This window comes from Lycium ferocissimum, chromosome 7, assembly GCF_029784015.1.
Source record: "Lycium ferocissimum isolate CSIRO_LF1 chromosome 7, AGI_CSIRO_Lferr_CH_V1, whole genome shotgun sequence".
Taxonomy (NCBI): Eukaryota; Viridiplantae; Streptophyta; class Magnoliopsida; order Solanales; family Solanaceae; genus Lycium; species Lycium ferocissimum.
In genome coordinates, this window is record NC_081348.1 from 50,238,311 (window position 1) to 50,304,102 (window position 65,792).

Consider the following 65,792-nt stretch of genomic DNA (forward strand, 5'->3'; position numbering starts at 1 on the left):
TGTAATTTTCATTCTTTTGAATACAAAACTTATACTCTAAAAATAGTAAAAAAAAAAAATTATTTTCGCAAAATAAGCCTACTAAATAAAGATAGAATAAAATCACCACATCAAAATTAAAATTAAAAGAAATATTTAGACACAATAAGATGAAACACTCGGCGAGGGTCAAAAATTACGTGTCTACAGTGAGGGATAGCCATATCTCAATCATGATACAACGACTAAGCATGTCACGACCCAACCCGCCATGACTGGCACGCACACTAACTCCTAGTGGGCGAACCAACACACAACTCATCTATTCATTCAAGTTTGTTTTTATGTTATCCAATTCAATCTGTTATTACTCATTCATGCACAAGATAATAAAATAAAACATGCCTTAAAACAATGAAGTAAATGCGGAAGTCCTAACTGTACAAATCCCCAAAATCAAAAAGTCACCGTATGCGGACTCTAATCTAAAACATGTCTAAGGAATGAAATGCGTACGGCAAAGAACGAAAATGTACGGAGTAGAAATAGACATCATAAAAAGGAGATCTTCGGTAGGCTGCAATGGATAAGAGCCACCCTAAATTTGTCGTGACGCGCCTCAACACTAGATGTGAAGACGGGTAGTGATGCTACATATCACAATCTCGCACTCAAAAGAATGCGACGGTAGTATCGGTCAAACACTATGTACCGGTAGATATCATAGGCCGACTAAGATTAGTATCATGCATATCTCATAAAATCAATAGAATAAACAAGCTAGCCGACAGACATGAAATCAATAAACCACAACAAGCAAACCAAGGATAATCACAGATCAAGTCACCCAAGATATTAAATCAAATTCACGAAAACAACAACGGGAACTAGTCTACCACAATAACCATACTCACTGTACACACATGCTAACTGATGTCACAGTAGTCATGACCTGCAGGGGACCCATGGTGTCCATGTACCACTCATTCCGGATACTCATCGGACCCGAGCATAAACCTCCGCTTCGGAAAGAACCTTAGACGCGGTCCACATCAATGTATCTCTCATTTACGGAATGAACCTCGGACCACGAGCGCATAATCTAGGTCACATTTGTGCCTTTTCATATATCTATACATAACAGTATTTCTTGCCCTCTTATTATTAAAGCTCAAATCATCATTTCGTACCACAATTTCACTGAGAAGATCATATTAATTTCTCATCACAACAACATCAACTGTAGATTCAACACACATGAATAGTGGGCACGAAGCCTACTACAACCACTCAATCAATTTCACATAGGAATTCAACCACACAATATCATGTACGAAGACTAGAGCATGCTTTCTCCTGTAGAATTCACAACACATACAATTAACTAATCAAAGTCGAACTCAAGTAGACCGTAACCTACCTCAAACGTGGAGCTGGAACAATGCGAATCACTCCGCTACAACTTTTCCCTTCCGTAAAGCCTCAAAACGCTCAAAGTCTAGAAATTAGAATGCTTAATGAGTCACACATACTCTAGTCACAAAATCAAAGCAAGAAACCCTTCCCTTTTGCCCCATTCCAATGGGTGAAGTAATTTCTAGGTGTAAAATAACCTAAAAATGGCTTTAGTAACCACTAACCATCAATTTATAACAATTTATGATCAACACATCACTTACAATGAGTTTCCATGGTCAAGCTACCATTTTTATGAAACCCTAGGTCTCAATTCACTTAGTTCATGGCTCTAAATGTTCAATTTATGATTAAGAGGAGTTAACCCAAGCCATTAGATGATAAATAAGCGATAACAATCATAACCCATCAAGTATCAAGGTTTATTAAGTTCTAGGGTTACTATTACTAATTTCACCATTGAAGACCCATAAAAGGGATGATAATCATGAAGATGATACGGAATGATTGAAAGGGGTGGATGAGACTTACCTCTCAAGAGTATTCTTGCCGTAGCTTGGAATTTCATATTTTCGCGTTTTAACTTATATTTAAGCTTTGGGTTCATTCCTTAGCACCCCTATTCATGAAAAATCATACGAAGGCAAGAAAGAACATATCTTAAGCCTCAAGAACCCTCCAAGGTAAGTTCTATGATGATTCTAGGTTGATTTCAAGTCTTTAATCCCTTTCTAACTTGAGTAAATCCTTCTAATCGATAGAGTTGTGATTGGAACATCATTGTTGAGCGAAGAAACCCTAGAATTCGAATTCAAGAGGATTAAACTTCAAAAAGGTAATGCTTTTACTCCCTAATCATTTATAGTTGTGAATTGATGAGTTTTTGGGAGAATAATAAATGGGTTTGATAAAGAGAATCATATGAACTATGCTAGGGTTTTGGATTGTTGACTTAAGATTGTTGTAATCATTTGGGTGATGAAAAATGGTGTTAGTTACATCTCTTTGGGATTGTAAAATAACCTAGAAGTAGTAGAATGGGATTGGGCGAAGAAAACACCACTAATAAGGGCTATGAAAGCCTATAAGGTGTTGATAAAATGCCTAAGTGACTAAAACATGAGCATTAGTGCTAATATTGGTTCCTCTTGATATATATTTCCATAGATTATCGCTGAAAGAGGTGACAAACATTGTGATACGATTAAAAGGCCAGAGCCAAGGTATGTGAGGCTAACTCTCTACGTTTGGGAATGTTTATGATTCTCCCTACGACTCATTCTTTATAACTATTACGAATTGCCTCAGAAAGTAATTATGCCTCAGTTCAATGAATAGTTGTAGAAATTTTATTCTCTAGATGACATAGTTTAATAATTCATTCAATATCCCATGAGCCTTAGTTATGACAAATCAGTTTATTATGAATGCATGTCTCGACCTAGTTCTATTCAGCATTCCAGTATCATGTAACTCAGTATGATTTAGTATTTCAGCATCATGTATTGCATTATGATTCTTAGTTCCTGATTTTAAATCCCTGAATGTTGAAGACCTGTATTTGGGCCTGAGGCCGTAGTTTATGCTTTTTGCATCTTTGGTTCTGAGGTAGCATTTATGTATCTGTATACTTGGGCCCGAGGCTGTAGCTTGTACATATATATATTGGGCCTGAGGTCATAACTTATTATTGGGCCTGAGGTCATAACTTATTTACTCAGATAAATAGGTGGTTTCTCATTCAGAATAGGGAGTACTTATGTTTAGTACATAGGTGGTTTATCACTCAGATATAAAAGGACATCAGTACATTTGAATTGCATTAGTATGTAAAACTAACTGAGATAATATATATATTGCATTGCTAGTACATCTCATATCAGCTATTGGTGAGCTTCAGTCTTTTGGAGCATTGTCCCTCTTTTTCAATCTTTATAGTATTTCAGTTAGTAAGGTATGCCAGGGACCTTGTCCCGGTAAATAGTTAGCATTTCAGTAATCCTTAGAGGCTTCGTAGACTATAGTCCAGTCAGTCACATATTAGCAAGTTTTTATGTGTTAGCCTTGTTGGCTACTCGTTTATACTTGCAGACTTTTCAGTACTTTCCACATTTATGATATTTCAGTCAGACTCTTTAGTAGATTAGCATGTTGTGTGTTTATATTCAGCTTACAGTTATATCATATGTTGATCCAGCCAGCCAGTTGGTTCGTTCGATCAAATGCGTGCAGGCACCAAGTGTCGTGTCACTCCCAGGCCATGGTTCGGGGCGTGACATTTTTCTTCTTTGGCATCTCCAGTAAGCATGGATTCGGTTGGAGGGTGTTCAATTCTTGATTCCTCATTTTCATAATTGCCCTCCAACATAGGCATTATTTTCTCATATTAAGCATTTGAGAGTTCATCTTTATATGTTCAAATTCCCATGGAGGATTTTTTGTGTTCATTCATCAAGCCATTTTGGAGACTAGTTTCCAAGTACTCCTCTAAGGCTTCTTTGCTTTTCATTTCCTCCTTGAAGTAGGCCTTCCATCATGAGCTTAAACTCTCTATTTTGACTAATCTCGACTTCTTCCACTTCCATATCCCTATCAATGTCACAACATAAACTAGAATTGTCATAGTGGGGCTTTCGGGGAAGGGAAGGATACATAAGCACAATTAGACAAATGACCATTTTGACCACCACATCTATCACATATGCTTCACTCAAGGGTTCAAAATTGTGCGCACAATCCTGCTCCGGGAGACTTTAAACAAGTTTGCCAAGTGTGAGGTCCTTCACAATAAGGACGTAGGTCATCAAAGTATGAATAACTATCCTTCACAATAAGGACGTAGGTCATCAAAGTATGAATAACTAGCATCCGACCTATTTTCATGGAATGATGCCTTAAACACACAAAAGTAAAATAAAATAAAAAGAAAATAATTACACAAATATTCACAAGTTTGGACCAAAGAAAGTTAGCTTATTTCCCAAACTGGACTAAATACGCCAAATTGTTCCCCGACAATGACGCTAAAATTGATAACATCCAAATGACAACAAAAACCAAGGCAAAATAGCTAGAATAAGTGGTAAAATCACCACTTATCAGATGCTAAAAAAAATCTCCTGGAGTTTCAGGCTATGACTTGGGAGGATCTCCATAACAAGTATAAATCGAAGATCTGAGTGAAAGATGGCCTGCTGGGGGCTCTTGCAAGAAACCCTTCCGGAAAATCAAATAGAGGATTCGGCCTAGATCGAAGTTCTTCGAAGAATCGTTCTCAACTTTATCCACTGCTAGAAATGTCCGATGGTGAGTCGGGAAATTGATTTTTAGAAAAGCCAAATTCCAGCAAGAAAGAAATTCATGAAAAGAATGATCGTGTGTTGCAACATAAGAACAATCCTTCTACGGCTTTTTCAAAGGAAACGGAGTATCCGAAGCTTACGGATTGCAACTTTACCACCAATGAATCATAAATGGTGGTCGTGCTAAGGACCCATCCGGCGTCCCGTCCTCCAAAGTCTCTATGGTTCGATCCTAGTACCAGGGATCAAACGGTGTGTTGTGACTTCCACGGGACCCATGGGCACAATACCAAAGATTGTAGATATCTTCGGGAGGAGGTGGCCAACATGCTCGCTAGAGGACATCTCCGGGAATATCTAAGTGAAAAGGCGAGAAAAAATTATGGAAGATCCAGGCCTGCAGAGGAGAAAAATGCTCTCGACACCCATCCACATGTTATCAATATGATTTTTGGCGGATCTATGATCGTCGGTACCAGTTTTACCGCATCCAAGAAGATCAAAATCTCAATAACACGAGAAAAAATGATTTGTGAGCTCCCGAATGAAGGCATGATCACTCTCACTAATGAGGATGCGGAAGGCATCACATTACCGCACAATGATGCCTTAGTTATCATCGTGTTGATCGATCGCTGCCATGTAAAGCGCGTAATGGTCAATCCGGGGAGTTCAACCAATAATATCCGATGGAAAGTGTTGGAAGAGATGGGATTACTAGAGAAAATCATTCCGACTGCAAGAACTCTTTCTGGTTTCAACACGTCCAGTGAAACTACCAAGGGAGATATCGACTTGCCCGTGAAAGCTGGAGGAGTCATCAAAATTACAAAGTTCTACATGATCGACGGTGATATGAGATATATCGCAATCTATAGGAGACTTTGGATCCATGACATGAAGGTTGTTCCATTGATTCTTCATTTATCGCTGAAGTTTCCCACTCCAGAAGGGATCAAGAAGATCAGGGAGGAGCAACCGACATCAAAGGAAATGTTAGCGATTGAGGAACCCAAAGAAAAAAAAATCAGCCGCAACCGACAAATAGCAATCACATGATTCGGAACCCACACCAAACACAGTTCATCAAATTCCCTCAGGAGATAAGAACGAGGTGGGTCCTCAGGAAGTTGAGGATGAATACGGGGTTTCGAGATACTTCCAGCCACCTAACGACTCTGATGCCACCAAGTCCATGGCCAAAGAGCTTGAGCAGATTGCTTTGTATCCGAATTAACCAGAAAGAAAGGTATACCTGGGAACGGGGTTGACCCCGGAGCTCAGTAAATTATTTCTTAATTATTTAAGAGATAATTGTGATTGTTTTGCTTAGTCCCATAAAGACATGACAGGGATACCTTCGTACGTGGTAACCCACAAGCTTGGCTTGGACCTCAGTTTCCTACCCGTGCTCCAGAAGAAGTGGCCTATTAATGAGGTTCGTAACAGGTTTGTCAAAGAAGAGGTATGTCTTTTGTTAAATATAGGGTCTATCCGGAAGGTTAAATACCTGGATTGGTTAGTCAACGTAGACGTGGTACCAAAGAAAGGAAATAAATTTAGAATGTGCATCGATTTTAAATACCTTAATAAAGCGTGTCAGAAGGATTCATTTCCGCTTTCGAGTATCATCAAGATGATCGATGCTATGGCCGATCATGAAGTAAAGAGTTTCTTGATGCTTACTCCGGATATACCCAAATCAGGATGCACCCAAAGGATTAAGGAAAACATCCTTCATCACAAATTTCGGGACCTATTGCTATAATGTAATGCCCTTTAGGCTAAAAAATGCTGGAGCCACTTATTAGAGACTCGTAAATATAATGTTTGAACGGAAAATAGGTAAAATGAAGGTTTACATCGATGACATGCTATTTAAGAGTCTTCGTATAGATGACCATCTTAGTCACTTGCAGGAAACATTTTAGATCCCACGGCAGTTCAACACTCAACCCAGAGAAATGTGCATTCGCGGTTGGATCCGAAAAATTCCTAGGGTTTCTTGTCTCTCAAAGAAGGGATAGAAACAAATCCAGAGAAGATCAAAGAAAATGAAGACATTCTTGATACTCAGGAGGACATGAAGGCGGTACAACAGTTGACCGGCCATATCGCTGCGCTAAGCAGATTTATATCCCGATCTTCAGAGAAATGCCATAAGTTCTTCTCTTTGCTCAAGAAGAAGAACAATTTCGAATGGACACTAGAATGCCAGCAGGTGCTTCATGATCCCAAAGCATACATGTCTTCTCCTTCGCTTATGTCAAGGCCAAAGGACGGTGAGCTTTTGTTGGTTCATTTGGCCGTTTCAGAGGTTACGGTAAGTGCTGTTTTAGAGCGGAAAGAACAAGGTACGTAATTTCCTACCTATTATGTCAGTAGAGCTATGTACGGGGCTGAAGCACGGTACCCGCATCTGGAAAGATTGGCCTTCGCACTAGTGATGGCGTCACAAAATCTTCAGCTATAATTCTAGTGCCACCCAATTACCGTTGTGACCATGTTCACGTTACAAAATGTGCTCCACATGCCCGAACTTTGGGGACGGTACACAAAGTGGGCGATTGAATTAAGCGAATTTGATATTAAATATAAGCCACGAACTGCAATCAAGTCTCAGGTCCTTGCAGACTTCGTTGCCGATTTCAGTATGGGTGTAACCTTCCAAGCTGAAAAGAAGGCTTCCAATGTACCGGGTGCTACACCTGGGGTGTGGATGCTTTACACCGACGGGGCATCTAACGTAAAAGGTACTGATTTGGGGATAGTCTTACGTACCCCCACCGGAGAAATCCTGAGGCAAGTAATAAATGGTGTGCCTTTGACTAACAATGAAGTAGAGTATGAAGCTTTGACTGCAGGTCTTGAGTTAGATCGGGGACTAGGTGTTGAAGTCATCGAGGCAAAATGTGATTCCATGCTGGTGATCAATCAAGTTCGTAGAGTGTTTGAAGCAAAAGAAGAGCGCATGCTTCGGTACCTCGAAAAGGTTATGAAATTACTTTCTAGGTTCCAAGAATACATGGTGGTAAATGTGTCCGAGGAAGAGAATGTAGAAGCAGATGCACTTGCCAATTTGGGCTCTTCAACAGAGTTAGCAGGCCCGAATTTTGAATATGTAGTCCAGTGTAATGACCCGTTTTGTTGTTACCGTGATTCTTCTGTTTTTATCCTCGTTGACTCGTTCCCGATTCTCATTAGAACTATTTGACCCGAGAAGATAGTAGTCATGGTTTCCTAGGCGTCGTTTGGATTTTTGGAGCATCTTTTAGAAAATGTGGCTTTAAGCGATAACCCTTTGACAGGTGGCTGACTTTTGGGTAAATAGACCTTTTTCAAAAATCTGTCAATTTTGAGAAGTTTGGAGGATCATTTGTGACTTATTGGTGAGCTTGGTTTGGTTCCCAATGCACCCGGTTGCATTTTGGGACTTAGGTTGGAAAGTTGATAATTAGGCCATCGGTGTTGACTTAGTCAACGAAGCCTCCAATGGAAATTTCGGAGCCACGAGTGCGTCCGTACCGCTTTTTTATGTAAATCTGCATATTTGGTTTGTATGTTTCGGGCCTCGGTGAATGTCAGATTTCGGGATGAAATTGTGAAAGTTGGGAAAAATTCTGGTTCTGGTGTGACCGCTATTGCGTTTCTTTTACCGCTTTTGCGGTATGTTGATCGCTATTGCGGTAGTTGCCTCTATTGCGGTAGTTGACTGCTATTGCGGATACCGCTATTGCGGTGTCTTGACCGCTATTGCAGTCATCACTGGGTATTAGAAGGAATAGAGAATGCATGTGTAGGAACTGGAGATTTGGGATGGAATCCTAGGATGGTATTGATGTGCTATTGTGTGTTTGGGCTTGTGGCTTGTAGATTATTTATGATGTATGATGTGGCTTTCTTGAAAATCGGTGGATTTTATGTGACTTGGGAGTAACAGGTGATACCTATTTTCTGTATCTAATAATGAGAATTCCCGTAATATGTGATTAATTGTGTTATGTCACTAATAGTGAATCTAGTTGATAAATGGAAAGATAAAATGCACCAACGATTGTGACCGAGTTCTAAATTGAGTTGTGACGAATGATTGTGAGTGTAGGGTGAGATTACGTGTTCTAAGCTAATAGGCTAATTTAGGGAAGTGGTAATAATGTATATCGATTGATTAACCTGTTGTGTGTTTGGGACTAGCCACCCCATTGTATTGTGATTTGATTGTTCCATTGTGCCGGCTTGTTGCCATGAGTTGTTGATAAATATTGGATCCTATTATCGTCTTGATTACGATATTGTTGGCATACCCACTGTTGGTATTTGTGATTCGGATATATTATGGGCATACCCACTGTTGATATTTGTGATTTGGATATATTATTGGCATACCCACTGTTTGGTATTGGTGATTCGGATATATTGTTAGCGTAACCGACGGTTGGTACTTGTGATATTGATTGGACTGTTGATGTTGACCCATGCATTGCACGTATTCTCATCCATTCATGATACATTGCTGATATCCTGATTATAATGATAAAACTCTTTTTACTTGCGTGACGTGAGATGGCCGATGTCCGATGTTCATCTCGGAATCGTTGATTGAGTGAAGTTGATATTTGATAAAACTCTTTTACTTGAGTGACGTGAGATGGCCGATATCTGATGATTAATTCTGGAATCGTTGATTACATGGCCGATATCTGATGTTACTTCTGGAATCATTGATAATGCATAAACTTTGCGGGTCCCCCAGGGTGGTGCCGGTGAGAACCCCTCATGGGCAAAGATTCGGGGTCCCGTCTGTCTGTTGGGCAAAGATCCGGGACGGTGGCACTTAGACTTCACAAGTCACATTGGGTTGTGATACCAAGATGTCGATATTTTTGTCCGGAGTACATGTGTACACCGCATTTGCATGGCATTGCATTGCATTCATACACTATTGCATTGCATTGCATTATGATTTGATTTTGGGATCTTTGGTGTTGTACTTGTGATGTTGGATTCAGACCTGATATATTCAGACTTGGCATATTTGGGATTAGATGCTTACTTAGGCAATGATGTGTACTTGGATCCGGATTTATTGATTGAACTTGTTAAAGTATCCCATAAATTGTCCGGAAGATTAGTTATAAGTTTGGTCTCTATGTGAGGTAGTATAACGGGTGTCTTAATGATGAGTTGACTACTAAACTAAAACGAACGATTTAATGGTATATGAGTTGCGAGATTGTTGTGGGATTGACTGGTGATTATCGAGGTGAAGTTAATGATTAAAAGGTATTGATGTACAGTTTGTGGTAGATAGACTTATGACTTGATTGGGTTGTTATCATGTTTATCTGTGAATTCTTTTACTGATGTGTGTTTCTAACCATTGTCGGCCTATGATACTTATTCAGTACGCGCGGATTGTACTGATATTGGACTTGCTACTAGGGTGTAGGTTGTTTCAGGTGATTGATTGTGACGTGTACGGAAATGCGCGGTGCCTATCTGGAAGGCCTCCTCCCACTTCATTTCGGGACGAAGGTTGAGTCTTAGAATATAGAAGAAATCGAAATTCATTTAGTCGCTCTTGTACTAGTCTAGACCAGGTCATGGGAAGATGGATTGAGTCTGTAATTATGTATTGTTGTAATCATATGAACCCTTGAGTATATTAATTATACATTATGATGTTCCGCTGTTACTGTCAAATATTTTTTAGTGAGAATGATTGTCCTTGTTCAATGGTATGTTATTCGATAGAGGGTTCACCTACCGAGGTAGGAAAGGTAGGTGCCTGCACGGTCCTAAAGTGGGTCGTGACATCTAGTCACTCTATTCGAAACTTTATCGGGCAGGTTATGACGAAATTAATTCCACCAGCATGGTCTGCGATGGTGCAATGATTTTTAGATTACCTGAATCATGGAAAGTGCTGGAGGACCAGAAAGCATCGAGGGATTTGTGAGCTAAAGCTCGCCGGTATTGCATCGTGGACGGTATGTTATACCAGAGGTGATTTTATGGTTCAATGAAGCGATGTGTGTTTAGGCAAGTTCTACAAAATGTTGGTTAGACCAACTTTGTTGTATGGGGCTGAGTGTTGGCTAGTCAAGAACTCTCACGTTCAGAAGATGAAAGTCGCGGAAATGAGAATGTTGCGGTGGATGTGTGAGCATAATAGGAGAGTTAGAATTAGGAATGAAAATATACGAGACAAGGTGGGAGTGGCATCGGTGGAGGACGAGATGCGGGAAGCGAGGCTGAGATAGTTTGGTCATGTAAAGAGGAGAGACACATATGCCCCAGTGCGGAGGTGTGAGAGGTTGGCTATGGATGGTTTCAAGAAAAGTAGAGGTAGGCCAAAGAAGTATTGGCGAGAGATGATTAGACAGGACATGGTACAGTTTCAACTTACCGAGGACATGATCTTAGATAGGAGGTTGTGGAGGATTTAGATTAGGGTAGAAGGCTAGTAGGTAGTTTCGTACTAGTAGTCATAGTTTTGCTCATTCGTTTATTGCTCTTTCATTTCTGCTTATATTTGTTGGGCCCTGTACTTCGATTATCTTATTTATCTATGGTAGCTACTGCTCCTTTCTTTTTAGACCGTTTTACCATGACTTTCTCGCTTTTGTTATTTCTCATTTTCATATTGCTTTGATATGCTTGTCCTTATCTGACCTTTTTGTCTTGTTCTCTCTTGAGCCGAGGGTCTTTCGGAAATAACCTCCCTGCCTTTCAAGGTGGGGGTAAGTTCTGCGTACATTCTACCCTCCCTAGATCCCACATTGTGGGATTACTCTAGGTATGTTGTTGTTGTTATTGATGAAGCGATGTGTGGGGCCCGAAGAAGCTGACTGTGTGATGAGAGGGGTCCATGAAGGGATTTACGGTAATCATTCTAGTGTGGAGGCACTGACTAGGAAGCTACTCAGGGCCGGATATTATTGGCCCAAAATAAAGGAGGATACGAAGGCTTACGTCCGGAGATGTGACAAATGCTAGCGACATGCACAAATGTTGCACCAGCCAGGCGAAAAGCTACATCCGATTGTGTCCCCTTGGCAATTCACGAAGTGGGGGATTGATATAGTTGGAACATTACCGGCCAGACCGGGATAAGTACGGTTCATGTTATTAATGATCGACTATTTCTCTAAATAGGTCGAGGCAGCAGCTTACCAGAAGATCTGAGAGAAAGAGGTGATCGACTTCATTTGGCAGCACATAATCTATCACTTTGGCATCCTGAAGGAAATAACCTGTGATAACGGCCCACAGTTCATTAGGTCCAAGGTCACCAAATTTCTCGGGGACTTAAATATCAAGTGCATCACCTCATCTCCCGGTCACCTCAGTGTTAATGGTCAGGCGAAATCTACTAACAAAACTATAATTCAGAATTTGAAGAAAAATTAGAAGACGCCAAAGGAGCCTGGCCGTCAAAACTGCCTGAGGTGCTTTAGGCCTATAGAACCACGGCGAAGTCTAGTACCGGAGAAACTCCTTTTTCCCTAGTATATAGGGCAGAGGCGTTGATTCTGATAGAAGTTGCTACTTCGAGTTCAAGGTACATTCTGGCCGAAAAACAGTCCAATTTGGACGCAATGTTGGTACATCTGGATTTACTTGACGAACATAGAGATCTTGCATACGTCAGAATGGTCATTAAGAAGCACCGGATAGAGAGTTACTACAATCGTCATACCAACCTCCGACACTTTAAAATCGGGGACTGGAAGGTAACACACAACACCAGAGACACCAGTACCGGAAAACTTGGATCAAATTGGGAAGGCCCTTATAAAGTTATCGGTGTAGCCGGTAAAAGGTCATACCAACTCGAAGATGAAGACGGAAATAAAAATTCGAGCAATTGGAACATTAGCTTCCTCAAACAACATTACACCTGACCGAGAAACACATGGCCAGCGGGACTGTACCCTTTTTTCCTTTGTCCAGTTTTTGTCCCAATCAGGTTTTTCCGATAAGGGTTTTAACGAGGTAGTACCGTATGGTTTCTAAGACATTTTCCCCAGAGGTATTATCCAGTGCTTGGAGCTTCATTTTTTACTCCCAACACTGGGGGGCTATATACACTCACAGAGAGTTAAGCTCTAAGACTAAGCTATAAGCCAAAAGTCGAGTCAAAAAGCGCATCGGTATCGAGACTGCGCGAAGCAAGGAACTTGAACACATGTAACCGAACTGACCATGCTAGATGGCAGCTGGACTATTCTTTACTTTTGCATTGCATTTGTAAGCCAAGGGAGTCAATAGTACTTTCTTTATTTTGAAAAATTCTTGTCGAGAAAAGCAAATACATTAAACAGATGCAATTTATGACAAACCAAAAACATGTGCCAAAACGAATGGGAGATGTCCTTTTCTAAAGCACTAAAAAATAAGGGTCCTCTTTTACATAAATAAAAATAAAACCTCATTAAAAGGAAGGTCAAGTTCGGATATTATAGAAGTCGAAAAAAAAAATTATCGGCATAGTAACCAGATATGTTAAGTAGAAACCTTGCAGGTTCCTTTAAGGAGAGTTCAAGTTTGGAAAGAAAAAAACAAAACCAAACAACTGACTTTTCTAGTGTCTCTGGTGTTGTGTTGTGTCTCCGGACCAAAGCCTCAAGGCTTTAGAACCAAAGGTTCTTTCTCCTTATCTTTTGAAGCAAAAGACTATTAGTCTTGACAAAAGAAGTAAAATAAAAAGAAGCAACTTAAAGAGAAAATCATTGAAAGCATAAAGGTAGATCATCTTATAAAATACTGCGGACCAAAAAGGGCCCGTAGGCAGAAATTCCATAAGCCCGCGAAAGGAACTGACATGTTCGGTCCCATGGTCCACCCAGGAATGAAAAAAAAAAGTCTACAGAATAAATTGTTTAAGATACTTTTCCGAAAAAACAAACTTAGGCTTGCAAGCTCAAAGGTGTAATCTGGGGTAGAGGAGCTGAGGCCCCGGCAGCGGAAGGGCCTTCCAGGTCCTCACTATCAGAATCACTCTTCTCAGAGACTGAAGGTTAGCCATTGCAGATTCTGTGGAAACAAATTCAACATCGACATCTAGCAGATCATTTGAAAGGTCCAATTTGTTATCCAAAGCATCCTGGAAAGCACCTCGACGCGATTTTAGAATCCCGAGGTCATGAGCTAAGTTTTCCTTATGCTCATCAGCAATACAGAGGTGTTGCAGTTTATCACACCAGTTTTGAAGCCTGGCCCTAGAAGCTTCTGAACTTCTCATCTGTCCCAAACGGTCTCCATTTCACTCTCCAGGCGGCAAACCTAGGCTTGGAGATTTTGCTGGTCCAAGACCATGGTCTGAAGAGCTTCCTTCTTCTCCTAAAGATTTTTCCTAGCCTCATCATAGCTCAGCCGCAGGGAATGCTTTAAGAAATCATACTCCCTGGACCTCACTTGGAGCATTTCCACCTCTCGTCGAAGATAGCAGTTCTCTGAGTTCAGCGAATCGTCTAACACTTTCCCAGCCATTTCTATGGCCTTAGTCATAGTTGCATGGCTCTGGAGAATTTGGTTGGCAAGTTGAGACAACAGCATTTTCAAATTATGATTTGGGGCGCGGGGAGAGTGCCACAGGAGTGGCAGCGTAGAGAGGAACACTTACAATCATAGGAGAGCATGTTAGAAACATGAGGAAAGAAAGTGGAAGATCAAACTTACTGGTGTTGTTCTAGGCCTCAGGGAAAGGTTCCGGAGAAGAATAATGTAGAAAGTCAGTCCGGATCATGTCAAGCCGGTCGCACCAACCCCGATCAAAATCATCTTCAGTGCTAGTTATCAGCCCACGGGTACCCCGGGCAAACAAGTGAACCATTTCACCCCGAAATAGGTGAGGAGAGTAAAGATGCATCATGTGGTCAATGGTAAATGATAGTCCAGCACGATTGGCTTGGTGCTAAATGCACTAGATCATCCTCCATAATTGGAGAGCAAGTTGGCCAAGGCAGACCTGGTACCGGCAGCAAAAGTTCTCAACTATCTTAGGAACCCGAAGAATGAACCCTATGGTAAAAGGGTATGTGTGAATCATGGTAAATCCCTCAACGTGCTGCGACATCATGCCCTCTGCCCCTACGGGGAAGCCCATGACTTCAGGGATCTAGTTGTAGTCCTCATATACCTCAGGGACGTTTTCATTAGTGATCAACAAACTTATTTCCCCCTACGGATTCGTGACGATTGTCAATACGAAAGTACCCTATGTTAGCGCAATCAAGAGGGAGGATTTCCACAGCAAGGGAACCCAAGTCTAACTCTTGGGTGGTCGAAGTTCCAGGGGCTTTTCCTCGCCTCTAAGACCCAGCGTCGCCTGAGAGATTTGAAGGGGAAGAGGACATGCGAGATGGGCTAGGAGAGGCCATGGTTGAATTAAGGTTGAAAGAATTTCGCAGGTACGAAGAGGCTTTGCAGTAAAAATAAGTGCATGCAAGGAAAGAAATAAAAAGCGTAGGGGTTTTGAGTTTATATAGGGAAAAGAAATCTTTTGGTTTCCGTAAAATAAGGAGTCACAAGTAATATCAGCGCCGCCTTCAATGGGTAGCGACAACTCTGATATCCGTCGCGATGGTTAATGTGATGGGGTGTTTGCGTTTCCCCTGCAAAAGGGGTAAGTACAAACCTCTTCCACTTCCCGCTCACACCTGTTCGAGTCACTGAATAACGCCGGGGGGGGGGGGGGGAGGAAGGCTGCTCAATGTATTGGGCTAAATTCGCATAATACGGTTGGACCAGTACCATGATAACACGTAGAAAAAGACATGATTCAATTATGAGTCATCATGTAGCACTCCTGGAAAAGGCTTGGTGATTCCGGAGACACAACCAGGCCCGGAAGACCGTTGGAATAGCTTCAAAAAGAGAGACCAACGGTCTGCCGTTACATATCAGGCTCTACGCCTTCCACGGGGCATTAATAAGCTTTATTGTCCTCTTTATTATCTACCATTATTATGGCATTAATTCACATTATTAGCAGGGGCACAATTCATGGAATGTGTACCTCATATCCTCTGTTTAATTAGGGGTCATTCCATTATAAAGGACACAAAATCCAAGAGGAATACATAACATACATTATACAATTGCTCCATTTTAAACACTTTTTTACTTTATTTTGAGATTATCAAGGTTCTAATCACAAGCTTGGCCGAAGTCATAAGCATTAGGCTTCACCAAGGCTCAGGCTATTCTTAACTTTACTTTGCTTATATTTCGTTTATATCAATCTAATTGCATATTACATTGCTTTACTAGTAATTTTGATCCACGTGTCCTTGACCACGAATACAAATTCAATTGAACCGTTTTTCGGGTAAATGGGGGGGGGGGGGGGGGGTTGCTAAAACCTAATTAAAAGAGAGGCACATACACGTGCAACGCACATGCCTAGAAACTAGTTTATACTATACGAAAAAGTCTACAATAATTGAAAATGCCAAAACTCATTATATTCAAGAATTTTAAATTTTTTCCTTTTATATTACCCTTTCAGAAAGAGGACAAAAATTCTTAAATGCTAATATCATCAAAATTATCTAGTTGCTCTTTTTAACTTTCCAACAGCAAATTTGGGCAAATTTCATTTATGTCGAGTTGCTATTCTCAATCCAATAGCAAATTTTGGCAAATTTCATTTATGAAACTTCTCATGAGGCTCCTATGTAAGCATACATCAACCTATTTTTCAAGTGTTATGTTCCCAAGAGGATAGGTATAAGTACTAACTCTCTCATTCAAGAATTACATATTTTGTTAATAGAATTATGTTCCTAGCAATAGCATTGTTTTATGTTTTATTCTTCAAATAAATATAAAAGTATATCCATTTGAACCCCTTTATGTATTGTACATGTTAGAATTGATCAGGTTGTTGACATCAGCTTATTTTGAGCATGTGCAGCTCAATATAATGCGGGGGCGGGGTGGTGAAACAATTTTTTTTTTAAAAAAAAACAGGTCCATAGAAGCTAATTTATATTTTAGGAAAAACGCCAAAACTCAATATATTCAAAAAATTAAAATATTTTATTTTTACAACACTTTTTTAGAAATAGGAAAAAGAATTTTTAAATGCTAATAACATCAAGTTTATCCAGTTGTTCTTTTCAACTTTCCAACAACAAATTTTGGCATACTTCATTTATGTCGAATTGCTATTATCAATTTTCCAATACCAAATTTTGGCAAATTTCATTTATGAAACTTCACGCTAGGCTCCTATTTAAATGTGCACCAAATTGTTTTTCATGTATAACATACATTCAAGTATTTATTCTCAAGAAGAAAGAGGTATATGTACTAAAACTCTTCTTCAAGAATTACATATTGGTTTAGTGAATAATTTGAATTATGTTCCTAGAAGTAGCATTGTTTATATGTTTTTGCGTCTGCACATAAAAATGAATTTTATCCATTTGGTCCCTTTTTATGTAATATATGTGTGTGTAGGGCTGCTTATCGGGCGGATCGGGCGGTTAATTATGTTTAACGGTTCGGCTTATTGGTTATCGGCTTTTAAAGAAGAAAGACGTATATCTACTAAAACTCTTCTTCAAGAATTACATATTTGTTTAGTGAATAATTTGAATTATGTTCCTAGAAGTAGCATTATTTATATGTTTTTGCGTCTACACATAAAAATGAATTTTATCCATTTGGTCCCTTTATATATATATGTGTGTGTGTGTTTGAATTGGTATCATATATTGGTTTCAACCTTAAGGGTAAATATTAACTAGAGCCCTGTTCTGTAGAATCACTACCTTGATATTCTTACTCAATATGCTTTCTATATAGGGGTATAAACAATGTGTTAAATATTCTTACAACTTATAGCTACATATATATACAAAGGATATATCTTTTTAATTCTATAAAGACTTAACGGTAGAAGCAACTTTCAATTTTCAACTTTAGCGTCCCTCATCACGTCCCTTCTCACTCTTCTCATATTTGAATTGATGCCATCTCCAACAAAAAATACCATTGATCCAACAAGAAATTTGTTGTTGTTAACGCGTATCAAAAAGCATCTACTAAGAGCTACTCCTAGATATCTTTTAGAGTTATGGAGAAAGATTTACAAGAGAAATCTATTTTCAAAGCATATGAGACTTTTTAAGCTAGAATATTTGTTGAATGAATCTAGTGAATATGTTGTTGTTAACGCTGGCTTTTGAGTTTTCCATAAAGTTGGTAAGATTTTGCTTTGTCGGATTTCGGTGACTTTTCCTATCGATTCCGATGCCGAATCTGGAAAATCATTTTTTTTTAGGAATTAAAAAATAATACAAGTTTGTCAATGTAATTTTTTTTCTTGTTTGTTTTTTGTATTCGTTAATTTTATTTCTTGTATACAATGTCAAATGAGCGATACATTCATTTTTTGAGAACCTCGATACAATCGATTAAATATAATAAAATGAATACACTATAAAAGTAACTATAATGAATACAAATACATTTAAATTGAATATAAAATTTAGCAAATTTTAATGACGTATTCATGAATACAATCACTCAATACAACATGAAACAAGCGCTAGCTATATGTTTCCTACTAGACTTTTTTCATTTTGAAATTTTCCCTTCTATATACGGTATAAACAATGTGTTAAATATTCTTACTGGATATGCTTTCTATAAAGACTTAACACACTAGGTCTAGTTAAAGAATAGAGTTATGGAGAGTCTTATTTTCAAAGTGAGACTTTCCAGAATGAATCTAAATATGTCGCTCCCATAAAGTTGGTACCGGATTTCAGGGTGGAAAAAAAATAATACAAGTTTGTCAATGTAATTTTTTTGTTTTTGTTTTTTCCGTCTTTTTGGACCTCGAAATCAAGATAATAAAACTCATCAAATCAGGAGTGTTTCCTACTAGACTTTTTTTCATTTTCAAAGCATAAGGAATCCATTCCAACCCGGCATTAATCCAAAATCGGCATAAGGAGATTAAAGTGTTTTCTATCATAATTATTTTACTTTTAGAGCTCGAATTGAAGACATCTGATTTGAGATGAGAGGTGTTATTAATCTCATTACAATCGTCAATCTTCAACGATATTATAATTAATTCTAATCGCCTATAAAAGCACAATACATACCTTGTTTTGGGAGAAGTAATACATTTTGCTACTCAGCCAAAAATATTTTGGACGAACAACTAATGTGCATTCAGGTGTTTGTTCTCAAGAGGAGAGAGGCATATGTACTAACTCTCTCATTCAAAAAAATTACATATTTTGTTTAGTGAATAACTAGAATTATGTTCCTGTCAATAGCATCATTTATATGTTTTTATTTTTCTGCAAATAAATATAAATTATATCCATTTGATGCTTGTTTTAATGTATATTGCATGTTATACATTAAAAATTAAAGAGAGGTCTTGAAATTTTTTGACATGACTTTGCATATACTGCACTTGCCGAGCAAATAGCTTATGTTAGCAATATGCATTCGAAAACAATCTGAACGGAGTTTGGAAAGAATGGAAAGTACATTAAAGCCCACTGAATTCATAGTGTGTCCTTAAAAAAACTATTCCCCTCAGTGTACCCGAGGTTATGGAAAATATCCTCACCGTATTTGGTGTCCGCTTGGGGAACCGACTAATTCAAAATCGCACCACATAAGGCCAATCAAAGGGAGAAGAGTTTTACATCGTAATTTTTTATTTTAGGGATCGAAGTCAAGACATTTGATTATAGGTGGAGAGAGATCTTATTAATCTCATTACAACCCGCAACCCTCAACGGTAATATAATAAATTCTAATCGCCCATAAAAGCACAATATATATACCTTGTTTTAGGAGAAGTTACACATTTTGTTACTCAACCCAAAATATTTTGGACAAACAACTATATAAATTAATTTCTCTCTCTCTCTTTTTTTTTTTTTTTTTGCAGGAAAATTTCTTCGAGCACTACTGCTGCTGCTTCTTCTTCTTCTTCTCCTATACATTAAAAACTAAAGAAGAGGCCTTCAAAATTTTCCGACCTTACTTGGCATACACGTGCAACACACGTGTCGAGAAACTAGTTCATACTCTAAAAAAGTCGACAATAATTGAAATTGCCAAAACTCAATATATTTAAGAATTTTAAATATTTTCTTGTTACAATACCCTTTTAGAAAGAGGAAAAAGAATTCTTAATGTTGATAACATCAATATTATCTGATTGCTATTTTCAACTTTTCGACAATAAATTTGGGCAAATTTCAGTGGCTATTATCAATTTGATAGCAAATTTTGACAATTTTCATTTATGAAACTTCTCATGAGGCTCCTATTTAAGTGCACATCAAATTATTATTCAAATATATTGTGCATTCTAATGTTTGTTCTCAAGAGGAGAGAGGCATATATACTAACTCTTTCATTCAAAAATTACATATTTTTTTAGTGAATAACAAGAATTATGTTCCTATCAATAGCATCATTTATATGTTTTAATTTTTCTGCAAATAAATATAAATTATATCCATTTGATCCTTGTTTTAATGTATAATGCATGCTATACATTAAAAATTAAAAAGAGGTCTTGAAATTTTTTGACATGACTCGGCATACACGTGCAACACACGTGCCGAGAAAATAGTTTGTGTTAGCAATTTGTTTTTGAAAATAATCTGAAACAGAATCTAGAGAGAATGAAATATACATTCGAGCCCACTGAATTTACAGTGTGTCCTTAAGAAAGTTATTCGCCTCAATGTACCAGAGATTATGGAATATATTCTCCCCGGCTAGAACAAATTAAACTCACCAAAGGTAGCGGTACAACAAACCCCAATGAACAGCAAACTCAACAAGTGTCAGAAATCACTCACAGAAAATATTTGAATTGCAGAAAGATGGAAGAAGATAATCAGCATTTTCGTAAGAAAAATCTGATGTATTGGCTAGGTTTTTATAGCCATCGGGTTGGTTTAGCGAAAATGCTCTTTACTAACGACGACCCCATTCTGCCGGCTCGAACTCAAATCCGAGTACAATAAGACGTACTTTTAACATGTTGAGTAGTAGTTTTAAAATTTCAATAAGGTATGACATCACTTCAAGAAAAGAGAGAACTCTTTGTGATGATTTTTTCGTTTAAATTACCAAAATAAAGAATAAAGTGATCTTGTATCAATAATATTGAACAAATAAATCACCTTATTCTAAGACTAAACTTTTTTTTATATGTATAACATAATATAGCTCTTTAGTTATGTACCTGACCTATACAAGTTCTATTCATAAAATGGCGAGTATCAAAGATGTAGTAGACATATGATTATACTGTTATTCCTATTATTATGAACTAGAATGCTTCTTCTTCTTGCCTTCTTTCTTTCTTTTTTGTTTTTTTTTGTTTTTTTTGTTTTTTGTTTTAAATCCAGTATAAGGCACGGGTAATTCAGATTCAAGTCGAAAAAATTTCACTTTGAGGGATAAAACACTCCCTATCAAATCCGAAACTAGAGAGCTAGAATACTTACTTTTAACATGTTGAGTAGTAATTTTCCAAAGATTAAACAATTTAGCTTAAACTTTCTGTTTTACACTTAATGAGAAATAAATCCAATAATTTATAAGAATTAAATCACCTTATTATATGACTAAGAGTATATATATAGCTCTTTAGTCATGTACTTGACCTAGTCACAAGTACGACGTTCAAATTTGGTGAGTATCAAAGATTAAGTAGACCTGATTATGACTCTTCAAAAATGTTCTCGGGTGCCTGTCAAATCCTCCAAAAATAGTGCATTTAGAAAAACTGACATGGGTACTACAACATTTGGGAGAGTCCAAGCAACATAGTTCAGCATCATTTGAAATGTGTTGATGCACCTTTAGTTAGATTTCTGAGCCAGCAAAGTTTCTAAGAACTTCTCCACATAATCCAGGCCACACTGTGTCTTCACAACAGGTAATATGGCAGGGACGTCCAGATAGAATTCTGAAACAGACGCGTCGAGCTTGTCCCAAAGTTTGAGCTGTTCACGTGCTGCTTTAATGGCTGCTCTTGTTGCACAATGGACCGAAGCTGCCAGAAGCAGCGGCGGTTCGCCAGATGCTGCAAAAAAGTAATTATATCAAGATTCAACAGTTTGTATGAACAGAAACGAAATTAGAATTTGTAGTTTATTTGTTACTGTATACAATAATAACTAAGTTCACTCAACTATTTATAGATATTTAATCGATTTCTTAGTATATTACAAGGTCTAAACAAAAGTTACTGCATTCCCGCAAACTCATAGATTGTAATCTAGATCTGCTACAGTGTATGAATGAATATACATATACAGTGTGGATAAAGTGAGATTAAATGATTTCTATCATTATTGTTTTAATAATCATTTGAAACAGGTTTGCAATATATTCCACTAAACTGAGTGAAGAATGTGTTAAAAAACTTTTCATGGCGCTCACGGTTATAAATAAACAAGCAAAGGACTTGGAGAACTTGTTTGACAGAAGGAAAGCGGAAGTAAATGAAGAAAAGAATAATACTTTTGGACGAGAGAACACGTTTTTTGTGATGTCCACTGTTTACCACGTGAACATTGAAATTCTGCGGTATGGTGTCAATAGTCGGGATCTTGTACGTCCAAGTGCTATTTGAGACCATTAACCCGTCTTTGTTTGTAAGATATTCTTCGTTCATGAAAAATCCGATTCCTTGTACAAAAGCCCCTTCAATCTGCAAGGGAAAAAAACAATAGCCACTATTTAGAACAATCTTGTGATCAAGAATTGATAGTTCTGAAGTCTGAATAACAGCTCAAATGCTTGATGCACCTCTCAATTATATAAGGGAATTGTAATTACAAAATATAAAATCTACGACAAAGGGAAGAACCTGTCCCATATCAACGGCTGGATTCAAGCTCTGCCCGCAGTCATAAATAATATCCGACTGCAAAATGGTAGTCTCTCCGGTCAGAATATCAATCTCCACCTGCAAAAAGAGCTTTATTGTTACTTAGCCATATGAAGGTGCTGCAGAAGATATATTGGCTGCAAAATGGTCCACAATCAGAATTCCCGGCCAAGTGTTGTGCACTCATATATATTGAAAATTGATAATCATTGAATACGATTCACTTTCAAGATGTCTTGGTGGTGAAATAGTAGACACGTGAGATTCAAATCTCGTGCTTAAGAGCATGGAGATTCGAGTCCTCTTCAAGGCATAATATATGAGCATTCTCAACAAGAGAGCTCAATCGAGTCAGTATTGATATTCCGATATACTAATTCGATCCGAGCTCTTGGAATAGGAATAAATTGCAGATCACAAAATCTTGCTGATCTTCTCAATCTAATGAATGGGGATCTGCTTTAAAATTGTAAGTATATGACATTTGATGCTAACAAGACATGGATGACAAAAGAAAGCAGATTAACAAGTTATATAAATAGACCACCAGTCCATTCCCCAACCAATGTGGGACTCTAACCCACTCTAACAAAAATAGAGGACTCAAGCAGGATTGTTTGTTACAAAGACATGGATGAAGGAACCAGAAAAGCCAACAGAAACAACAAGTTTACCTCACTGACAGCAGCACCGAAGTTCAAATAACTCCCGGAACCGAATTCTGGTACATAGTAAGAATTTGCTGCTAAGCTTACTGATTGCTTTTGTGCCTGCAAAAGAAGGGGCGTGGGTGGGAGAGAACTGCAAAATAAAATATTTAATAGACGAGAAAGATTGGCTAATGGATTTAAATGAACAAATGGTTCCGAGCTACACGCATATGAGTAGTCACTTACCGTCCCAAGCTGCATACATACAATTAGTTACTTTTAAGTGAATCACTTTGTTATGGTCTTCAAATTGAATTCAAGACTAAAAATTTCATAGTGCCTGACCTGTGATTTGCAGAGTTGAAATGTCGGAAAAAATAGGTGGTCATATAATGGGAAAACAAACCTGGCGAATCAGTGTTGGCCAATCAACAGAACCATTTTTTTCCTGCAACTGTTTCTTAAGAGGGGTCAGTCTTTCAACCAAGACATTACAGCAAAGTCTAATTGCTTCACAGCTTGATTCCGATGTAGTGCTTCCAGCTGTAAACCCGCCTTGCACTACGCTTAAGGTGTCTGCTTGTATGACTCGTACTTTCTCCACAAGGTCTTCGGCCCAACTACTTTCAATTAAACCAAGAGCATAAGCAGTCATCTGTCTAACCTTTGTCCATAGCCCTTGGCCAAGTTCAATCCCACCGACCTCTACAACAATTGATCCATCTTGCAGAATACTGACTTTCCCAGGGCTCGCTCGTTGCATAGCTTCAAACACAATTGGAACTCGAGAAATACCCCTTTTCTTCCATGTGTTTTTCTGGTTAAACTGTTCTATCATCTTGCTTCGTTGGAAAAAGCTCGAGGACACAGCCAACTTATCCATGATACTAGGCAATGTATATTCTCCTGCTTCTACAATGTTATCATAGAATAAGTTAAGGCTTTCAAATGTATGAACATTTTTATTTCTGACAGAGTCCACCTCCATCGACAGTAAACTCGACACATGCTCTATTATAGCTTCAGCAATATAAGATCCTTGCACGTCCCCAGGGCCCCGCATAGTCGATTTGCTGGTGAGATTTGTCTTGCATAGTTTTACATCAAAAGATAAGGCACCCCAATCATATTTTTTTAGTGAGTTAATCACATTTAATGGTAAGATGGGGCTTATATCTTCCGTGATCCCAGCATTTATCAATATATCAAGATGTAATGCTGTGATCTTTCCGCTCGACTTGAATCCTACACTGTATGTTACTTTCATCGGGTGTCGTCCTCCTGTCATTATCATGTCACTGTTCCGGTTGACATATATCCTGACAGGTCGTCTTAACTTGTACGCTGCAAGTGCACAGGCTGTGGAGACCTAAAATCATACATGAGCTTTAGCATCAGAGTCAGAGAATGGTTATTATTATTATTTCTTTTTCAAATACTCACAGGCATTGCTCTGACTGACTTGCCCCCAAAGCCACCTCCAACCCTTCTTGTAATTACACGGATATTGTGTTCGGGAACACCAAGACAACTGGCAATCACATGATGCGCGTTCTCAGGGCTCTGGCTTGAAGTATAAACAACCATGCAGTTGTCTTCATCTGGAATTGCAAGGGCAGTCTGTGTCTCCATATAAAAATAGTACTCGGAACCGAGTCTTATCTGGAAATTATTATTAAAAAGAGCCAATCAGTAATATATTTGAACCTTTAGCACACATCTACAGTTACACATGCTAGATCATCATCCAGGAATCAAATTTAAGGAAACCATTGAAACGAACGGAACAGTAGAGGAATCGAAGTACCTCAGCAGAGAGAATCTTGTGATCAGCTTCAGCCATTCCTTTTGAGAAATCACCAACCTCTTTTGGATGTAGAAATGGTGGAATTTGGATAAAGCTAGATTTCTCTACAGCTTCCTCAACGGTTAACATGGGAGAATCCATATTTGCAGTGTCATAGTCAATGAGGGCCGTTCTTGCAGCCACATCAGCAGACCTCTGACTGTCAGCAACCTATAGTGTTTCAACAACGTAAGGAAAAAAGTACTTCAAAACTCCTTTGGATTAAAGTGTATAAGAAATTAACATTATCATAAAACACAATTCCAGCAGAAGGAAGCTTTAAGTGCTCACTACAACTGCGATTCTGTCGCCAGCGCATTGGGCGAGATCATCAGCAAATAACGGCTCAGGGTCAAACAATCTAATAGCTCCTATATTTGCCCCTCCACTTGGGATATCTTTAAAAGTAATAATATCGGTGACTCCATCCGTTAACTGATTAGACTTGAGCTGGATTCCCTTTACAGCTGCTAATGGTTTTGTACTGTAGATAAACGCTCCATGCAGGCAGTTTGGTGGTGACGGAATGTCATCTACATAAACAGCTTCACCTGCAAAATGTTATGTAAACCAGCACATTTGAAGTCCGGGATGTTGCAGACATAAAGTTATCATTTAAAAGATATGCAGATAAACTATTTTGTTGGAGTTATTCCATTATTTGGCATTGTTCTTTTGTTTTAATAATGCAAAGCCTAAAGAATTCTTGTGAGTCCAATACTTTCTTGACTTATATGAAAGACAAAGAGTCCCTCAATTATTAGGAAGAGCTCTTTTCTTCTCCTTATATTGAATTAACCTTTATTGGGCTTGTAAAAAGCTAGCAAAAGGGAGTGGCCTTGCGCACATGAGAAATGGGCTTGCAAGGCAAAATAGGTCAACTGGCTCACGGAGCGAGATATATGTGAGGCTTAATCCAACTATGGTTTTGCAAATACTATTTCTGATATTTTGAGCTTACCTGAAATATGTTCAAATACATGCTTGCCAGACTAATGTCTAGGTTCATTCACCAGAATTTAAAAAAGGCAAGGCTCATTACATGGAATTAAAAGGCAGTCATTATTTTTCCTAAAAATTAATCAATACATTAACGTTTCTGCCGTTTCTTATCTTGACCATTACTACCCAACGTTGCCTCCTTACCTATACATAGAGGCTCTGATTTCTCCTGTCAACACATAGAAAGTTTTCTTCGTGTTCTTCTCGCTACAATAATTCTTCGCAGTTCTGTTTTCTGGGCAATGCTATTTATGCGAGCTCTAAACTTCCAACTTACAAGTGCACGTGTTTGGAAGTGATTGTTATAACCTCCAACTCCAAAAATGTTTAAACAAATATGGGACGAAATTGCTTTCAAGGTAGTGGTGACACAGTATTGTTTGTGATAAGTTTTTCCTATTTTATTTCTGTTCAGTATCGACACATTGTACTATTTTCTGACATATTTTGTGTTTAAAAAAAAAAAAAACATGGCAAGAGGAATACATGACAACGAAGGCAGCAAAAAAGGAGAAGAAATGATCGATTGGTCTAGAAAAACACTGAACCATTTTCAGAGGAAAAAAACTTCAAAATGGAAGCTCAAGCCTCCTCTCCAATGGAAAACAAATGACTAGGGAGGCCGGAGGAGGAAAAAACTGATGAGGAAATTTATAAAATAGCTCAAATATGCAATCGAACTATCCGAAATGGCTCATTCATGCCACTCATTAATAGTTGGGTTCATTTATGCCATCGCCGTGATATAATTGGTCGCTAACGGAGCCCTACTACTACCAAATTTTGCCACATGGCATTATCTAAACCATTTCCTCGATCTGATATCTCCCAGATAGATTTTCCTTCCTGTACTTGTTGTTTCTTTAGTTGTGTATTTTCACTTTAAATATCAGTTATTCATACAACTATGTTGTTCGGACACTCGAAAAATGTGCCGCACGCATGTCGGATTCCCAAAAAAATGCATAGCTTTTGAAGGATCAGACACGCATCCGACGATACTTTTGAACAGTCCGAGCAACATAGGAATATAAAGCTCAGTCACAAAAATGGAATGTCCGGACCATCCTGATTCCTGAAGAAACAAAAAGACTTGCGAAGGAACAAGTTTCATGAGAAAAACATTTTTACCCTTCACAAGCATCTAATTGAGGCTTCTCCTAAGTTAGAGAATCTAAAGAAATTTTCCTTTGGTTTAAAAAAAAAAAAAAAAAAAAAAGTTTATCAAACATTGTTCGTAATTTTGGTCATTTAGTCGGGTTATTATGAAAAAATCTTTTCCCTCTCAAAGTAAAATTTCTATTGAATTGCATTTACAGAAAATACAGAAATCATAAGCAGATGTTAGAGAATGAAAATATAGAGAACGTAAAAGGCGAGAACAAACCAGCAGCTTGCATGGCGGCTCCAACCTTCTTCATCGGTTCACCTACTGGATAGTACTCGGTACTTGATTCCACAACCTGCTTAGCAGAAGATAGTAGTGTTTGTTTTCTCCCCTGACTAATGCAACCATCATTACTACTTTTGGAAACTTCCTCAACCGAGATATCATTAATTCCAGCGAGTAAACCACCAGAAATAGCAGAATGAACATCAGTGAAGGGATAAAGAAACTCGAAAACATAACTGACGGCCAAGCTTGATCTGTACTCAGGGTGTAAAGTGCCATCTTCCGGTATCACTGCTAGTTTGACTAATTTAAGTGCTTCATACAAAACATGTACGTTTAATATTTTCCCAGTTAGATATTCCTCTACCTTTTTTGCCCTTGTTGCATGTTTTGTGCCATAAGCACCAAACGCCAACTGGATATTGTTTATCAGGACACCGTTCTGATAGAGAGAAACATCAGCCTGGAAAGCAGCATTTACATATGCCAATGCATTCCCATGAGGTCGTGGAGCAGCTCGATAGGTTTCAAACAAAAATTTAGAATTTCGATCTTTCTTAAATGGGATCGAAACACTTAGAAGCACAGTCCTTGAGTCTAGTGGTGGTCTCGATAATAATTCCTCCCATGTGAGCTTTTCAAGTCCATGACTGGTCATCAAGCTAACAGTAGCAGAAAGCCCAAGAAATAATGTAGCAATATCTGAAGGAAAACCATTCTTCTGCGCCATAACCAAATTTCCTCCCACACTAGCAGAGTTTCTAACAAATGGCGAAGCAATCTTCTCCATGTGGTAAGCCAGTTTTTCGGACACCAACTTCCCATATGAACCGTAATTGACTTTACTTTCCTCTTTCAAGAATGAAATGAGTTTAGAGATAGTCACAGTTGCTCCAACTTCAATGCCTGTCTGATCTCTTTTGACGATTGAGAGTTCAGGAATGTACCTGAGATCAACGTAATGATCATATCGCTGAGTTTCCTTATAATAACCTGTGCCGGTATTACCAACGACTAGTTTAAAGCTTGCACCATTTTCCGTCAAGTTGGAGTTCAACAAGCTCTGTAGCTCCTCAATGGAAACAGGACTGTACCAAGGGTACCTTGAGGAGTCCAAATTCATGGCAGATTCACTTTTCAAGAACTCGGGATATGTACTAAAATTCTTTGTTGGATCATAGGGAGGTAGTTTACTTACTTTCGTTTCCTTGGAATCTCCCTTTTTCCAAAAAGAATTGAACCCCAAATCCTCTATATCGACATCAGCAGCAAAAGTCTTGCAGGCATCAGCAATGGGTCGGTATCCAGTGCACCGACAAAGGTTCCCTGCTATGGCCTTTTCAGCTTCGGATGAAGTAAGCTTAGAGAATCCCGGTGGAGGATTGGGCTTGTTTCCTTTTTCAGCATTGACAAGAGCTGAGAAAAACGACATACACATGCCAGGAGTGCAAAAGCCGCATTGAGAAGCGTGGAAACCAGCAAATCTTTCATGAATAGAGTGGAAACCATCTCTGGTGTTCCCAAGGCCTTCACTTGTAGTAATCGAACAACCATTTAAACTGCAAAGAAGTGTGAGGCACGAACTCACGCTAAAATCTTCGACCTTTTTAAGCTTCGGATCATACTTTGAGACTAGAACAACACAAGCCCCACAACCACCTGTAACCATACACATAAGTTATGTTCTTTCTGAACCCAAAATTGAGCATTTGATACAAATACTTAATCATATGAAAAGTACATATGAGTGTGATTTGAGCCTCTCTCGACTACTATTAATACCCCAAATTTCACTCATATTATCTTTTATACCCATCTAGACCTCATTAGTGTACTCTATTTTAAATCTATCTCTTTTATTTCTTAAATAAATTTTATTGTGTTTTTTTAAATCTTTTTAAAGAGCCATAAAGTACGTAAAAATTGTGAATAAGATTATATTCATAATCCAGTTAAATAAGAGACCATAGTTTTTCCATGGAAAATAATAATGTCATTAGTACGAGGGACAAACTTGTCCTTATAAGCTTGTTACAAAAAATTAGAAAAGATGGAGATTTATATAGAAATTAGGAAAAGGCTTAAATATGCCACTGAACCACGAAATGGCTCATATGTGTCACTTGTAAAATGAAAGGTTTAGATAATGCCACGTGTCAAAATCTTATAGTAGTAGAGTTATGTTAGTGAAAGAATGACATATATGACCCAAAATGATAACAGCGGTGGCATTTTTTAGCCAAACTATAAACTAGTGGCATGAATAAACCTTTTCTGATAGTTCCTTCTCCCTATTTCATATTGTCTAAAGTCAACAAACAAGAAATCATTTAACATTTATTTTACATTGAAAAACTACAACAGCTAGACATTTTACTTCATTATATATGGTGAAACCTTAAACTCCATCTTTGCTATATTGATCAGTAACATTAACTCTTAAGATTCAGACTTATTGAAAAGAAAGAACATATTGTTTAGAGAATCACTTGTTTTTACTCCCAATTAACCAGACAAAAAAGGAATTAAACATCATTACAGAATAAAGTATTTAGATATAATATTGTATATAGTTCAAATATGTAATGATTTTGTAGTTTTTCATGTATTCTGCACTGATTCTCTGAATAATATACAGATAATTTCCTCCAGTACCTTATTGTTTTATTACATGATATCAGAGCATTTCCTTATGTGGGTCTGCTACCTCACCGGGATTTGTTCTTTGAGGGTGTGTTTGGCATGACAAAAAATATTTTCCCATTTTCTTTTGTTCGGTTGCACTAAATAACTTGAAAAAAGTTTCTTATGGAAAATGTTTTCCTTAAAATAGGAGAAATATTTTTCTTAAAAATTTGAGAAACAATAACATTTTCCGGATGAATAAAAACACGTCAATGCATCCCCAACCCACCCCGCACTATCCACTCACCCTCTACCTGCCTACCCCGCACTACGCACGCCACCCTACCCCCACCTGCCCCCTGCCTGTCCTACCACCAGAAGTTGCACTCTATATTTAAAAACCTCATAGTGTTTTTTTTCATGCAAATGCTCTTAAAATGATATTATTCAAGTTGTGTGCAAACACAAAAAAATGAATAGAAAAATCACTTATATTTTCCGAGAAAATGGAAAACATTTTTCACCATACCAAACAGACCCTGACTTGGTGTCACCGGAGTTTGGTGACAGTTTAGTGTCGCTGGAGTTGTGTTAGTCACCATCATTAGGTGCATATGTGTTGAAAAAAGTATCAACCCAAACCAGGTTCTGTTATCTTTCTTTTCCAGTTCGAATCTGTTTCCGCTACAGTTCATTTTCTTGATTCTATTGCCCTTTGATTTAACATTATTGTCCTTAGAAATTTGACTTTTACTTGGGAAAAAAGATTTCTTTCCTGTTCACTTTTACTTGTTAACTATATTAAAAATATATTTTCACCTATCCCTTTTGTTATATTAGAGAAAAACATATTTTTTGAGTGTTTTTCTTAGCATTAATTACTTATTTTCCAATTAATTTCTCAAGACTTAAAACTAAATATCAATTAATATGAATATTGTGGTAAAATGCCCATAACATTTATTATTTCTTAAGGAATGTTCAAAATCCAAATTGGACAAGTAAAAGTGAATGGATGGAGCATCTTCTCTTATACTCCCTCCGTCCCAAAAAGATTGTCTTCTTTTAACTTGGCACAAAGTTTAAGAAATAAAGAAAGACTTTTGAAATGTGTGGTCCAAAATAAGCTTTAGATATTTGTGTGGCCGTAAATCATCTCATAAAGTTAAATTGTTTCTAAATATAGAAAGGGGACAATCTTTTTGGGACAGACTAAAAAGAAAAGGAGGATAATCTTTTTGGGACAGAAGGAGTACTATTAATGGTCGTTTGGTAGCTGGTTAGAGTTATCTATCTATATCTATATTATTTTAAAAGATGAATATAAATGTTGGTTGATCAAAATATTTTTCAAATATTGAATTACTTTTATGTCCTCTAAATTTAAAAAATAAATAATATTATGTAGGATATAATTGTAATTAAGAACTTAATTCGAATTCAATTTATCTAGAAAGGTAAGTTGAAGTAGAATTAAGTTTGATGTTTTTACAATAATTTATTATCTCTCCGAGCTTAGTTGAGTACTACATGGAGACAGGGAAAGTCGTAGAACATGTACAGGAAAAAAAGGGTCTTTGACATATATATACATCTTAATAAAATATTTACGAAACGTGGCGATAGTTTTATATTTACAAAACATAACATTACAAATCCTATACAAAAGATGCTTTATATTTAAAAAAAAAAAAATTATTTTTAAATTATTTTTTATTTTTAAAAATCATTTTTTTAAAAAAATATTTTTTTATTTTTTTAAAAAAAATATTTTTTTAATTTTTTTTTATTTTTTTTTAAATTAATATTTTTTTTTTTGCTCAAAAACTTATGTATGAAAGTTGTATGAAATGTGTATATCTCGTTGACCAAAGTTTGCTCAAAATTTAGTGTATGAAAAATGTAATATCTCGTTCAAGGCTTAAAAAATCCGCTCAAAATTGTGTGTATGAAAACAATATGAAATTTGTATCTTGCTCATGTCTTAAAATTTCGCTCACATTTTCATGTATAAAGTTCATGTTAGATTTACGTAAAATTAATACAACTACAACAACATTGTATATAACTTTGATACAACATTCAAGACTTAAAATAATCGCTCAAATTTTTGTGTATGAAATGTGTATATCTTGATCAAGGCTTAAACATTATGCTTAAAATTTTATGCATGAGAATGGTATAAATGTGTATATCTTTCTCAAGACTTAGAATTTCATTCACATTGTTTGTATATAAATTTCATATTAGGTTTTACGAAAATTAATACAACTACAACAACATTGTAACAATTTTCATACAATATTCAAGGCTTAAAGTTTTCGCTCAAAATTTTGTATATGAAAATTATATTAAAAATTTTGCTCACACATACACATTTCATACAACTTTCATACACAGAATATGAGGTAATTTTTAAGCCATTGAGCAAAAAAAAAATTAATATTTAAAAAATATATATAAAAAAAAAAAAAATTTAAAAATAAAAATATTTTTTTTATAAAAATATATATATTTTTTGAAAAAAAAATAAAAAACGAAAAATATATGAAAATCCGTCATGTTTTGTAATATATCGTTATGTTTTGTAAATAAGGAAAAACTATCGTTACGTTTCGTAAATATTTCTCCTTAACATGTATATATACGTAGTTTTCCCGGAAAAAAATATGTTGGAAGTTGTTGCATAAGAGAGGTTTAAGAATATAAAGTTTCTTACTTGAATGAAAATAAATAAACAAATTATATGCCATGACCTTGTCTGACACGGCAAACCAAGAGATATTTATAAGTAGTATATACAATCACGTGTTGATGTATTAGCCAAGTATAGAATGGTTAGGAAATGCTAACAAGTATATGCTAGAATTCAATGAGGATAGTAACTCCACATTTATGCAACTTAATAGACTCATACACAGTAAGAACTCTAAAGAAATTATCAACGTCCTTTGCTCTAGAAAATTTCATACCACGAGAGTTATTAATTGTTTCGACCTTCAAACTCTAAAGATTTTCATATAGAAATACAGGGATGATAGCGTCCTCGCAGGTGGTCAAGGATGCGGTTCCCACTTTTTCCCCTTCCTTTTGACTATGTGTGGTACTTTGATCTACTTATTGCCGTCTCAATTTATATGAGGGTTGACTGATTTGGAGAGTTAAATAACTCTTTCTTTGACTAAAATTTCAAGCATAAATTCTTCATTAAAATAAAATTTACATATTTGAAAATACATAAAAAGTATTATAAGTCTGCATAATTAATAATTCACAATATATGAAAAGAGTTGGAGAAAATCGTAGTCAAGGAAAGAACTTTTTGATTCCCCAAATAGATCAACCCTCATTAAAATTGATGGGGGACTATTTGGTTTTTTGCCGTTAACCATTTCAGTAATGCGAAAAGTATGCATGGACGCTCTACAACCACGTCAAGCAGCAAACACCCTTGGGATATCGGAAAACAAAATTTAGAAAGTATTTTTATTCCTTTTGGAGAAATTAAGATACGTTAAAGGAACTAATTATTTAAGTTTCTATTTTTAATAGGTTAAAAGAGACGGAAGGGAGTTCTTAAATATTTGGAAATCAACGAGAAAAAAATTGCAGTTGAAGGTTTATATTTTAGGTACACATGTCGCATCATTTAAAGCATAGATATATTCGTGCAAAGCACGAACATAGAGGCTAATATTATTTTAAAAGCATGAATATAAATGTTGGTTGACCAAAATATCCTTCAAATATTGAACGACTTTTATACCCCTTAAAAACAAATTATACTTTAATAAATATTTTCAATATTGGATAGAAGTGTAATATTTAGGACTTTTCTCAAAATTCTGACTTCGAAATCAACTAAAGTTGACAAAGAAATACAGACGGTGTACAATTAGGACTTTATCAATTATGGTGAGTGGTGATGTAAAATTGCAAACAATGTTGTTCTCGCATATATATATATAGTTATGACTGATGATGGTTTCCGCTTAGGAATTGTTTTGTTCAACCAATCTTCCACTATTCTTTCATTAATAAAAGATATCGTAATCAGATAAAAATTTCCTAATTGAATTAATGTTTACAAGAATAAGTGACTAGAATTTACAACTATTTATCATTTCAAAATTTGATCTTTATTAAATAGTTTATTCTTGAATAGTTCATAAAATGTTTATTAATTACTATGAGAAATGCTATATAATATTCTTTTGATTTTCTATGGCAGGATTTTTTAAAATCTATTTGACGGTCATCAGGATTATGAAAGAGCTATTTTGGATCTGAAAGGATTGATCAAAGTTATGAGTCAAATTAGATAAAGGTCCATGTATTTTATTTCTCATTATCTCTATTTGAGTAGAATAAAATGTGTCATTAGCTTTTTATAAACTTTTCCAGCAAGCATGAATCAAGAAAAAACGGCGTAATTGTCGAGATAGTTTTTATTAAACTTAGAATTTTAAAACTAACTTCATTAGTTTTAAATATAATCTACTATATATTTCATCCGTTTTAATTTGTTTGTCTTACTTCCCGTTTTAGTCCGCTTGAAAAAGAATGTATCTTTCCTTTTTTCTAAAACTAACTTCATTAGTTTTAAATATAATATTTTATATATTCCCTCCATTTCAATTTGTTTGTCTTACTTTCCTATCTGGTCCATTTAAAAAAGAATGTGTCTTCACTTTTTTGGCAACTCTTTAATTCTAACTTTCCACATGGCTTATTTAAGACCACCATATAAAAGGACATTTTGGTACATTTTCCATATCCTTAATTTAAGACCGCGAGATTCAAAAGTCTTCTTTACTTTCTTAAATTATGTGTCAAGTCAAAACCAAATAAACAAATTGAAACTGAGGGATTATTAATATTGATGTGATTATTTCTATGAATAACTTGCTCCGCCACTGAAGATATTCGTGCATCGCACGTACATAGAGACTAGTCTACATTATTATAAAAGCATGAATATAAATGGTGGTTGACCAAAATAGCCTTCAAGTATTGAACGACTTTTATGCGCTTCGTAAGCTAAATTATCTCTTTAATGAACCAATTCTATATTGAATAAAATTGTTATTATTTAAGATTTTATCTAATGTTTAGGATGTTGAAATTACTAAAAATCGGACCTTTTGGATTCGTAATGTGATAGACTTCAAATTTCAATTGATAGTCCAACTTAGAGTCTAACACAAAAACAAAAGACACCTGCGTGCACATGTATATTTGTATTTGAGATAAATTTTTAAATATGAAGCAACTTGAGATAGTAGTAATCTTAAATTCCTAAGAGGGTCAAGACTTTCATCATAATCTTAAAAGTTGTCCGAAGAGTTGGTTTCATCCACGTCTGATTTGATCTGGGTAATTCTTACTTGTGCTAATAATTCTCCATAATAGGGGTTAACTTCGATTATGCTTGGTATGAAGAGATTCTTACGAATAATTTTTCAAGTTCTAGCTGCTCTTCGCCGCTTTGTTTCACTTTTTAAACTGTAATTTTCGCATATATACTTCTTCATATTTTGAACTCTTTAGTGAAAATCGTGCCTCCGTCATTAATTCTAAGCTTGTGGCCTAAATCTTTTTTCTTACATGCCTTGAGACGACCTCCAGTGTGTGTGTCATAGCTTAGTTTTATGCAGTCAACTTATAGCATGTTTGGTCAAGCTTCTAAAATTAGCTTATTTCGAAAAGTACTTTTGGTGAAAAGCAATTTGTGTTTGGACAATTAATTTAAAGAGCACTTTTTGAGCGGCAAATAGTATTTGACCAAACTTTTTAAAAGTACTTCTAAGTGTATTTTTCTCAAAAGTGCTTTTCAAAAAAGTTATTTTGGGCAAAAACTATTTTTTTTTAGCTTCTGAAAAACTGCTTCTGCTACTCCTTAGAAGCACTTATTTTCTCCCAAAAGCTTGGCCAAACACCATTCTTTTTTAAAATAAGCACTTATTGAAAAAAATAAGTACTTTTGGGAAAAATTATGCTTGTCCACGCAGGCTATTATTATGGTGTCGTATTGGTTTCAGATGACCATGCTCTATTTTAAAGCTGAGAAAGCCAAAAGGAAGGTGGGAGTATTAATTACTAGGAAACCTCTCCATTACAAAGGATGCTTATTTATTTTTCTTAGCCAAATACTCCATTGTTTTAATTTTAATTTTCAGAACTAGGACGAATAGTTGTAGTAGATGAAGGACTTAAAGGAAATTTGATGTTGAACAATCTTCCTCCAATAATTATCTATAAAATTTACTTCAATGTTGATTCGATGATATTGAACAATTTTTATGCCCTTCAAAATTATACTATTTTTATAAGAAAATTATTCTGTATTGGATAGAATTGGAATATCTGACAATTATTAAGACTATATATGCAGTTGAAAATATGTTATTTGAAGTACACATTTCATAATATTTAACGCTTAGATGATTCGTGCAAAGCACGAACATAGAAACTAGTCTATATATTATTTTAAAAGCATGAATATAAATATTGGTTGACCAAAATATCCTTCAAGTATTGAACGACTTTTTTACCCCTATAAAAGTTAAATTATTATTCTATAGTTGGATACTAATGTCAGGTATCCTAATTTTACGAATTTGAAGTAAAAAACAATTGCTCAATTTAAAATAATTGGAGGAGTTTTCCTAATATGAACTGCAACGAGATTAAAACTTCTTCAAAAGTTTGAACCCTTCTAGAATTAAAACTACAACATTTAATTAATTTAAATCTCTTAAGAAGCTGATGGCAAAGATAGTGTTTTCCTCCCAGCTCATATGTGCTAACTTGTATCTTGTTCTCGATCAAAGCATGCTTCTTTAATATGCTTTTGTCTTTTATGTATTTTATTTTTAGGAATAATAAGATACTTAATACATATATTTCTATTAGTCTTGTCGTCACTTGTAATCTTTATGTTCTGAGTTGTGTATGAGAACTTTCAATTTTATAGGAATATTAACTTTTTCAGAACTTGTCATTCGTATAATTATCTCATGAGACTAATGCTGAAATCTGGCATGGATCATTAGGTTTTGGGGGTTCTTGGAGATAACATTACAGTAAATTTTCTATTCTTGGCTATTAAATTGAGTTTTTTCAATATATTGTAAATTTGGTTCTTCATATGTATGTATGTGTTTTGGATAAAATTTTGACTTTTTTTTTTTCATTTTTTTCAAAAGATATAACTGTCAATAGGAACGGGAAATTGTCCCTTTAACGAAAGTTCAACAAAGGATAACTAGAAAAATGGCCTTTTAAGTAGGTAATAGCTTCAAATAATATACTGCATAGAGAAAGCATTGTACTTTAGAGTTGTTAAGAAGCTTAACATGACATTGCTGTGTTGTATCATTTTTCCATTGGAATTATAATGTTTTCCAACTAAGTTAAGGTATCGGGAGAAAACAACAACAAGCAATGCATAGTCTTTCCATTAACTGGCTCTTTTCGTTGTTCATAGAAATAATTCTATCATTGCCATCAAAATTATATGTTTCAAGGTCAGTCAGTTGGATTTCTTAGTCGAGATGATCGTTTCGTTCTTAGTTAGATGATTTTATTTTTAATTAAGTGCTATTCACCCCTGAGTGTACTTGGCATCCTAAAAACAATTAAGCTAGCTTAGTGATTTTGTAGAATGCGTAATATTTTATTGTTCGGCATTATCAAGTTTCCAGTTATACGCACTAACTCAAGGAAAATATGGTGACAAGATTATTTGTTCTTTAAGTTGTGGCTTGTACATTGATGCCTGATATGTTTCTCAAGGTCTAATTCTCTTCTGAAGGGAGAGGTTTGTGTGGATCTCTTTGATGTTGAATGTCTAGAGATGATGATTGGGTGTATTTAGATGTTTAGAGTCTATATATTTAAGAATTTTGAAATTGCTGGGACACGACAAAATCATACTATTTCATCACTTAAAGGAGTAATTTACGTAGGTGCAACAAATAAATTTTTTTGTCAATTCTTTATTTAATTTTGACATTTATGTCGTGTTTTTGTCGTGGTTTTGCATACACAAAATTGTGACCAAATTATTTTATGAAATTTTTATCAAGCTTTCGCTATTTTTTGACATATTTATGGTTGATTTTAAATAATATATGCAAATTACAAAGCTTAAGAGAATCACAAGTAATATTACCTAATTTTTTTTTTTATTTTTTTTTTTTGCGTAATTTAGATTGATAGGAAATAACCTGCAGAATACGTTTATAGAGATTTGTTATTTTAAAAGCATGAATATAAATGTTGATTGATTAAAATATCCTTCAAATACTGAACGACTTTTATACCCTTACTATTACTACCAACATTACTATTTACTAATCCTATTCCAATTGAACTAGCTCCTTACCATTATTATTAACTTTACTAATTATCCAATTTCTATTGTTACTAACTAATCCTATTTATGTTATAATACCTCCCTTACAATTACTCCTATTCTATCATTATTAACTAACCTATTTTGACATTAATGACCAAAAATGGAAAAGTTTTATATAGATATTAATTGTTTTTCTTCTTTGCTTCTAATGATTTTGAGTTTAGTGAATTTGTAACCTATAAAGGTTAATAATATATTAATACGTGTAATAGTTGTTGATGATGTAATTAGTCACTTTTAGTGTAAATTTTATGTATGTACTTGATTTTTTTTTATAGAAAATATTATTCTATCTTACAATTGTGATCAATTTTTTTTTTTTTAACAAAAAATAACTAAATATTCTTAAAATAGATTGATATTCCTATGATGTAATTTTGTTTAGTAACGATTTTCAAACACTTTTGTATTTGTAAATGACAATAATAAGTATATGGTCACCTAAACTCTAATAATGGATTATCTAATTAGTCCTAACATGGCTTTTATATGGGCAAAAGAAGAAAAAATAAATACCGAGAACATCAATTTGAAATACAACCCTCTACTATAGTAATAATTTTGTAACTAATGAAATAACTATATATAATTACAAATGATATAAGCTACCATATTTTTTACTAAGATTGAAATTTATTGGGAATAACGTGCAACTGCACGTTTATAGAGACTAGTATGAAAAAAACACACAAATAAAGCAAAAAGAAGATTTCTATACAAATTTAAGTAAATCCAAAGCTTCTAACGTTCCCTATGTACTAGCACCAAAAACAAACACATAGTATACACTAGGTCGGTTAAGAATTATGAGGTCTTAGGTCAAATTTCAACGAAAGTAAGAATGCTAAGTTGATTTCTTTTCATCTATCCAAGTCTTAATGGATAGAGTTAACAATATTTGTGCTGGCGGGAGGGAGCAGGTACTCGTGACATTTGTCGAGGTGCACAAAAATAGGCCTCAAACACCACAGTTATAACACAAAAGCAAACATATAGTATACACTAGGTCGATTGAAAACCATGAGGTCTCTCAGGTTCAAATCGTAGCGGAAGCAAAGACACGAGGTAATTTCTTCCCATTTGTCCAAGTCTTGACGGACAGAGTTACCCGATACTGTGTTGGTAAGAGATAACAGTACCCGTGGAACTAGTCGAGGCACGCACAAACTGTTGCAATTTGAAGCTAAAGCAGTGCATAGTGGTACCTCAAGCATGGGGAGTAGTAAATTTCTGTTAAAAGAATAGTTTTGGCATTAGAGGACCTAGTCAGAATATGTTTGGAATAGTACATCTTTGAGGAGGGCCTCTCCTATATCTGTACTAGCTCATTTTCCATTTTTCATGAATGAAAATATCTAGTTAACCTTATAACCTAGTTTAGCTTCTTCTTTCTTCTTTTCTTCCTTTTTGAAAGGTTACTGTTCCATTGCTTTTTCTGGTGATTCCAAATCCATTTTGCATCACAAACGAGCCCGGACACCACGATTATCCAACAAAAAAAGAAACATATACTAGTATACATGTAACAGAGTGGTGAAAAAAAAAAAAAGAGGGAGAATTACCTTCACCACAACCAAGCTTAGGACTCTTGAAACAAGTGTCAGAGCGCAAGAACTGAAGCAAAGTTGTAGAAGGATCAATACATGGTAACTCAATTTTTTCTCCATTAACTGCAAAAACTAAACTCCCTTTTTTCTGTATTTCCTCCATTAACATAATAGCCTCTTTAAAATCAAGATTCTTGGACCCTTTATAAAAAAATCTTGTCTTTTTCAACTTTTTTCTAGTTTCTAAGCTGAAAAATAGTCAGAACTGAAAGAAAAAGCAAGAATCTTGAAGTGTATGAATTGAGCGTCCAATACTTACTTTTAACACCAAAGCTTTATGCTACATAATATAAATCTTTTTAAGAAAATTAACATTATATAAAGGGGAAGCTCAACTATCAGACTGAATGTTTGACTCATTTAAAACATGAAGGATGTCCTTGTGTGTTTTTGAGATGTTGATGGGAACTAAATTACAATAGATTTGCTGAATAAACTGTTGGCTTTTTGTAACTGTTCACATGGGGGTGGGGTTGATATAAATTAACTGCATGCACTGTGTAGTCTCTATTTTTATCCTTCAAAAAGTAGGACAATGCAGAAAGAACAAAAAAAAAATGAGACCACTTATCTTTTTTGAGATTTTTACACTCAATTATTGATCTGAAAACTTAACTCGTTTAAAGCGTGAAGGATGTCTTTTTTCTTTCGAAAATTGATGGGAGCTTTGGGTAATTAGAGAAACGTAGAAAGTGGATAAAAAAGTTGTAGAATTATCCACACTTCATAATTACTTGCTTGATTAAAATACCAACTTGAGAAGAATAAAATAAATAGTATTTCTTTCTTTCTCAAAGAGATAAGAGGCTGAAGTATTTGATTTTATTTTTTTTTATTGTTAATTTATTTATCAAAAAGCTGTCTTCAATTATTTAAGGCTCAATGCATATGCAGCCCCTAAACTTGTCCATTTTTTCCATTTTAGCATCTCAACTAAGTGTTATTCCTATTGAACTCCTGAACTCGTCCTCAAATGTGCCTATCAAACCCTCTAAATCTTATTTTTATTAGAAGCAAAAATTAAATTGTGGTAACGAAGGTGAAGTAATATTTTAGACATGTGGTAAGCTATTCTTTAGGCCATGGATGTGTCAATTTCTGCTAGTTCTGCTCTTCCACTGCCAGCTTAATTAAGAGCTTACTCTTTTTCCCCTCTCAATCTTAGCTATAAGATGGCATAATTAAATTAGAATATATATTAGCATGTTGCTACATTGAAGATAGAATATATGTAAGTCAAATTGTGTTTGATAGACACACTTGAGGACTAGTTTAGGGGTTCAATAAGAACAACACTTAATTAAGGTGCCAAAATGAAAAAAGGGACAAATTCAAGGGGCCTCATATACTTTAAGCCATTATTTAATCGAAACAATTTATCCTATGTGAATGCTTTTGGAACAGAAATTATTACATGGAAAGTTGACAAGATAGAAGACTATGCTTCAAATTTTAAATTGAAGATTACTAACGAATTTATTATAAGCCATATGTTTGACCTCTCAAACATGAGCAGATCGTTCGTTAGAAACGATTTATAAATCATTATATTCTCACAAATGAAATGAAAAGCGAAATCATGTGAATGATCAAGACCTTGCAAATAACTTCTCCACATTGTCCAGGCCACAAGTTATCATCACAACAGGTCATATGGCAAGGACATCCAGAGAGAATTCTGAATCAGACTCGTCGAGCTTGCGCCAACTTTTCAGCTGTTTTCGGGTTTCTCTAATGGCTGCTCTTACAGCAAATGGACTGTAGCTGCTAAAGCAGTGGTCGTTCACCGGAAGCTGCAAACAGTAATCATGTTACGTTGAACAATACATATAATTTCACACTACAAGAAAAAATATATTTATTGTCATAGATTGATTATTGTTGCAAAAAGTACTTTTGGCAACAATTTTTTTTTTTTTATTGCATGGACTTTTCCCAACCGCTGTTATTGCAACAACGTGCAACAACTTCTTTTTTTTTTTTTGTGAAAAGTACTTTTTGCAACAATAAGCAATACTATGGCAACAAAATTAAATTCTTTGACAACAAAAAAGTTCTTTACCAACAATAAAACTAAGTTGTTGCCAAATATTAAATTTTTTGTTGCCATTTCTATACTTTCTTGTAGTGTCAATTGTTTATTTAAGTATTTCAAGCCACATGATATCAAGAAATGCTTCGCATTGGAATGTTCTTAGAACCTATGTTGCTTGGACTCTTCAAAAATGCAGTCAGGTGTGTGTCGGATCCTCCAAAAGTTATACATTTTTGGAGTATCCGACACGAGTACAACAATATTTTTGGAGGATCCAAGAAACATAGCTTAAAATGGGGAACACATGATTCTTCAAGTAGAATAAATTTCCAAAAATCCAGAAAATTTATTCTTTTTGTTTTGTGAAATTAGCACTTTTGGTCCCTGAACTATCGACAAATCTTGATTTTGATCCTTGTGATTTCAGTTAATTCATATGTGTGCTTTTGAGCCAGCAAACTTTCCAAGTATCATTTGAGACATGTTGATGCACCTTTAATTAGATTTCTGAGCCAACAAACTTTCCAAGTATTTCTCCACATAATCAAGGCCACAATGTGTCTTCACAACAGGTAATATGGCGGGTACGTCCAGATAGAATTCCGAAACAGACCAGTCGAGCTTGCCCCAAAGTTTAAGCTGGTCACGTGCTGCTTTAACAGCTGCTCGGGTTGCACAATGGACCGAAGCTGCCAGAAGCAGTGGTGGTTCACCAGATGCTGCAAAAAGGTATCATGTTAAGATTCAACGGTTAGTATGAATAGAGGTGAATTCAAGATTTGAAGTTTAAGTATTCCTACAGTGAGCTCAAGTTAGAATACAATAATAATTGAGTTCACTGTCAACTATTTATATATATTTAGTAAATTTCTTAATATATATAAGGTCTGGACAAAATTAAGTTATTGCATTCCCGTGAATTGATAGATTGTACTCTAGATCCGCCACTGTGTATGAATGAATATACATATACCGTGTCAATCCAAAGTGAGATTGAATGATTCATATCATTACTGTTTTAAGAATAACTTGAAACAGGTTTGCAGTGTTTTCCGCTAAACCAAGTGAAGAATGTGTTAAAAAAAACTTTTCATGATGCTCACGGTTATAAACAAACAAGCAAAGAACTCGGAGAACTTGTTTGACAGAAGGGAAGTGAAGAAACAATTATACCTTTTGACGAGAGAACACGGTTTTTGTGATGTCCACTGTTTTGGACATGAACATTGAAATTGTGGGGTATGGTGTCAATAGTCGGGATCTTGTACGTAAAAGTGCTATTTGAGACCATTAACCCATCTTCATTTGTAAGATATTCTTCGTTCATGAAAAATCCAATTCCTTGTATGAAAGCCCCTTCAATCTGCAAGGAAAAGAACAATCATGTGATCAAGAATTAGATATTTCTGAAGAATAACAGCTCAAATGCATGATATAAGGGAATTCTAATTACAAAATCTAAAATGTAAAACAAAGGGAAGAACCTGTCCCATATCAACAGCGGGATTCAAGCTCTGCCCACAGTCATAAATAATATCCGACTGCAAAATGGTAGTCTGTCCGGTCAGAACATCTACCTCCACCTGCAAAAACAGCTTTACTGTTAGTTATCCATATGAAGCTGCAGAAGATATATTGGTTGCAAAATGGTCCAGAATCGTAGTTCCCTGCCGAGTGTTGTGTACTCATATATATTGAAAATTGATAATCATTGAATATATGATTCATTTTCAAGATATCTTGGTGGTGAAAAGGTAGACACGTAAGACTCAAAATCTCGTGCTTAAGAGCGTGGAGTTTCGAGTCCTCTTCAAGGCATAATACTGAGCATTCTCTATAAGAGAGCTAGATCGAATCAGTGTTGATATTCGAATCAGTATTGATATTCCGATATACTGATTTGATCCGAGCTGTTTGAATTGGAATAAATTCAGCAGCAGATCGCGAAATCTTGGTGATCTTCTCTATCTAATGAATGGGGAATCCGCTTGAAAATTTCAGACAGATGCAGGGAATTTAACAAGACATGGATGATGGAACCAGAAAAACCGACTGGAGCAACAAGGTTACCTCACTGACAGCAGCACCGAAGTTCAAATATCTCAAGGAACTGGATTCTGGTACATAATAAGAATTTGCTGCTAAATTTACTGCTTGCTTTTGTGCCTGCAAAAAGAAGGGGGTGAGTGGGAGAGAACCGCAAACTCAAATATTTAACGCACGAGAAAGATTGGCTAATCGATTTAATTGAACAAAAGGTTCCCAAGCTTCATGCATGCGATTAGTTCACTTGTGGTTCCAAGCTATAAACATTCAATTAGTTCCCTTTAAGTGAATCACTTTGTTATGTCTTCAAATTGAATTTTAGACTAAATTTCACAGGGACTGACGCCGTGACTTGCAGTGTTGAAATGTCGGAAAAAAATGGAGGTCATATAGTGGGAAAACAAACCTGGCGAATCAGTGTTGGCCAATCAACAGAACCATTTTGTTCCTGCAACTGTTTCTTCAGAGGGGTCAGTCTTTCAACCAAGACATTACAGCAAAGTCTAACAGCTTCACAGCTTGATTCCGAAGTAGTGCTTGCACCTGTAAGCCCTCCTTGCACTACGCTTAAGGTGTCTGCTTGTATGACTCGTACTTTCTCCACAAGGTCTTCGGCCCAGCTACTTTCAATTAAACCCAGAGCATAGGCAGTCATCTGTCTGACCTTTGTCCATAGCCCTTGGCCAATTTCAATCCCTCCAACCTCTACGACAATCGATCCGTCTTGCAGAATACTGACTTTTCCGGGGGTCGGTGATTGCGTAACTTCAAACAAAATTGGCACTCGAGAAATACCCCTTTTCTTCCATGTGTTTTTCTGGTTAAACTGTTCTAACATCTTGCTTCGTTGGAAAAAGCTCGACGACACGGCCAACTTATCCATGATACTGGGTAACGTATATTCTCCTACGTCTACAATGTTATCATAGAATAAGTTAAGGCTTTCAAATGTATGAAGATTTTCATTTCTGACAGAGTCCACCTCCATCGACAGTAAAGTCGACACATGCTCTATTATAACTTCGGCAATATAAGATGCTTGTACATCCCCAGGGGCCCGCATGATCGTTTTGCTTGTGACATTCGTCTTACATAGTTTTACATCAAAAGATAAGGCACCCCAATTATATTTTTTTAGTGATTTAATCACATATGATGGTATGATGGGGCTCAAGTCTTTCGTGATACCAGCATTTATCAGTATATCAAGATGTAATGCTGTGATTTTTCCACTCGACTTGAATCCTACACTGTACGTTACTTTCATCGGGTGTCGTCCTCCTGTCACTATCATGTCAGTGTTCCGATTGACATATATCCTGACAGGTCGTCCTAACTTGTATGCTGCTAGTGCACAGGCTGTGGAAATCTAAAATCATACATAAACTTAAACATCATAATCAGAAATTGTTATTTGTTACTTAAACATCATAATCAGAAATTGTTATTTGTTTCGTTTTGAGTTAATGGTCAAAAACACACCTGAACTCACTTTTTAGTTTCACACCCCAATAGTCCATTGTTCCCTTTTCCTCCATCAACTATCACCATCTATGTATTAAAACACGCCTCAAAGATGATTAGGTCAACTATCAATTGTACCCTTTTCCTACCTCAACTATCACCATCTACTCAAGTAGGTGTGTTATAATACATAGATGGTGATGGTTTAGGTAGGGAAAGGGAAAAATGGTGATAGTTCAGGTAGAAAAAGGGAACAGCTGATAGTTGGGTGTGAAACTCGCGAAAAAAGTGATAGTCCAAGTGTGTTTTTGATCATTATCTCTTCCTTTTTCTAATACTCACAGGCATTGCTCCGCCTTGCTTGCCCCCAAAGCCACCTCCAACCCTTCTTGTAATTACACGGATATTGTGTTCGGGAACACCAAGACAACTGGCAATTGCGCGATGCGCATTCTCAGGGCACTGGCTTGAAGTATAAACAACCATGCACTTGTCTTCATCGGGAATTGCAAGGGCTGTCTGTGTCTCCATATAAAAATGGTACCCGGAACCCAGTCTTAGCTGGAAATGATTATTAAATAGAGCCAATCAGTAAAACATTTTTGAATCTTTAGAGAACATCTACGGTTATACATGCCACATCACCATCTAGGAATCAAATTTAAGGAAACCATTGAAACAAACCGTAAAGTTATGGCACTTGGGCCTAATCAACCCCAAAAGCTAGTTCATGAGGGGAGGATTGGGCCTAATCAACCCCCAAAAGCTAGCTCATGAGGGGAGGATTGCCCAAATCCATATAGGGAGACATTCGGTCCATTCCCCAGTCAATGTGGGACTCTAATCCATTGTAACACGAACGAAACAGTAGAGAAATAGAAAGTACCTCAGCAGACAGAATTTTGTGATCAGCTTCAGCCATTCCTTTTGAGAAATCACCAACCTGTTTTGGATATACAGATGGCGGGATTTGGATAAAGCTAGATTTCTCAACAGCTTCCTCAACGGTTAAAATGGGAGAACCTATATTTGCAGTGTCATATTCAACGAGGGCTGTTCTTGCAGCCACATCAGCAGACCTCTGACTGTCGGCAACCTATGGTGTTTCAAAATAAGGAAAAAAGTTCAAAATTCCTTTGGATTGAAGTGTATGAGAAATTAACATTTCATAAAACTAATCTCTACTTGAAGTGCTCACCACAACTGCAATTCTATCGCCAGCGCATCGGGCGAGATCATCTGCAAATAAGGGATTGGGACCAAACGGTGTAATAGATCCTACATTTGCCCCCCGCTTGGGATATCTTTAAAAGTAATGATGATGGTGACTCCATCTGTTAATTGATTAGTATCAAGCTGGATTCCCTTTATGCTTGCTAATGGTTTCGTACTGTAGATAAATGCTCCATGCAGGCAGTTTGGTGGTGAAGGAATGTCATCTACATAAACAGCTTCACCTGCAAAATATTATATAAACCAGCGCATTTAAAGTTCTGAAATGTTGCAGACAAAGAGTTATTAAAATGATATGTAGATAACCGATTGTGTAAAAAAAAAAAATGCATTCAAAGAGGACTAGAAGATCCAGGGCCATGACAGAGTTTTCCAATTTAATAATGGACTTGGAATTGATAGACCCTCGTCTCAATGGTGCACAGTTTACATGGTCAGGGGGGGGGGGGGCGGAAATCCCATTCAAGATTCCAAGACTAATAGGTTTCTGATCTCAGATGAGTGGAGTGATACCTTCAAGGAAGTTAAACAACTCGCAATGTCTAATGTTGAATCAGACCACAAATCAATTATTCTGGAAAGCGGTGATTGAGTCCCCAGCCCATCTTATTTCAAATTTGAGAATCTTTGGCTACATACAGAGGGCTTTGTGGACATGATCAAGGAATGGTGGCAATCCTACACTATCTCATGCTCTACAGACTTCATTCTTATCCAGAAATTGAGATGCCTAAAGGCCCTAAACAAGGATATCGCAGCATGGAACAGAGAGGTATATGGCAAATTGGAAAACAGAAGAAGCAAAGGCCTTGAAAATCTAGCACTGATTGATCAAGCAGTTGATATCTGAGTGCTTACCCCTGAAGACAAGTTGAATTCTTTCAACTTGAAACTAGAACTTCAGCAGATTGCTCTAGCTGAAGAGATTTCTTGGAGACAGAAATTCAGGTGTCTATGGCTCAGGGAGGGAGAGAAACACAAAATACTTCCCGAGAATTGCCAAATACAATAGGAGGAACAATAGTATTGACAGACTCAAGGTGGAAGGGAGCTTGGTAGATGATAAGGAGAAGATCAACAACAGGCAATCCGAGACTATTATCAGAATCTTTATATTGAGAGTGAACCTTGGAGACCTTCAGTTGACTTCCCTGGACTCCCATCGTTAACAACTCAAGAAAGGTCAGACCTTGAAGCCCCTTTTGAAGAAGCAGAGATCTTGACAGCCCTAAAATCATGTACTCCTGATAAAGCTCCGGGCCAGATGGCTTCACCATGGTAAAATCTATATATAATATAAAACTAGGCATAGACAAGATGATGTGACACCTCTCTATGGCCACCGTTCCTATTTATCCTTTTTCTCCTTTTTTTGCCCTTTTTTCATTTTTTAACATAATTTACTAATTAATTTGATTAACAAAAACCTCATATTAAAAAAAAAAACGATCAAGTAAATAGCCCTTAAAAGAATCAGCCCACGTATTGCAATAAAACCCAATTAACAATCAGCACACGTATTGCAATAAAACACAATTAACTATCTGATTCATCCCACGTAGAAGAAACAATTAGTGATGCATTAAATCTATTTGCAATAAAGTCTAAACCGTTTTTTCCCCAATAATAATTATGAAGAAACTATATCTAATTATATTACCAGCTCAAGCTTACAGCAAGCTGGGCCTTGGTCTATTTAGTGAGCATGTCTATTGATTTTTGTTTACATCAGATTGTTCTAAACACATGAGGTCTTGTGCTGTAGCTATACAACAATTTTGACGCTTTGCTGCTTTTTCCTATAGAGCATCTTATCATGGGTGGCTATGCCCTCTAACAGTGTACCTAATAAAAAAAAAACTGAGAATGCAGAAAAATATAACAGGCAGTGTATCTTTTTCTGTCGTCTTCGTCTTACTTTTCAGCAACTGTTGTGGAATATTTCATGTGGTTTGACTGAGTTGTATTCATTTGCTTTTATTTCTTTCCGTTTTCATTGCTTTTGCACATTATTGTTGGTTACTTTTTTGATAAATTTTTAGAAAAGTGTCGCGCAAACAACATATTAGCTCTCATTTGTTCTTCTCTTATGTTTATTTTTCGTGTGATTTTTAAGACTTGACAAATATTACAGAATTGACGGAGGCCCGGCAAAAGCGGTGGAACATGTAATTTAATTTGATGCCAAGCGAAAAATCTTACCGAGTCGGTCCACTAAAATCTTGAACAACAGTGTAGAATCAGATCCCAAAGATAGTGAGTGTTTTCTTTCTTATAAAAAAAAAGTCTTTATTATTTTACTTGAATAAATACTTTGATACATGAGATATTTTAGTTTTCTGGTTTTAGATAGAATTTGTTGTGTTTTTTTTTTTTTTAATTTACTTTTTGTCTAAAAGCCTCTACGTATACTGTCATTTTGCCCAACAAGGTAATGAAAATGGGTTTTCAAATTAAATCGTAAATGACTTGTAGAAATCAATTTATATTATCTATTTTTCAATTGCTTTTTAAGAATAAGAAAGCTTTTGTAATTTTTATTTTCAATTCTCCTTGCCATTTTGTTTGAGGAGTTTGAAAATATGTGTGTCTATGTGTGTGTGAGAGAGAGAGAGAATTCGGATAAAAACCTTTGTTAAAAAACAATTAGTTTCCTACAAAAAAGAAATTTAGTTAAGCATACATTTAAATTTTCTAAAATTTTTGGTGCTCAATTTTTGTAAATATTACTAAAAATCGTAGTGACTACTGATAAAAAAAAACCATGCATCATATTTATTCCTCTAAAGTAAGAATTAATTTACGGCGAGATATTTCAAGAAAATCATACGAGAGAGATGCTAAACCAATTTTTTTTTTAATCAATAACGAATTATTTACGAAAATATTCTACAGGAATTAAATGTGAGAGGACTAATTTCGTTAACTTTTATTGAATTGTGCCTTAAGAAATCTGTCTTTACAAAATTACAAAAAAGAAGTGTTCATTTTGTAAAATGTTAGTACTATAATATTTTTTTGTCATCTATATTGTTTAAATTTATTAAGAAGATTAGCTTGTGCACCACGCGGTGCGCGGTCAAATTCACTAGTTTGTAATATTTGCATGGTTAAACTGAATTAACCAGAAACTTAACGATTTTAATACTCCAAAACATAAGTGTACCTTGTCCATGTCCACTTATATGCTATGTTGCTCAGACTCTCATAAAATGTTTCTGCAACTGTATCGGATACCTCCAAACAATGCCTACTTTTGGAGGACCTGAAACGTATCTGTCGACATTTTTGAAGAGTCCGAGCAACTTAGCTTAAATGTCAAAATGCCAGCGGCCTCAAAACCAAAAAAAGGTATGAAACATTGGCCTTAACATGCACAAGATGAAATAAAATATTAAAAGGCGAGAACAAACCAGCAGCTTGCATGGCAGCTCCAACCTTCTTCATCGGTTCACCTACTGGATAGTACTCGGTACTTGATTCCACGACCTGCTTAGAAGAAGATAGCAGTGTTTGTTTTCTCCCCTTGCTACTTTCTGAAACTTCCTCAACCGAGATGTCATTTATTCCATCCAGTAAACCAACAGATATAGCAGAAGGAACATCAGTCAAGGGATAAAGAAACTCAAAAACATAACTGACGGCCAAGCTTGATCTGTACTCAGGGTGTGAAGTGCCATCTTCTGGTACCACCGCTAGTTTGACTGATTTAAGTGCTTCATACAAAACATGTACGCTTAACATTTTCCCGGCTAGACATTCTTCTACCTTTTTAGCTCTAGTTGCATGCTTTGTTCCATAAGCACCAAACGCCAACTGGATATTATTTATCAGGACTCCATTCTTGCAGAGAGAAACATCAGCCTGGAACGCAGCATTTACGTATGCCAATGCATTCCCATGAGGTCGTGGAGCAGCTCGATAGGTTTCAAACAAAAACTTAGAATGAGTATGGGGAGAACTTTGATCTCTCTTAAATGGGATGCAAACACTTAGAAGCACGGTCCTTGAGTCTAGCGGTGGTCTCGATAATAATTCCTCCCATGTGAGCTTTTCAAGTCCATGACTGGTCATCAAGCTAACAGTAGCACAAAGCCCGAGAAACAATGTAGCGATATCTGAAGGAAAACCGTTCTTCTGTGCCATAACCAAATTTCCTCCCACACTAGCAGAGTTTCTAACAAAAGGCCCAGCAATCTTCTCCATGTGGTAAGCCAGTTTTTCGGACACCAACTTTCCATATGAACCGAAATTGATTTTGCTTTCCTCTTTCAAGAATGAAATGAATTTAGAGATAGTCACAGTGGCTCCGACTTCAATGCCTGTCTGATCCCTTTTGATGATTGAGAGTTCAGGAACGTGCCTGAGATCAATGTAATGATCATATCGGTGAGTTTCCTTATAATAACCTGTGCCGGTATTACCAACGACCAGTTTAAAGCTTGCACCATTTTCCGTCACATTGGAGTTCAACAAGCTCTGTAGCTCCTCAATGGAAACTGGACTGTACCAAGGGTACCTTGAGGAGTCCAAATTCGTGGCAGATTCACTTTTCATGAACTCAGGATATGTACAAATATTCTTGGTTGGATCATAGGGAGGTAATTTACTTACTTTCATTTCCTTGGAATCTCCCTTTTTCCAAAAAGAATTGAACCCCAAATCCTCTATATCGACATCAGCAGCAAAAGTCTTGCAGGCATCAGCAATTGGCCGGTATCCAGTGCACCGACAAAGGTTACCCGCTATGGCCTTTTCAGCTTCGGATGAAGTAAGCTTAGAGAATCCCGGTGGAGGATCGGGCTTGTTTCCTTTTTCAGCATTGACAAGAGCCGAGAAAAACGACATACACATGCCAGGAGTGCAAAAGCCGCATTGAGAAGCATGGAAACCAGCGAACCGTTCATGAATAGAGTGGAAACCATCTCTGCTGTTCCCGAGGCCATCACTTGTAGTAATTGAATGACCATTTAAACTGCAAAGAAGTGTAAGGCACGAACTCACGCTAAAATCTTCGACCTTTTTAAGCTTGGGATCATACTTTGAAACCAGAACAACACAAGCCCCACAACCACCTGTAACCATACAAATATGTTATGTTATTTCTGAAGACAAAAAATTGAATTTGTTACAGAAAAACATAATCAGATTAAAGATGGAAGATGAAGAGATGATATCCCTCTAAAAGACTTGTGAAGCAAAAAGGATTTCCATATAGTCTAAAGTCAGCAAACAAGGAACAAAACATCTCATTTAACATGTAATCTATGTTGAAAAACTAAAAAAGCTAGACATTTTTATTTCATTGTACCAGAAAAGTAACTTTAAAAAGAAAGGCCATATCGTTAGAGGATTGATTAATTGTCCAATTAACCTGAAGAAAAAGAAAAGGAATTACATTAAGTATTTCACTATGAAACTAAAAAATCCATTTACTTTATATGGAAAAAGAAAATAAAAGGCTTCAAGCATCCGGTGTCCGGAATCCATAGGCCTGATTAATCCATTATAAAGAGGACCTAATTCCCAAGACTCGGATCTGAGACTTGTGTGGTGTACAGAATTTAATTATGCATAGAAGCCAGGAAAACTCAAAGGAATTCCTAATAAGTTATCATAAACTTTCTGCAAGATAGTACAGTATAAGTTGTCAATTTCCAAGAAACAAGCACAGAAACAAACAAAAGGAAGATTTGCCATAAGATTACCAATTCAAGTAAATCCAAAGCTTTAAACAGTCCTTTATATTAGCACCAAAACAAACATATACTTCCTCTGTTTCAATTTATGTAAACATATTTCCTTATTAGTTTGTGCCAAAAAGAATGACCTCTTTTTATATTTGGAAACAATTTACCTTTATGTAATGATTTATATCCACATAAAATATATGTGACTCATTTAACACCACAAGTTTAAATGTCTTCTCTACTTTCTTAAATTTTGTGTCCACTCAAATGGGTCCACATAAATTGAAACTGAGGGAATAGTATAAAAACAATAAGGTCTTAGGTTCATATCTCACCAAAGTGAAAAACACTAGGTGATTTCTTCTCTGATGGATAGAGTTACCCAATAATAAAAACAGACAGATAGTATACATGTAACAAAGTGGTAAAAGATCAAACTGAGAATTACCTTCACCACAACCAAGCTTAGGACTCTTGAAACTAGTCTCAGAGCGCAAGAACTGAAGCAAAGTTATAGAAGGATCAACCCATGGCAACTCAAACCTCTCTCCATTTACTGCAAAAACCAAATTCCCCTTTTTCTGTCTTGTCTCCATCAATATAATAGCCTCTTTAAAATCAAGAATCTTGATAGACCCTAATCTTGCCTTTTTATACTTTGTTTCCACTTTCTCAGCTAAAAAATATCAGAAGTGAAAGAAAAAACAAGAATCTAGAATTGAATTGAGTGTCCAAAAACTTGACTTTTTAACACAAAATATTCTTAAATCAAGATTCTTGGTTAGCTGAAACACTGAAGAAGTTAATTTGACAGACGCATTATCAAAAATCTTGTCTTTTCCAACTTTTTTCTAGTTTCTAAACTGAAAAATTGTCAGAACTGAAAGAAAAAGCTAGAATCTAGAAATGTGTCCAAATACTTGCTTTTAACACAAAAAGCTTAATATACCTGCTGCTTATTTTGCATCATACATTTCAAAAGTCTTTCTTTATTTCTTAAATTTTATATCAAATTAAACTAAGATAATCTTTTTAAACGGATGGAGTACATAATATAAAGGGGAAGCTCAATTATTTGACTGACTGTTTCTTCTCATTTATAAAAGGCGAAGGATGACCTTATGTTTTTGAATGGTTGGAGGGGACTTGATCACAATATATTTGCTGAATAACGTGTTGGATTTTTGTACAGTTTCTGTTAGAATATTTGCTTTTGAACCAAATAACTTTATTTTACTGTTTTTAAATAAATTTTATTTTATTATTAATAATTAATTAGTTAGAAACATATTCTAGGATCAGGCATGACCTAAATGGGGACAGAGGAAGTAGAAGCTAATCGGTGGAATTGGATTTCTTTGTGATATGCTCAATTATTGGACAACAAAAAATCTTACTATTTTTTGATAAGTTGATAGGGATGTTAGGGTAAGACAGTTACCTATTAAACACCTCAATTTGGCACAAGGTGTGGACAAGCCAAATGTTATTCTTTTTGTCTTTTCTTTTTCTTTATTCTTCACCTTATAATATTGCTCTAATCTTTTTCTTAGTTCTTTAGCAAATAATTGACATTCTTTAATTTGGTGTTTTGCCATATCAGCGAACGTGCAAACCACGCATCTCACTTCTGCTAAAACTACTCTATTATAACTAAGGTGTTTAATAGGCACGTGTTTTATCTACTTTAGGTGCCTAATATTCCTCTATCAAATTATGTGATTTCTTAAAATAATTATGTCAAATTATTTAACGTTCAAGATAGATTAATTTTTTTATTTTATTTCACTCTTAGTAATTATTCCCTGCGTCTCAATTTATGTAATATGATTTGACTAGACACGAAGTTTAAGAAAGAAAGACTTGTGATCTAAAACAAGTCATAGATATTTGTGTGACTGTAAATCATTTCACTAAGGGTTAAAGCGGAAGTTTCAAGTTCAATTATTTCTAAATATAGAAATGTATTCTTTTTGGGATAAACTAAAAATAAAAGTGTATCACATAAATTGAGACAAAGGAAGTATTATTCTTGAAGACTATAAACATGTCAATTATGCAGTGATATTATGATTGTTCAAGGGTAAAATAGTTAAAAATTCTTTCTAATTAATGACTCTTAAAAACATATAAACAAGAATCATGATAGATAATTTGAGACGAAAGAAATATATAACACTTTTAATTGAGGTATCTATATGAAAAGTTCGGATAACTCTAGGTGGCTATTTATCATACTAGCAAACTATGCTCGTGCGATGCACGGGGACCAACATGATTATTTGGTTACTCACGTAGTTATTCTTTATGATTGGTATATTTTGCAAAGGATACCGCGATTTTCCTTAGTGAGTCTCCATATTTTGTTTCTTTTCCTCTTATTTTTCTCCTTAATTTCTCATTTGTTGTTAAATTTTGTCTTATTTTGGTTATGTCCGCCTCTTTTTATATTTAGTAAGTTGACAATTCAAATATCATAATCTTATTTATCTGTGGTAGCTACTGCTCCCTTTTTTCAGACTACTCTATTTTGACTTATTCGCTTTCTTTAGTTTCATTTGCATTTTGCTTTGAAACTCGCTTGCGTTTATCTAACCTTTCTCGTTGTGTTTTCTCTTGAGCGAGGGTCTTTCGGAAATAGCCTCCCTATGTTCCGAGATAGGGGTATGATCTCGTAGACATTTTACCCTCCCTGCACTTGCCATCAGGATTTCACTGGGTATGTTGTTGTTGTTGTTGTTACAATTCAAATATCATACATGTATTTGTTGTTAAAATTTATCTTATTTTGGTTATGTCCGCCTTTTTTTATATTTAGTAAGTTGACAATTTAAATATCCTACATGTCAAGTTTATAATCACAAGATTCAAAGGATATTTTATTATATTATACACATTTTTAATTTAGAACCACAAGATTCAAAAGTCTATCTTTATTTCTTAAACTCCGTGTTTGGTCAAACTTAGACACTTAAATTGAGACAGAGAGAGTATATGTCAAATGAAGGAAATGAAAGGACAATTGAGGCACTGCGGACACGTGGGGAGTGATTCTCATAGTGAGTCTCCATATTTTGTTTATTTTCCTTTTATTTTTCCCCCTTAATTTCTCAATTATTGTTAAAGTTTGTCTTATTTTGATTATGTTCGTCTCTTTTATATTTAGTAAGTTGACAATTCAAATATCCTACATGTCAAGTTTATAATCACAAGATTTAAAGGATATTTTATTATATTATATACATTTTTAATTTAGAACCACAAGATTCAAAAGTCTATATATTTATTTCTTAAATTCGGTGTCTAATCAAACTTTGACACTTAAATTGAGAGAGAGGGAGTATATGCCAAATGAAGGAAATGAAAGGAAAATTGAGACACTGCGGACACGTGGAGACTTAAAAATAAACACACAAGAGGTAGAATTATATTAAACTTCTGAAATGTACATGTTAGTCCCTATTTAAACAATTTCAGTTGCTTTTTGTACTAATTATTGTTACTGTGTTCGCCCCACTCGGACACTTATACATATATAATATATTCTACTATATTAGAAATGAGAGTTGGAGGACGAACATGGGACAAACACATTTGTACAAAAAGCAAACATAAATCATACTGAGCAGCAGTCTGCTTCATCCCTTAAGGCTAATTTGGGTATTCTTGAATTGTTGGTGCTTTAAAGAAACTGTACTAGATTGCTTTGTAGATGTACTTTTGCACTCTTGGACAAAAAACCCAGCCCAAGAGGGACTAACACTACAATGAATACTTGTACCACGCTGTTATACCCTAATTTAATCGGGTCAAAGCGGAGTACAACATATTGGTGATTCCTAATTATTTAACTTAAGGAGTCGCCACCTAATTATTTTTAAAGATGAATTAGGACACCTATTTTAACTAAGTAAATGCTAAAAACTAACTCCGATTAATAGTCTACTTAACTAATGTGATTCTAGGTAAGGGTTCTAAATATCCTAACGGGAAGGTCTTAGGCATCCATTAGAATCCGCTAAATACGGTTACCGACCAAACTTAGGTTAACATAAGAAATTGTGACAAAAATATAGTATTTAACATCGTATAAGCAATGTGAGAAAAAGTATCCATACTAAGTATTTAGGTGATTAAAATAGAAAACCTTGCAACTAATAATATGATGAACTTTTAGATTTAAAGCTCTGAAAACTTTCAGGAAGTAGTAAACCCCCAAAAAAATCACGTTTGTATGCCATATTTACTTTCGTCCTTTATTTTCAAAGAAAAAGAACTCAACCGATCATAACATTGTACCTGGAATTAAATTCTTAAAGTAAGTATTTTAAAGAAGTTTAGTAGATTTGGATTTGAATTGGAGATATATCATATGAACTGTTAAAGGATCTTGAAATCTGAACTTTTCTCAAAACAGGGTAGAGAAGATGTAATCTTTAGAATAAAATGATCCAGTGATGCCAAAAATACTCCATTTGATTAGCTTCTTAAAATTCAAGTTTGATCTTAATTATCAAAAGCTCCACCTTTATATCAGAATATGGAAAAACTATTTTGTTAAAAATAAAAATTCTGTTGGCACTTGTTCGACAATGAATATATAAAAAATTTCACCATAAGCGAAAACATCTTTTATTAATTTAAAAGAAGCTATTTAAATTCTGGAAAACTAATTTAGAATCAGTCAAAAAACCAAATCACGTTTGCTTCGTTGCACGACACCAGTGATAAAAAGTTACTATCTAAAAAATAAGCTACTGGTTTCCTACATAACCACTACCCTTTCTAAGTTAATATTAGCGCTATACTTATATTAAGAGAATCAAGAACAAGCTGGAAACATAAAAAAAAGGAAGGTTATCACAAAACCCAATAAAGGCAAAACTAGAACAGAAATAAGTAAGAGACGGAGACTTCGTCGCCCATCGTTCTGCTTGGAGGTATAGTGGGAGTGAAATGGGCAAGAAAGTGTAGGTGCAGATCTTCGGCTTAGCGACAGCCATATTGAGTCTCAATACGAGACTCTTTGTTGCTCCGGATGCATTACTTTTTCGGGTGCAGCGAACTAGAGCTTTTAGGTCCCGGATCCACACTCAAAACACGACGAACCCAAACCCGCCTAGATTAACCAAAAGCTTCAAACCGAAAAGTGATTTAGAATGATATGTTGGCTGTTTTTTGCGTTTTTTTTTTTAGAATGAGGCCGTGGGTTTTTTTTTTTAGGGGTGAGATTGTAGCTGTTCAACCATGGTCCAAAATGGTCTCAAAACCTTGGTATTTATAGAATAGGATTAGGGTTTCGGATTTCAAATTTTTATGGCTCCAAAACGAAAACCAAAGAGCTGTTTGAAATCAAATCCAATCTCTGAAAAGTTGATTTTCTCTCTGAAATTTGAAAAGTATTTTGGTCTTTTGTGTTCATGACAGAGGGGCTCCTGTTTAAAGCAAGAAAATACACGAAAATGGAGGAACAAATCTGTGTCTATAGAAAAGAGAAGCTGGAACTTTATCAAAAAGGGAAAATAGAAGAATGGAGGAAGGTTAGAGACGAGTTGGGCGGCATCTTTTTGGACAATACGTTTAGGTATAGCAAATTAATTCAAGAGAAGGAGTTAAATGGGCTAAATTGGTTGATGGGCTGGTCATTTGATTTGGCTTAGCTGACTTTGAATGCATTTTTTTGCACGGATTGCCCTTCGTTTGGGGTGGTCTTTAAATTTTGCCACTCAAATTTGTGGTCTTTAAATTTTCCCTTCATATTTGTGATCTTTAAATTTTGCCCTTTGCTTGGAAAGATGAGCGAATACATGAAATTCCGGGTTCGAACCCCGCTCAAGCATAAAATAAAAAATAATTTCGCAAGGCAGACTAGGGGAGTGTATGCGGATCCACATACAATCTTTTAAGTTAAAGTTATGCCGATCCGGCATAACTAAAAGAGAAAAAAGGTACGGACTTTTTAGTTAAACATAACTAAAAGTCTCATTTAGGCATATAAAATTTAAACTTTGCCTTATAAGGCAAACTTTTTTTTTGAAAGTCTATTTTATTCCATCCAAAAAACTTGTACAGCACAAAGTTGAAGCTGACCTTCAACTGTACATGGTAAAATTCCTACTCACTAACTTGTATAAGTCAAACTAGGAGCAACTATTACATTAAAAAACAACAAAGGCTTAATCAACTACACTTAGCTTTGATAGCTATTCATAGCAAAGAAGAGTCTCTGCCATTTGAAGTTGTTCCCGCCTTGATGTGAATATGTTGTGCAATCTCTCTCTGCAGTCTATCAGAAGAAACCGAGTATTTTGAAATCCGAGTAGGTTCCTTTCTCTCCAAACCAATGCCACTAGCATACCAAAAACGCGAAGTAATGGAGCTTTGATTTGTGTCTAGCAATGTGTGAGATCCATGTGATTTCATCTTGCCGCCCCTATTCTTCTAGTGTACTTCTTCACCCATACCAACAACTGTACCACAATCCTTTTGTGATGGAGCATTCAAAATAAAGATGGGAAAATATATATATATATATCTATCAACAACGCTAATCTACCTTGTATTGCCGCCCAAAGTGTGAATTTGTATCATGGACATTTGGTTGTAGCATAATACTTTTCCATGTAACTTTGGTATATATGCTTGAAAAAATACATATATATGCTTCAAGGCAAAGTTTGCCCATAAGGCATAAGTATGCCCCCATCGGCATAAGTTTGGTAAATCCTTAACAAGTTTATGCCGATGGGGGCATACTTTTAATGGGCAAACTTTTATGCCGGATCCGGCATAAACTTATGAAGGAATTATCAAAGTTATGCCGGAACCGGCATACTTATGTCAAGTCTGCCCATAAGGCATAAGTATGCCGGGTTCGGCATAACTTTGCTAATTCCTTCACAATCGTATGCCGATGGGGGCATAGCGAAATTTAAACTTTGCCTTGCGAATTTTTTTTAAAATTTTGACTGTGTGGGGGTTCGAACCTGAAACCTATGGGATTTAGCGAAGGGCAAAATTTAAAGATTTCAAATATGAAGGGCAAAATTTAAAGACCACCCCAAAAGAAGGGCAATTTTGCGAATTGCCCCTTTGAATGACGCAGATGGGCCATGTTGAAATTTGGATGTGTATTGCCTATTGGCCTTTTGATCCATTCTTCTTTTAATTTATAGGCCTCTAAGTTTAAGAATGAAAAGACTCTCTTTAGTTAATTATTTATTAACGCGTGCTAAAATATTACTTAATATAAAAATATATTTATTTGCATTCAAATGAAAAAATCATGTGATATCGTAATAGTTGTGCGATAATATTTATAAAGTTTAAAAGTAAGTAAAATGCTAAATAAATGCGATCCGTTAGATAAATAGAAAAGTTAAAAGTGATCATGGCGAGTATAACATTAAGTGATGGCAATATTATAACAATAATAATAATAATAATAATAATAATAATAATAATAATAATAATAATAATAATAATAATAATGATAATAGCCAACAACTATAGTTGGATAATGAAAAACGACGATATTAATAAAAAGCTAATAATTGTAATAAAATATAAATAACTGCTCTTAAGTTGTCAAAAATATTAGAAGCGCGAATAAATATTTTGGAAGAAAGGCGGGACAAAATTAGGTGTCAACACCAAAAGCTATATAAGTTGTATACTTTAACCAATTACTTTTTTATCCCATGTGGACATATGTCATAGTACTGAATATTTATTCTCTTCTCATGTATACACGTATGCACTTCAATTTTAATTCTCTAATACATTTATTTTCTCCGTACACTTTTACTTGTTCACTTTTCACTTTTCACTTTCTTTAAGAATTAATAAATGAAGTACTCCATCCGACCCATATTACTTGGCCACATTACTAAAAATTCCAATATATATAAGTATCCAAGAGGGACGAACACAACAACAACAAATTGTACAAAAAGCTGTCTGAGTTGTACGTATTCCCTTCGTACGTACTCCCTTCGTCCCATATTCCTTGGCCACATTACTAAAAATATATGTCCAAATTACTTGTTCATTTACAAAACTAAGATAAAATTAATTAATTCTTCCCCATCTTACCCTTAGTATTAAATATTCTTGAAAATAGTTAATTTTGATTAGAATGTATTTATTGGAAAAAGATAGACGTAAGATAGTAAAATACATTTTTTATTTATGATTTCTTAAGGGGTGTGCAAAAGGGAAAGTGAGCAAGTAATATTCTCTTCTCATGTATACATGTATGCACTTCAATTATAATTACACATTTATTTCCTCCGTGCACTTTTACTTTTTCAATTTTGACTTTTCACGTTCTTGAAGAACTTTTGACTTTTACAGCAACAACAAATTGTACAAAAAGCTATCTGAGTTGTACACTAAATTTACACTAATTTCAATTGTACTTGGTTTCTTTCATTTTTTCCAGTTGTGGGTCCACTTTATTTAACAGCCACTTATTCTCTGTACATGTGTATTCTACTTTTACGTTATCATATGTCTTTACTTATACTCTTCATTTTATTACTCTGTTATAGAAAGCACATGAACTTGTACTCTAAGCAGGGACTAACATGTGTACATTTTGGTTTCTTTCCTTTTTTTCAAGTTGTAGGTCCACTTTAAGTACTACTACTTGGTTTGCCACCTATTCTCTGTACACGTGTATTCCACTTTTATGTTATCATATTTCTTTACTTCTGCACTTCATTTTATAACTCTATTATAGAAAGCACATGAAATTGTACTCTAAGCAGGGACTAACATGTGTACATTTTAGAAGTTTAACATTAATTCTACCTCTTGTGTGTTTACTTTTTATGTCCCCACATGTCCGCAGTGTCTCAATTGTCCTTTCATTTCCTTCATTTGACATATAGTCCCTCTGTCTCAATTTAAGTGTCTAAGTTTGACTAGATACAGAGTTTAAAAAATAAATATAAACTTTTGAATCTTGTGATTATAAACTTAACATATAGAATATTTGAATTGTCAACTTACTAAATATAAAAAAGAGGCGAATATAACCAAAATAAGATAAATTTTAACAACAATTGAGAAATTAAGGGGAAAAATAAGAGGAAAAGAAATAAAATATTGCTTGGTGGTTCATATAGTTGGTCCTCTGAATTTGAAATTTTGTTTTAATATTTCCTGTTTAAATTAGAGTTTTGCTATTAATTTTGGTGAGTTTATTCTACAAATTTCTTTGTTAATTAGATCTAACACAGTGTCTCAATTGTCCTCTCATTTGGCATATACTCCCTCTGTCTCAATTTAACTGTCTAAGTTTGACTAGACATGAAATTTAAGAAATAAAGATAGACTTTTGAATATTCTGGTTCTAAATTAAAAATGTGTATAATCTAATAAAATATCCTTTGAATCTTGTGATTATAAACTTGACATAATATGGAGACTCACTAAGGAGGGCTGCTTGGTGGTTCATATAGTTGGTACTCTGGATTTGACATTTTTGTTTTAATTTTTCCTGTTTAAATTAGAGTTTGCGGTTCTAAATTAAAAATGTGTATAATATAATAAAATATCCTTTGAATCTTGTGATTATAAACTTGACATGTAGGATATTTGAATTGTCAACTTACTAAATGTAAAAAGAGGCAACATAACCAAAATAAAACAAATTTTAATAGCAATTGAGAAATTAAGGGGAAAAATAAGAGGAAAAGAAAAAAATATGGAGACTCATTAAGGAGAATCGCGGTATGTATCATTTTCAAAATATATAAACCATAAAGACTAACTAAATTGAGTAACCAAATTAATCATGTTGGACCTCGTGCATCACACGGGCATAGTTTGCTAGTAATAGAAATATGTATTTGGCCTAAAAAGGAAGTCGTAGAATTGACGGTCACTTCAATATTACTCCTACTTGATAAAATTGCCAACATGGAATGAGGTTATTAAATAAAAATTCTTTCTTTTTCAATGAGACAAGACACTATTACTTGTTTGGTGATTGTTACCTGTTCTTTCCAGTTGTATGTTATTTTTAAACACAACTTTTCTTTTGATTGTTGTCTAAATTTTATTATATATCGTATTGTTAAATTTATTATTATGTAACAACGAAAGTCTCATCTAATTATATAACAATTAATTTGGTGTGATCACATCATTATCTTTTTTTCTTCTCACTTTTCTTTTGCTTTTTATTTAATAATTTTATTTTATCATTTACCCTACCTTTTTTTATAATAACTTCGGAAAAGGGCCAAATATTTACAGTCCCATGATTGAACTTATCACAACCAATTTCATGAGTTAGTTGTTGCTTCCCCGTTCTCAATTTATGTGGCACAGTTCGAATTTTGAACATCTCACTCGGTATACAATATCACCCTCATATGCCAATCATATTTGTGTTTTCCCCAACATAAAGTTTTTCTTTCGTTCTCTCCAATGTCCTACTTTCTTAGTATTGATGAACGATAATGAAGAAGAGGAAGTACATCAAAAATGGCCGAAAATAATTTTCCCAGCGAGGTTTTATGTTTTCCAAGCTGGTTAGTGTTTGGGCCGATAAGTCAGAAATCGGGTGGGTGGATTTATTTAATTGGTATCAAAATTTAAAATTGATCCAATAATAATAGAATTTAAATAGATTTTTTTTAATTCAGTGTTGACCGTTAATCATAAGAGTATAAATGAGCTAAAAAGGTATAAATGAGCTAAAAAGGTAACCAGATGGCTATTTTGCAAAATAGGTGGATGAAGGATATATTTACCTTTTCGATAGTCCAAGGGAATTTTATGTCCTTTTCCGTACCCCTTAGGCTTTTCTTTATAATAATTAAAAGTTTATGACATTAAATAATAACGAAAAACAGTAAGATATCCCAACATTGTATTGATGGAGGCAAGGCGACTAAATTCCTATTTGTTGATTTTCTCAAAGTGGTGAAAGCCCTTTTTGTTTATCTTAGTGTATCTCCACTTTGTTAGTTTCTAGTGCCAAAATGAGTGAAGGGAGTTATTGGAGGGTGATGGCGACATATAATGTTTATGTCAATTTCATTTCCAAAGTTCTTTTACTAAAATATGAAACAATGATTGATCATTGTAAACGTACAAACATAAGAATGCATACAAAGGGAAAGAACAACTGCACTTTTTTTTTTTTTTTTGGATAAGTAAGAATATAGTATTTCCTCTATAAACTATGAAAGAAATAATTGATCACAGTAAATAGTACAAAAACATGAGTGCGTTAGAAGTTTGTGTCATTTTGGAATAGTCTGTGAAACGAGAACTGCCAAAATTTGACTTTCATTTTAGTCATTTTCAGTAAGGTATAATCAAGAAAAATGGTTGCTGGGATATGGTAAGATGAAACTACTTCAAGGCTAACTACAAAATTATGAAGCACAAAAAAGGGGTTAAATTTAGCTAAACTATTATCCCTTTTTTCTTTTTTCTTTTATTTTCCATCTCATGTTTCGCATTCATTTAGAGCCGCAATTAATTTTGATTCGGGTCGGAAAGTTCCACTTTGGGGGATAAAATGTTCTCTACCGAACTGAATATGACAACATTTCCTTTTTAACCTGTAATACTTTTCTAAAGATTTTCCCTAAATATGCCCTCTGACAAAGCTAATACTTAATACTTTTCTGTTGCAATTTACGTGACTACATTTCCTTGTAATTAGTCGGTTATAAAAACGACAGCTTTCTAAATTTGAAAAAAATTCAGCTTGAACTTTTCGATTTACGCTTAATGAGAAGCATTTAGCCAAACAAATGTTATGAAATTTTTAAGACCACAAGTATAAAGTGTGTAATAGCCACACATATATAATGACACTAGTTGTTTGAGGCCCGGGCTCAAACTCAAAATATAAAGAATTTTTTTTTTTTTTGCACGGATTGCCCTTCATACGGACTGGTCTTTAATTTTCCCCCCTCAAATCTGCTCTTTAATTTTTGTCCCTGCTTCTCATTTAATGATTTATCAAAGTACCCTTATTCGTTGGTCTACGAAATTAGAGATTCTGAGTTCAATCCCCAGCAGAGTCAAAAAGAAAATTCGCAAGGCCAGTATAAATGAAGTTATCCGGCATAAGTTGTATAGTAACTAATTCGCTCGACATAAGTTTATAGAAACTTTGCCTTGTCTGCAAAAGTTCTGTAGAAATGAAGTTATGCCGGATAACTTAATTCCTACAGAACTTATGCCGGACAAGACAAAGTTTTTATGTAGCATTTAAAAAAATTCATTATATTATGACATAGATTAACATTGAGCAAACATATAACATGTGTGTTGAACAATAAATAGTAGCCCAAAGAAATGCAAAATAAATACATTTTGTGTTATTTTTTAATATTAAAATTGTTTGGGTCATAGAGATAGATTTATTCATTTCACCATGGGTGCAAATATATAGGAGTATATTAGTACATAAATATAACACTTATACAATTTTAGATATATAATCCTATCTCTTGCTATATATTTTTAAAGGAGAGGTACACAAAAAGTCATTGCATCCGGCAAATTTAGCAAAGATACAATGAAAAGGCTTGAATTCTTCTTAGAATATGGCTGCAACTTTTAAAAATATGAAACAAAAAAATAAAAAATAAATGGTCTATGAAAATGTAGAATTTATGGAAATTGGGAAAAAAGAGAAAATATGTGCATGTAGTAGAGTAATATGTGAGACCCTAAGCAAACTATTGGAAAGAATTCAAGGACATTTGTCAATTGTTTGCTGCTCCTTTGACATCACCTTTGTTGCCTTTTTATAGTTACCATCAAACAATTAAACATTTACCAAAACACATACAAGGTAGCTATGCAAATAAAGGCTAAAACAGGGCAAAAACGAAAGTTCTAAAGATGTGAGGACTACAAAACTCATGGATCCTCACTTATATAGTATTAGAAGTAAAAGAAATGCCTACATGTAAGAATCTAGAACAAACGAACAATTAACAAGAGAGAAAAAAAAGTTGGAGAATAATAAGCAACAAATGAAAAAGGAAAAACGAGAGCGACAAGAAGCAAGAATATCTAGCGAAGAAATGATTGTTTTTTAGGTTAATAGATAAGATCGATAGAAGAAAAGTAGACCATAAGAACAAAAAGTAAATTTGACTTTAAAAAATAAGATTAGGGCCTAGAAGCAATTAAT

At 35.2% G+C, this 65,792-nt stretch overlaps 2 protein-coding genes and 1 pseudogene across 3 annotated transcripts; 1 reads left to right on the forward strand and 2 right to left on the reverse strand.

Annotated features, from left to right (window-relative positions):
• Window positions 1-5,222: 5,222 nt before the first annotated feature.
• LOC132062296 (uncharacterized) lies at window positions 5,223-5,756 on the forward strand. Its single transcript, XM_059454895.1, has one exon. The coding sequence runs from the start codon at window positions 5,223-5,225 to the stop codon at window positions 5,754-5,756; it is 534 nt and encodes a 177-aa protein (XP_059310878.1).
• A 15,476-nt stretch (window positions 5,757-21,232) lies between these two features.
• Window positions 21,233-40,449, reverse strand: LOC132065564 (abscisic-aldehyde oxidase-like). Of its 2 annotated transcripts, XM_059459008.1 has the most exons (10): window positions 40,103-40,447; window positions 27,488-29,152; window positions 25,390-25,649; window positions 25,060-25,269; window positions 24,696-24,914; window positions 23,659-24,621; window positions 23,277-23,372; window positions 22,582-22,680; window positions 22,233-22,422; window positions 21,233-21,792 (listed from the first exon to the last, which is right to left on the reverse strand). In XM_059459008.1, the coding sequence occupies exons 1-10, from the start codon at window positions 40,254-40,256 to the stop codon at window positions 21,569-21,571; spliced, it is 4,080 nt and encodes a 1,359-aa protein (XP_059314991.1). In that variant the 5' UTR covers window positions 40,257-40,447; the 3' UTR covers window positions 21,233-21,568. The 2 variants fall into 2 exon arrangements, with proteins under 2 accessions (XP_059314991.1, XP_059314992.1); XM_059459009.1 differs by lacking the exons at window positions 21,233-21,792; window positions 22,233-22,422 and having other exon boundaries at window positions 22,620-22,680; window positions 23,277-23,403; window positions 40,103-40,449.
• Window positions 40,450-41,493: 1,044 nt separating this feature from the next.
• Window positions 41,494-53,718, reverse strand: LOC132065565 (abscisic-aldehyde oxidase-like; annotated as a pseudogene).
• Between the last annotated feature and the right edge of the window lie 12,074 nt (window positions 53,719-65,792).

Excerpts from the sequence above, each read along its gene's own strand:
- LOC132062296 (XM_059454895.1), top strand. The coding sequence starts at position 5,223 with ATGATTTGTGAGCTCCCGAATGAAGGCATGATCACTCTCACTAATGAG.
- LOC132065564 (XM_059459008.1), bottom strand. The coding sequence starts at position 40,256 with ATGTTAATGGAGGAAATACAGAAAAAAGGGAGTTTAGTTTTTGCAGTT. Across the intron at positions 24,915-25,059 it reads ACAAGATTCTCTCTGCTGAG|ATAAGACTCGGTTCCGAGTA; the intron begins GTACTTCGATTC and ends AATAATTTCCAG. Across the intron at positions 24,622-24,695 it reads AGTCAGTCAGAGCAATGCCT|GTCTCCACAGCCTGTGCACT; the intron begins GTGAGTATTTGA and ends GTATGATTTTAG.